We start from the raw sequence: 72089 nt of genomic DNA on the forward strand, positions 1-72089 counted from the left end.
GACTAACACTGTTAGACCCAACATCCTTGGCATGGTATTCCCCAGACCCCTTACATTCACACTTCTATTTTTTGGTGAATTTGTCTTTGCTGGCTTTAAGACTCTATACACTATTTCGATGCTAACAAGTGACAAATAGCTTGTTTTCTCTCCCTTAAACATGGCAAATTGATACACACCCAAGTCGCACGTTTTATGTACTTGTAAGTCCCTAGCATATGGAACTACATGTACACAGGTTCTGTATAATAAATTCTACTTGTGGCATGCAGCACATATTTGCCACCCACTAAAGTAGGACTGTTAAACATACCTCCGGCCTGACACTGCGGGCTGTAGTGAAGTTTTAACCTGCCATTACAACCTGGCATAATGAACCTTTTCCAGGCCTAAACATTCATTGCACCAGAATTCCTCTCCACAGCTAAACTTTTGCATGAACTCCACTGGTTGCTAGTGGAAAGAAGAATTCATTTTAAAACACTGTGCTATATGTGCAAACTACGATCAAACAATGGCCCTAAGTATCTCAGACACCTGATTTCACCCTACCAACCACATTGCTCCTTACGATCTATTAATTCCAACCTTTCTGCAGTTAATATAGTTAAAAGAACGAGGGGGCGTGGCTAGGCGTCGAGGAAGATGGCCACCGGGATGAGGAGCTCCGTCGGAGCGTAAACACAATAGGAGCCTCCGGGTGACTTCTACGCTCACACGGTCTTCGAGGATGCGCCAGGATATAGCGGATAACGTGTGCCTTCAATCCTGAAGTTGTGGGCTGACAAGGTGAGCAGTATAGGCTGCTTCTTTCGGTTTCTCGCACCCGCGGATCGCGCATGGAGCGCGTCCGCCATTTTGCAGCTTCCACGATCCCCGTGTGCTCTTTTTGCTCATCTGCCCCGCATTTCCTGCTGAAACGGATCGTTGTTTCTTTGCCATGATGTTTCAGGCAGAATTTCCTCTTATAATTGAATGGGGTGAAAAGAATTTGCATTTTTAAGGGGAGAACTCTCTTTGTGCCTCATAGATGAAGAAGCAACCGCCATTTTGTGTTTCCATTGCCTCACAGGTATATTGCCTGGTTCTGCTGTCATGCTGCAAAATAATGAATTCCTGCCTTCCAAATGCTGATGTCATTCAATATATGAGTGACTACTAATTGGAAGAAGACTATTTTTGCTGATACCTAAGGCTTCTTGACCTTACAGAGCCCGCTTGGCAAATAATTGACTTTCTGTTTTAGTTATACCTCTTCTTGGGTTTTTCAACTATTTCAAGCAATATAGTATAAAATACCTGGAGACGGTGTCATTCTCTTTCAATTATTGTCAGAATTTGGATACTCGTCATTTGCTGTTGTCACTGGAATTCTTCTAATGGTATGCTGATTTTTGACCATCACTGACAGGAATTCTCACTCAGCATTTCCTATATTAATTGTTCATAGTCATTTTAGTCTTTTGGAACTTATTCTACAAAGTTTTCTCTCCTCTCAAATTCTTCAATGGCGCTCTCGCGTCATACCTGTAATACTCCTCAACAAATTAATGCAAACACAGTACCTTTGGAAGACAATAACCCCTTCAGTGTACTACAAGACAACATGGAAGAAGCAACAAATGACTCTACTGCCGCTAAAACCTCCTCTCCTCATATTTCCCGCCCTAGCTCAAAAATTTCTCCCAAAACTCCCTCTGCTTCCACGCCAGGAAAACAAGTGAAAACAAATCCTCCTTCTCCTACCAATACTCCCTCTTCTATCTCAATGGAACTTCTACTTGAGGAAATTCGCTCACTCAAACCCTATATGGCAGAAACAATATTCTCGTCTTCAAAATCTCGAAGATAATTGGTCACACACTGAACAAAAACTTGAAGATTTGGAGAGGAAAATGGCCTCAGTTCAATTAACTACTGAACAAGTTCCCGGTCTGCACAGGGAAATTCAAAACCTTAAGCAACAAGTGGAAAATTTGGAAAATCAAAATAGGCGTAACAACCTACGCATTTACAGTCTGGCAGAAGGCCTTGAGGGATCGAATTCTATATCCTTCTTTCAATCTTTTTTACCTACACTTCTTGGTCTTCCAAATTCTCTAACTTTAAATATTCAACAAGCTCATCGTCTAGGTCCAATCTCTCGTTCCTCCAATGCTGCTTCAGCTCCAACTAAACCTAGAGGAGTTATCCTGTTCTTTCTAGAATACACAGATCTACTTAAAGTTCTTCAAGCTGCCAAACAGAAAGGGAACATCACCTGGAATGGTTCTAATCTTTTCTTTGCACAAGACTATGCCAAAGTTACTGCTGATCGTCGGAAGAAGTTCCTGGATATGAGACCGGCTCTTCGTTCCTTGAATGCTCGCTATGGCTTATTCCACCCTTGCCTCTTTAAAGTGACTTATAATAACAAAACGACGACTTATGAGGATCCGATGATGCTTCAACAATTTCTGAACTCTTTTAGAGATGATTCTATGGACATCCCGCGAGCATAATTATTTTGTGTACTTACACGTCTTTTATGTCATTATTGTTGTGTATTTACGCATTTTGTATGTCCTGAAGCTTGTTACCCTATCATACCTGCTGTATTTTTCTCCGTTGTGAGTTATATGGTTAATGGTATTTCTTTTAATTTCCATTAGATGCAATGATGTGCTCCTTGATGTATGTTCATGGCACACTTGCCTGGAGGATGCTCTCCCTTTGTCGCGTCCTGATGGAGTCTCTGGTCCGGTGTGCTGCCTTCCTCATGTGGCTCCACCATCCCCAGTTTCTTTGTTCTTTTGCGGTATGTCTTTTTGACCCTTTTTTTTTATGGTCAAATGTTCGATTTGTATTTGTTTTCTGTTTTGTGTTTTTCTCTCCCTCTACTAGTTTTCATCCTCTTTTTTCTTTCTTTTGCTTTCTTCTCTGAACTGGTTACATCTTACATCAATCTTTTTATGCTAATTTTCTTCTTATATCCTTTCCTGAGTTACTTTCTGAATCCTATTCTCATCAATTCCAATCTTTCTGTAAGGACATTTCTGTCTTTTATTCTGATTACACATCACCTGTTCAAGTTATATTTGTTGGTTTATCTTTAGAGTTGTAAGTTCGAACGTTAAAGGAGTAAATAATCCCATTAAAAGACAATGGGTAATAACGCATTTAGCTAGAATGAACGCTGATATTGCACTAATTCAAGAAACACATTTATCTGACAACGAGGCATCTAAATTGAAACGTGGTTGGGTAGGCAATGTCTTTACTTCCCCTGCTTTAGGTAAGAAAAATGGAGTCTCCATCTTATGTCATAAGAAATATCAGATTTCTGTTGCACATCAAGAGACTGATTCAGAAGGTCGTTGGATAATTGTTAAACTTCTTATAAATCAAATACCTCTAATGCTGTTTAATGTATACGCACCTGTAACTGTGGATAATACTTACTGGAACCACGTATCTGATAAACTTCTTTTGTTTAATGAGGAATATGTTATTTTGGGCGGGGATTGTAATCAAGTTTTTGACCCTATATTAGATAGACATTCTCGAGTTAAATTTTCCAACACAAAGATGCACTCACAGTTTACTTCCTCCATTAATCGTAAATCCTTAGTTGATATTTGGAGACTCTGCAATCCTGATATCCGTGAATACAGCTTTTACTCTCCTCCACATCACTCACAATCTCGTACAGACTACCTTTTCTTTAGTAAATCCTTAACTCAACAAGTTTCCCACTCAGAAATTGGCTCTATTTTAATATCTGACCATGCTCCAGTTCTGGCTGATTGTGACTTACTACCTTTTACACCTCATGAAGGAAGGTGGCGTTTTAATAACGTATTATTATCAGATCCCAATTTCACAAGCCAATTCACCTCTTTTGCTTCTGAATTCTGTTCCTTTAACTCTACCCTGGATTCTTCTCAAGTAATGATTTGGGACTCTTTTAAAGCCGCCGCTAGAGGTTTTATTATTAAATTTGTTTTGCAAAAGAAAAAAGCGTTTGAACATAAAAACTCCCAATTACTTGCTAGAATAAAAAAACTTGAATATACTTATTATCATTCGAATTCCGAATCCGCTTTAAAAAGCCTCATTAAAGCAAAATTTACTTTTAACAAAATTTCCACGGAAGCCGCATCCTCTTATCTATTAAAAAGCAGCGCTCGATATTATGGAGGTCAAAATAAAATAGGGAAATTGTTAGCAAATTACTTGAAAATTAGATGAGAACGGACCAAAATAGATTCTATACGGAATGACACAAGTTTATCTTTTTTTAAAGACAATGACATCTTGAATGAATTCGTCTCTTTTTATAAAAAATTATATAACCCTGAACAACAACCAAGTAATGCAGATCTGTCTTCTTATTTTCAATCCATTGATCCCCCTCCACCTCATGATATCGATTTTTCTCCCTTAGAGGTGGATATCACTTTATTTGAAATTACGCACACTATTTCAATATTGAAGAGAGGGAAAGCTCCAGGTCCTGATGGATTTACCATTGAATTTTACGCTCACTTTGCAAATCCCTTACTACCACATCTCTTATCGCTTTACAATGCCTTTATCTCTGGCGGTTCTTCATCTGGAACATTTCAAGAAGCCATGATTTGTTTAATTCCTAAATAAAATAAAGATCCTTTTCTCTGCAAAAATTATAGGTCAATTTCATTAGTTAATTTGGATTATAAGATCTTTGCAAAAATCCTTGCGCTTCGCATAGATCCTATTTCACCCACTCTTATTGGCCTGGAACAATCAGGTTTTGTAAAAGGTCGTTTATCTTCGGATAATTACAGAGTATTTATTAACATCCATTGTTGCTATAGCATTAGACGCAGAAAAGGCGTTTGACAGAATAGGATGGGATTTTATGTTTCAGGCACTAAAATGGATAGGATTTCCTCCTAAATTAATTTCTCTTATCTCTATTTTATATTCAAGTCCTAATGCTTCCATTTTTGTGAACTGCAAGATTTCCAACTACTTTCCTCTCTCTAGCGGAGTGCGCCAAGGCTGCCCTCTCTCTCCTCTTTTATTCATAATAGCGTTAGAGCCCTTTTTAACCAAAATTAGATTACATGAAAAAATAACTGGCTTTCAACTTGATACCTCTCATGAGAAATTATCCGTTTATGCGGATGACATCCTTTTATACTGTTTCAATCCGTCTACCTCCATTCCTTCCTTTTTATCTCAAGTCGATACCTTATCTCAATTATCTGGTTATCGTCTTAATTCAGACAAATGCGAAGTTCTGCCATTAAATATCTTTTGTCTTAAGCAAGATTTCATACAAACAGGCTTTTCTTGGCAAATCTCTAAGATTAAATACCTAGGCTTGTGGTTCTCCTCTAACATTCCTGAAACATTAAAAATAAATTTTGATAATATGATTAAAACTTTATCTGATTCTATTGACCGCTGGCACCCACTTTTTCTTTCTTGGTGGGGACGATTGGATTCCATCAAGACTGTTCAAGACCCCTCTGATTCTCTACCTCCTCTCTATGATTCCGGTTCACATTCCTGTTATTTATTTTAAGAAGATTGACTGTATCTTGACCAAATTTCTTTGGAAGGATAAACCCCCTTGAATCGCTCTTTCCGCTCTGAAAGCAGATAAATTATCTGGGGGTCTTAAATTTCCTAACTTTAAATCTTATCATCATACCTTTTCTTTAAAACAGTCCTCTCGCTGGCTCTCTGAAGATCAACTGATTCATCCTCCTATTTTGTTGAATATAGAAAAACATTTTATATCTCCTTTTGAATTCAAGGAATCTCTTGCCTTCACTAATAACATCTCCCTTTTTCGCTCTTCAATCATCTCTCATACACGTAAAATCCTTTCACCTCTTCGTCCTTCTTTTTATCCTTCTTTATCCTCATTAAATCAACAGCCCATCTGGCATAATAATTTACTGCGCATTAATAATCGCACCTTTTATTATTAAGCGTGGAGACTCAAGGGTTTCCTCTGGATCTCCCAATTACTGGTTAATAACATTCCTATATCTTTTTTAGGTCTTCAGTCAAAATTTTCCTTATCATCCTCCTGTAAAGTTAAATATGCTTTACTGTGCTCCTCCCTTTCTCAATATCTTCATTCTATATCATCTCTCCCCATTCCTCTTTCTAAATGTTCCACTATCTATCCTTTACTAACATCCTCAGCATCAGCTTCTTCTTTATATAGATGCTTATATTTCTCTTCTATTAGGAGCAAGGGAAAAGCTGAATTGGGTTGGGTGAAATATTTTGATAAAAATTGGCCTATCTCTCTTTGGGATAAAATATGGCTGAAAATTCACAAGACGTCTAGAGCTGCTAACACCTCTCAAACCCTGTATTTTATCTATAAACGCATTTTATTCACTCCTGCAAAGTTAGCTTCTATTTCTCCAGAATCTTCCTCTGCTTGCTGGTCTTGTCCATGTTTACTGGCTGATTTAAAACATATGCTTTTTACCTGTCCTCCCATTTCTCGCTTCTGGCAATTAATTTGGTCTCAAATATACAAAATATTTCATACTCAGATTCCCTTTTCCCTTGCTAACATTTTCTTGGGTTCTTTATCACCTTCATGGTCTACTACATCTCATACCTCTAAGCTAGTGGATTTATTAATAGCAATAGCTTTCCACTTGATAACTTCTAACTGGAAACAGGCGGATAAAGTCACTTTCAAAGCATGGTGGAATGCTGTTTGTTTTCATCATAGACTGGACACCAGTTATGTTACTCCAGTATCTCTTTCCATTAAAAGAGATATCTCATGGCTTCCTTTATCCTCAAACCTTACACTTGCTGCCTCCATTAGCTCCACACTAGTTAACACTTCCGATGAAGTTTTGAAACCCCCCTGAAATACCTGTTGGTTTTCTATTCTAATCATAATATGTGTTCACGATTACTCCTTTCGTTGTATTGTTAATTACAGCTACACTATATATTTTAAGACCTCTCCTTCCAATACCTATACAGTTTGAACTCAGGTGTTGTCCTTAATTTCGACCTTTTTCCCTTCCCTTGTTGCTTTTTTCCTTCCCTTTCTCCCCTCCCTGTTTTCCTGTCATTTTCATCCCCTTACGTTAGCTTTGCTGAAGATTATCAGTTCATTATGTTTAATTGTATTATATATGAAGTTATTTTATGTTCAATCAGCTTTTCTCAATAAACATTAAACTTAAAAAGAGGGTTCTGAAAGCAGAAAATTAAAAAAAAAAAAATATATATATATATATAGTTAAAAGAACCTATCTAGGAGGCCATGTGTTCTACTACCTGGGACCCAAACTATGCAACACAATGCCACAGTCACTGAGATGCTGTTAGTCTCTCTCCATCTTTCAACAAGCATTTGCAATGCAATAGGTCTTGCATTACTGAAAGTTTGAACTATTGGCATTGCATTATTATTTGCAAACGCCGATAGCTCAAACTTTTAGTAATGCAAGACCTATTGCATTGCAAATGCTTGTTTAAGAATCCAACATTTCCTTGGTAACTGAGGTTCTTCTCATACCCCGAATATATGTGGTTCGACTATACTTACACTTGACTGGCATTTTGGGGGTGAACTGTAAAAATGCTGTGTTCACAGAAGATGCTGTACATGTCACACAAAATGGTGGTTCTCTGGTTAGGGCTGAGGGAATTACAGTTTCTCTGTTCATGTACGTCTGGTTTCTGGGTTGCAACAAATAGAAAAGCTAATAATAACTGTGTTGAGCAACTAGTTTCTCACATTCTAAGATGTTTATTTCCTTTCCTTGAGTCACAGCACTATAGTATGATAAAAAAAAGTCTCATTGCAGGCTGCGCCTTGAGTATCCTACATTTTAGGCTCTTCCTTCATAGGTGCAAACTTTCATTTGCACCAGAGACAAGATTACAAGTTGTCTGGAATAGCCCATGCACTAATTGAATATGTGCTTTTTGTCCTGGTTGGAATTAGAGACCCCTAGTATTTGCCCCATGTAGAAGGATCTTGTTGACAGATGGTGTGACATTCCAATTTGCACACTCTGGTCTGGGGCATATTTCTTTTGCATATGGGTGTGCGCTAAATACTACACCCAGTGCGATACTGTCACTGTTTACAATTTATTCACATATCCTCCTTCCCTGTTGACTGCCTATTGCACCAATAGTTTTTCAATTCGATGTTTTTAATTCAAATGGCAGTGGTCTGTAATTCCCCTGGCTTTACCATGGATTCTGTGTTTTCCTAAAACAAAAGACGTCAGGGTAGGCAATAAAACTTTCTGAGTACCCACAGCAATGAGGTGGAACTCCCTGCCTGTTGAGATGCTGTGACGGCAGTGATTTACTTCCATGAAAGTGGACAGTTGTTCGTTGATTACATTTTCAAATGCCTTTGCTGGGTAAGACAGGAGGGAATGGGGCTGTAGTTGGCATAGTAGAGGGATTATTTTAGCAGAGGCAGTACATTGGCTTGCTTCCAAGCAACGAAAAGGTCTGCTGTGGACAGGGAAACATTGAATAGTGTAGCAAGAGTGTTGCTAAAAAGCTGTGCATGAGAGGAGAAAACGAAGTGAGAGCAAGGTTCATCAGGCAAGCCTGGTTTGAGAAATTGCACAGCTTTGGACCTGTGAAGCTCCCATATGGACTTTCAAAAGAACCTTAATACTTGTCTCTTCCAGACATTATCTCCTCATCCCCGCTCAGCCCTGCCCTACTCAGTGCCTGGATACCCTCAAGGGTAATTATCTGTGCTCTACACATTTCCATAACGTAACATAGATTTTGCATGACTCTGGCAAATACATTTGATAGAATCTCGAAGTGGACCTAAAGGCATCTTTATCAGACTCGAGTTTCAAGCGTCTCCACATGCATTCTAGGTTTTTTCAGTGGCGTTTGAATTCCATGATTTCATAGGAGAAGTAATTGTGCGTGGTTTTGTATGTCTGCAGGAGGAAAGTGAAGTCTACAGCTTCCGGGATAGATTTCTGGAAGTCGCAGAGGTGATGTTGGACAGCATTTTCAGGTGGCAGGTAGTAGAGGGTCAATGCTAAGTTTTCTTTTGTGACTTAGAGCCATGAGCTACCTTAGAGAGTACTTTGAGATGGGGAGGAGGGGAGTAACCGGAGACATTTGATTATAATAGAGAGAAAAGTTGATGATGTACTTTGCCCAAGCCATGGGAAGGGGGGTTCCATAGCAATAGTGTTGATATCGATAACAAGCAGAAAGAAAGAAAAATATATTTGTAAAGAGGTAGTTGCAGACTGGAGGGACTCTTAGAAAAAGATGAACATAGAAGAGAGAAAGAGATAAGCGGGAGGAGAACGAGACAATGGATGAGATATAGGTTAGAAAGGAAATGCGAAAATGTGAGTGTGAGAGAGGAGTGTAAATGAGAAGAGAGGATACACACAAGCAAGGAAAGACGGTAAAGAGAGAGCTGGGTTAAATGGGAGAGAGCAGAGGTCAGAGACATGGAGATAAGGAAGAGATGGCGAGGACATGCATGTGGTGAGTGAGAAAGACAGATAGATATAGAGTGAGGCAGAGAGCGGGACAGGCAGGTGTAGGGAGAGGAGCAGAGGAACAGAGGCAGGAGTTGGGGTGGGATCTGCAGGAGAGTGCAAGAGGCCGGTAAGGAGGGACAGATGCTGCAAATGGCCCTGTGCTTGCAGTAGGCAGTCTTGCATAGGGTTGTTTGCAGAAAGTGTGTAATGGGAGCGGGGCCTGATTAGGTTGCAAGTGATGGACGAGAAGGCCATTGAGCATGCACAGAACATCCAGATCTGGGTGCGCTTCTTCATGGCAAAAACAAGTTCATCTTGTTAATCAATAAAAACACACTCATTGAGCATCACAAAACTCCCCTTTCAAAACTATTATGAAATGCAAAAAGTAGAGTGAACCCGACCCGAAGGTCTCACAGCACTTTGCTAGAGAACTGGGGACATGACAAATAGTCATATGCATTGTCTACCATCCATGTTCCTGATGTTACCACGCAATTAGCATACAAGACACTGACTTCTGGGTGGTGAAAACACTTTGGGCCTATTAGTCAATTTAAACTATTTCGTTGGTAAATCTATGCCGCAGCCTCGGCTCAAAATTATGTGCAACAGTCTTGAAGAAGACCCCTGGCACGAGACCGATCAAGAATATTTGCCTAGCGTCACAGGCTGTGATCTACCCAACACAGCAAGGTTGGCTTTTCTGCAGTTTTCCTATAGCGCCGTATCAATTCAAAGGTATTGGAGGCTGTACGTGCCCAACGGTTCCATTACCCAAACAGACAATCTACCCCGAAGCGGACTGGAATGAAGGTGTGATGTAAATGCCCACACAGGTAGTGCGCCACCAGGCAAACTGTTCCCTCGGGCCACACAAGGACCCAGGCGCATGAGCTGTCTGCCAACAAACAGTGAAACACGGACCAGTGCTGGCGGTCCAATAACTGTAGGACACTCCGATTCCCCACCTTACAGTCTTGACCAATGGCGCTGCATATCTGCTCCTCGCAACACCAGGAGGAGCTGGCAAAACGGGTACCAACCAGAGATAGGAGTTATTGACTCCCTATTTATCAGGGCCATCCCCAAAAAGGGGGGAGGAGGGGGGCTTCATACTCACCGTTTTATTAGAAGAGTACTGCTTGCAGACTCGATGCGACACGCTCAAATCCCTCTGCCACTGGAGTATTAAGTACATTCTCCCAAAGCTCGAGTCTGTTGTTGGCCTTTGTAGTGCAAAAGAGGGACTCCAGTCAGTAAATTGGACACTGGTCAGCAAGCATCTCCCAAAAGCAACACCCCTCTACACTCCTTCCCTGTGTGCTTTTTTTGGTTTCTCTTTTCCAGTTACTTTGTAAAGACTCTTAATGTATTCTTGCTGGTGGGCTGAAGCCTCGCGCTTTCCTTGTAAGCAAAATACGCTCATAACTGCATGCACATAGCCCTTGAAAAAAAAAAAATCAAGCGTCATGACGCATGCTGGTTCATGGCAAACAACTCGCTCGTCACCATTAAACACCTACATTTTATAATTACATTAGTCATTATGTATTTTCCCAGACAATAACATATATTATTTTTTTAAAAGCAGATAGTATGCACTGTCATTTCACATGTACACAAAGGAATAACTAGCCACCAGGTATCTTGGGGAGGATGTGGCGTTACTGCCAGAGCTGCCAACTTTAGAACTTTGGAGGTAAGTCTGAGTCCCGCGTGGACTCGATAGCCTGTGATTCTGACAAAACACCTTATCTTCCGATGGGCTGAATACTAAAAAACAAATCTCACTTTGTGTAGTGTAACATGTGCTAATACAAAATGCTTCAATGTCCTTAGGCCGAGTTTGCATGACATAGAACAGCAAAAATAAAACAAGTGTGACAAACCAGCAATAACTATACATCTTTATTTGCCGCTCATTAAAGATGTTGCTTTTAAACAGCGGTGTTCCTACTACCCACATTGGAAGGATGAGAGGCAGGTTGGTTTTGACGGTGTTCCTGAAGTAGAGCTACCGTCAGTGGAACACGAGCCCTTCAGGATTTATGACAGTGGAGCTGCTCTTCAAGTAAACCTGGGGGTCTTAAGGTTCTTCTTAGGGGAGCGCTGCACTCACTATGGGGCATATCAACAACAACCGGCGATAATTATCGCTGAGCGCACTTAGCGCTCGGATAATTATCGCCGGCTAGCGACGATTTTTATCGCTGAGATAGCATGCTATTAGCAATGCTTATCTCATCAGCGATAAAAATCCTAGCGCTAACTGGCTAACGTGAGATTATCGCTGGAAACCCAGCGATAATCTCACGTTAGCTTGTTGATAGGGACTCACAAACTTAGCCATGATATCCTCCTTCCATAGGATATCATGGCTAAGTCAGTCCTGAAGCAGGTGTTAGGAAAGTAGCGATACCAGGTGTTATCGCTACTTTTCTTGACGCTATGCTTCATAGCGTGGGGCTTGATGATAGGAGAAATGTCGCTTAGCGACATTTCTCCTATCATGTCAGGTCAGGAACGCCCACTTTGCATCTCATTAGAGATGCAAAGCTGGGCGTTAGGAATCCCCACGCTAAAGCAAGGTTTCACGCGTTAGCGTGACCTTGCTAATATAGCGATAAAATTATCGCCGCTTTTCGGCCGAAAACGGCCGCTAAAGCGGCGATCATTTTTTATCGCTTTGTTGTAAATATGTCCCTATGTTGCCAGCAGAGCGTATTCCAGTGCATTGAGTTGAGATGGGGGAATGGGGGGGGATCTGAAATGGTCCAAGTAAGAACGGGAGGAGTTGGGGGTTGGTTGAGATGGGGCACAATTCTAATTTAGCCCCTATCTAATTTAGTATGTCATAGCGGCCAGAAGTGGAGAGGGGGCACACAGGGCCAGACTCCTGATTGTGACCATGTGCACAATCATGTATCACGGGATGGCCTGTTAGTAGCTGCAGCTGCTTTAAGCATCATTTGAGCATGTTTAATGTTTAGCAATGTGTCATAGGTCCTAGTGCGAGGAAGGAGCCGAGCGTCCCTAGCCACAGTTTGAATTTTAAAAGACAGCGATAATCAGGGTTGAATGGGCCCCCCACATCTCCGGGCCCCTTTGACACTTCACCAAGGGAAGCTACGCCCCTGATTTTGTATAAAAGACAAACTTTCCATGGCAATATTAGCACTGTTAAGAATATGTGCCGCTCGTTCTCGGCTGTAAAGCCACGTAATCTGTACCGTGCTCACTACTGCCACGCTGATCAAAGGCGCCTGGAAGTGGAACATGGCATTTTGCTAAGGAAAAAGGAAATGAAAGTAAACTTATGCGAAAGTAAACTTATGCGTGCGTGTGTGCGAAGCGCGGCGGCAGTGGTTGGCATTTAGCACAGTTAATTATTGTTTCAAAAATATAATGCAATAATTAGATATTCAAATAAAAACGCGTTTTTCCTCAGCTGTTTTGCGGCAAGAGGTGGCAGAAAGTAAAAAAAAAGTTCTCTCACACAGCATCTGAAGAGGGAATGTGTAAGGAAACTGTGATTGGCCAGTGCGCCTGAGCCTTGAACGGACATGACGTATGGCCAAAGTGAACAAGTGAGGAGGCACCAAAGAAAAGCGACATCGGTGTGAGCCAATGGTAAGTAGGAGGTGGGAAAAACGTGGTATTATTGATGACAACAGGTCTTCCAGACAGCACATGCGCGCTAATGCTTGACTTAAAAACAACTGAAACCCTGGCTGTTTGAGTAAACCAACCAGTGCTTAATTTGAGCCAATGGCTTCCCTTGTTCAGCTGAGCACAAGTTAGGGACACATTAATTTACAGAGAGATTAAGTGATTTGCCCAGAATCACAGGATGTTGGGCAGTCCACAAGACTCAAACCGGGTTGCCCAGCTCTGAAATCAGCAGCTCTGGCCATAAAGCCACATTCTCTCCCCACTTTCCTTGTTAGTAGTTGGTTCTGTTTTAAGTGGTGCTAACAGGAGAAATGGGCTGGTGTAAGCTGCCTCCTGACGAGAGCCCCGTCCCGTTTACAAATTAACCACTGAAACTAACCTATTATTTCGATAATGGCCTAGCGCTGGGAAACCCATTTGGGTAGCTGTGCATGCTTGAAAACGTAATTAATATGAATATTTATTATTATGTTTTATTTATTTATTTTTTGGGGGGAGTTTTATATAGTGCAAACTAGACACAGAGGTATCAGATCGCTTTCCATGAGCACCAGTTGCGTTACACAGGGGCACATTCATTTTTTTTTTTGTTATGCACAGGGATATTAGGTGATTTGCCCAGAATCACAGAATGTTGAGCATCTCTGCCGAGCTCGAACCCGGTTCCCCAGCTCCAAGGTCGACCGCCTTAGCCGTTAGGCCACATTCTCTCCCATTATAATAATAATAATACTTATAAGTCACCACTAAGATAGAACCTAAATGCACATTGGGTAGGGTGCATAGTAATTAAAAAAAAGTGCGTGTGTATTTAAGTTTTACACGTCTTGACAGTAAAAAACTTGTAAAGTAATTAATTACTGTAGCAAGGATATCTCTCCCATAGACTAACACTAGGTTACGTTATTACCTTTAAAAAATGATAACTTTTCTCCTTGCCCTAATTGCTATATCAGTTGCAAAAGTACCATTTCTCTCTTCCTCGGTCTTAGTTCAACAAGTAGATGTCGTTCTTGGAGGTTGTGGGGGGGCTGGGGGGAGGCCACATTGCCCTCAGAACCTGTTTTCAATCCGCGTATCGTGGAGGTATTGCTGCTGCTGACATATACTCATAATATTCCGCATCCATCCTCCTGATTCCAAACGATTGGTGGTATGGTCAGCAAGACAACCCAGCCTATACACTTAAGAAGTGGGTTATGGGCGAGACCCCCATACTGAAATAACTATATGGCAGGGGTGTGCTCCTTTCCCCTGGCTACACAGGTGGTTTTCAATTTGTGGAAGAGCTCTCTGCCGTGGAAGGGCTGGTGGGAGAAGCTGACAGAGTGGATGCCATTATGGCAGATTGCCGTGCTGAAACAAGTGGCTCAATTGAAGGGCTTTTGGAAGTGTGACATGATCGGAATCTCCACTCTAGGAGATGTGATGTGGAGCACTGTTTTGTATCATGTCAAGAGCTGCAAACCGATTAACAACTGCATCGCAGCCAGTTCCATCATTATCTACAGTTCCACAACGCCCTCACTTTCTCTCTCCAGGACCTTACAGACCTTCTGTAATTCAGCCCACTAGATGGTAAGCTTGTCCTGGGAGACCTGAGGCCTCACAAATTGGTGACAATTTATCAAACACTAGCCATGAATGGCTCCAATGCACTGCCTGCCATTACGGTGACATGGAAAGCAGATCTTGGCTAACTAGACAATGACACCTAGACAGAAGCATTAGGGGAGGCCCATGAGGTGGCCATCTCAGCCCACCTCCAACTGATACAACTCAAATACCTCCATTGTGCATATTATACGTGGCATTGTCTGTAGAGTATGGTAGTGATTAGCCCCTTGACGGGCCTCAGATGCGGGACGGGAGAGGGTACTTTCCTTCACATTGTGTAGAGTTGCAAAGTGCTGAACAGGTTCTGGTGAGGTGTGACATCCTGTTTGCGAGAAGTCCTTTCTTGGACCATTACCTTGGAACCCAAACTGATTCTCCTTCACACTACAGAAGGTATAGGAGGGAACAAATACAAATGACTGCTCCTGTTCTTAGGAAGAATGCTGGCCAAATGAGATATTGCCAGGAAGTTAAAGAGACAGAGACCCAACTGCCCCCTGTGGTGTTCAAAAAGGGTATGCACTATTGCATGGGGTTGGAGGTTGCAGCATACCAGGCTAGAGGCTGTCCTCAAAAGCACCCCAAGGTCTGGGAGAAATGCATTGGTTAAAGTGGGATCATTTTGGCACTCACTGCCACAGCACATTCATCATTTGAGGCAGCGATATGACGATATACAGCTGGTGTATTGGGAACTGAATAATTCAAATGATCTACATGTTTAATGCAGGTTTTGTTGGGCATTTAAATTTACATTGTCGCTTTACAGTTCGGGGGTTGGGTGGGGTCAACTGTGCAATGTTTCTATTCATGTTTATGGATATCATTGCTAGGCCTGGGCTAAAATTTCGTTCCGTTCGCGGAAATTGCGATAATTTGACATTTTCGCATTCCGCGGAAAGCGCAAAAATGTCAACATTTCCGCATTCCGCAGCTTTGCGATAATTTGGTTCTTGCTCGCGCTGTAAAATAATACATTCTCGCGCGCGCGCGATCGCCTTACCTGAATCCCTGTGTTCGCCGACAAGTTTTCTTGATCCGGTCGCGTTCTCCATGAGATGTTGTATTGTTTTTAGCCATTTGCGCTGTCTCGCGACAGTTCGCGCCAGCAGTGATGTCATGCGTCGCGCGATCACATCTTTCTTCTCGCGATCATGCACCGCGAGACAACTGAAAACAAGATGGCCGCGCCCTCGAGCAACCGCATGGGTAAGTTGGCGAGCTGCAACCATGCATAAATTCTCGCGAACATGCGGGAAAAAAACTTCCTTATCTTCGCGATATCTCCGCGTGTTTGCGATAATTTTTAACATTTTCGCGATAATTTGCGAAAGTGGATTTTGCAAATTCCGCCCACCCCTAATCATTGCTTTCTTATACTCTGTATAATATTTGGTCGGTGTGGCCATGCTTTTCTGCAATACAATTTGTTAATAATGAAAAAAAAGGAGACCTACAGTTTGGGAACAGATAGAGCAATGCTTTTTCCAATCATTTGAAATTTTATTTAAAATCCTCTTTAATGGTAAAGTTGGATTTTAAGTTACTATTCTGAAAATGCCAGTATTTCCTTTCCTGTGTCCAGAGTCACATGACTGTGAATGGCTCTCCTGTTGTGGGTTTTGTAGTCCTTCCAGAGAGAGGGCCAAAAGAGCCTTGGGTGTGGGGCAGGGTGTTCCTCTCCTAAACAGGATGGGCTGGAGTGGTGTACTCCTTAGCTCTTCATGAGATTCAAAAGATAGCATGAGGGCTGGGCTCACTCCCTGATTTCCAAGGCTGCCTGCCCTGCCATTGACAAATGCAGCTCATTTATGAGACTGCTTGGCTTTTGTTATAATACATAGTTTGGAGACAGACCCAGGAAAGGGGTAAGGTTATACAAGGGTGGCATCCAACATGCTGGCACTGGGTATAAGAATAGCATCCTCAGAACCTCTCAACAGAACAGTCCACAGGATCTGTGAAAGATTCAGAAGAAGGACTGCCCTGTTGTTTGTAGAAGGAAGACTGGACCTGCTTGCCTGAATGCAGGATCAGCCAGAAGTGACTTCAAGGGTCAGTTGGCTGACCTCTTGTTTGAGCTACGGGGACACTGCATGCTTCCAGAGGCCTCCATGCAACTGCCCACTGACCAGCACCCCCTGTACCTGCTGAACCCTGCTGCTGGCCTCAGCTGGTCTGGGTCCCAAAGAGATGCCCCAAAGTCTTGGACTCTTGGATCGCATCAGGATGTACTCCTCCTGCTTCCAAAGTGCATTCCAGGAGAAAATCCAAAAGGTTGGGGGTGCTCGCGTTAGCACCAATTGGAGCATCCCCACCGATGCAAAGTTATGATGGTGACCTGTTCTTCACACCAAACAGAGACCGCCTGCATTTTCCACCAACACGAAGCTACAGCGACACCCAGCTCCTCATAGTGAAAACGATCTTCTCACTGACTCACCCAAAGCGAAGCTCCACCTGGGGATCCTTGTGTGGTCTTGGACTTTGAGAAGGTAAATTCTCCACCAGGACTAACCTGGTTCCTGTATGCGACCAGCATCCATTGCAGTCTATCTGACCTTAAACTATGACCAGGTCCAGCGCAACCAGATACCTGAGAGTTGCACTTTGTGGTTTCTTTGGTGCTATTTTCACCTAAAAGTTTAATCATTCATAGCTCTGGTTCTACTAATTAAATTTTTGTCATTTTGGTGTAATTTATTTTACAAAAAATTACTCTATGTTTCTACGCACGTTTGGGATTTTTCCTATATTGTGTTTTTACTTTCTGTTTGAGAGCTGCATTAATACTTTGCACATTGCCTCTAAGTTAAGCCTGACTGTTTTATGTCAAGCTAACAAAGGGTTAATCACAGGTTTATTTAGTGACATTTATGGTTCACCCTGACAAGAATTGTGTTTATTGCTTGAGTGGAACTCTCACCCGACTCATCCAATAACCCAATATCTAACAAACATAAAGTAATGTTATGCACTTCATTGCACTACTTTTTGTCAAGACAGCGTTCAATATGTGGTACATGGTCTTTTGTACTCAGCCACCAAAGGGTTCGGATGCAAAGCCCTACCCACTAGAAAAAGAAGGCACTGCATTGTATAAATAAATTATGCCTGTTTAAGGCAAGCATAAGGTTTGAGAAACATTTTCTTTTCTTGAAACCGTCCACCTTTGCATGTGAGCTGCACTCTACAGCACACAAGCAAAGTAGGAAAAGTATTAAACTATTTCAAAAGGGCAGTTTTTGTAATAGAAGGGTTCGCTTTCTGTACTCTTGATATCACACAAACACCATTGAAGTATGCATGTTCCAAGGGTGTGTGTGCTTTGGCGCAAGGTCGCTAAATTTATGCTACCACAAATGGGGATAAAAACAGCCCATATCTTAGTAAACACAGCACTGTGTTTCTCTCTTTGTTTGACGCAATGCAGGAGCTTCGGTTGCTGTACGATCCTGCAACAAAAGAAGGTAAATGTGGACCTGGGGAAATGGATGTATCTACCACACTTGCATTTCTAACTCTGTAACTCTCTTTATAAATAAGAAAACATTTCCTGAAAATGTGAAAATAATGTATTTAATTAATGTGCTATACTGTGACAAAAATAGTCATATGTACAAGAATTCTTTTAGTGGTGGTTGCTGATTTAGAGGTACTTGAAAGCATGTCTGTCCATTTCTGCAAGCTCCTCGGAGATTCATGAGATTTCATGAGTTTTGGCAGAATGATGTATATTAACAGGTCTCTAACCAAGAGCAAGATGTTTTTCTCGGATTAATCATTGGTAAAAGCAGTGTAAAGCACTCCCCCCCCCAGTGGAAGATTTTGGAGCAGACTAAAGGAGCCTTGAGCTCATGAATGTCAAAGACATGAATTCCAAAGTGACCAGGCAGAAGTCTCACAGGTGAAAGGTTCAATGGGAGACGAAAGGAATCTTGAGCTTACAACCATCAGAGCCACGAGTTCTGTACTTGCCTAGAAGAGACCCACAGGTAAAAGATTAAGCAACAGAATAAAGGCGAACTTCACTATAAATTGTGATTTTTAATTGTAATTTCAGAGACACTAAAACGGGGGGACCAATCTCTTACCAAATGCAAATTACACTTATAAAATGTAATAAGGTAATCCCAATGTTATCCTATGGGAGGGATAGGCCTTGCAGTAGTGGAAAACAAATCTAGAAGGACGTGTAAAACCAGTGCTTAATTTGAACCTGTGCTTTCCGGTGCTCAGCACTGGCATTTAATTGTTTTTTGGTGCTCGGCACCTAATTGTCAACACCATACTTAGAACAGTCTACCACATGGTGGTGCTGCTCATCTAATTTTGAGATGAGCAGCACGACAGTTGTTTAGGAATACAATATACAACAAATTTGCTAATTCCTGCCTCCCCAGCCATTCCTTTTGCTTTGGGGACCTGGAATATTCTGAACTGTCGCATTTACATGCAGGAGAGATGGTTAGTATTTGTTTTGGGAGTGATGACAAGTGCAATGGGTGGTGCAAGCTGCAGTAGCCTCCTGGTCAGAGCTCTGGCACTTAATATTTTACAAATCAAGCACTGTGTAAAACTTAAAAGTACATGTCCTACTTTTTAAATACACTGCCCCCTGCCCTTGGGCAGCCCAGGGCCTACCCTAGGGTTGACTGATGTGTATTAAAAAAGAAGGTTTAGGCCTGGCAAGAGGATTTACTTGCCAGGTCGACATACAAGATTACAACTGTACACGCAAGCTCTACAATGGCAGGCCTGAGACATGTTTAAAATGCTACTTAAGTGGGTGACACAATCCGTGCTGCAGGCACACTAGTAGCACTTAATTTACAGACCCTGGGGAAAGAGAGTGCACATTACTAGAGACTTATAAGTAAATTAAATATGGCAATTGTGGAGAAGCCAATGTTACCATATTTTAGGGAGGGAGCACATGCACTTTAGCACTGCTTAGCAGCGGTAAAGTGCTTAGAGTCTTAAAACCAACAAAAACGAATTTAGCAAAAAGGGAAAGAGGAAGGCAACATGTTTGGGAGTGACCCTGCAGAAAGAGCAATTTCCAGCAGATGTCTAAATTCAGACAGGTAGCGCCATTCGTTTAAAAGCAATAGAGTTTTGGGTTGGTAATTAGTATACTGGGGAGCAAAGGTCAGAGGATACCAAATCTGAGCATGTGCCCATAAGGAAATCTGCCAGTTCCTTACATTTTCTTGCGCAGATTGAACCCAGGTTCAACATCCTAAGCAAGTGATGAAGGGAGGACAACAGGACTGGACTACTGTCTTAGTGATATAGTGCTGTACTCTATATATGGTATTAAAAGAATCATGTCCAATAGGATACACTATAACTACGCTAAAAAGCATAATTTGTAAAATTATGGTTTGCTGTTAACTTTATGCAAACAGCTTGAGAGACAACATCTATATAAGAGCTCTATGCTATTAATTACTTTACTCACAAAGCATCCTGCTAACTGCAGTGCTTATAAAATATGAATGTTTTATTTACATATTCAGGAAATTAAGCCAATATGTAGTTTATTTGATAAGTGAAAGTGTGTATTTGGGAGGTATGGCCAAGAAGGCGACAACACCAGACATGCTCATATGAGCTCCAGCTCAATCCTCTGAAACATGGCCCCTGATGTGCTTGCTCCCTCAGGCGAACTCGAGAGCCTAAACATATGCTGAAAGTGACTGAAGCAGACTAGGACTGACCTGATTAGACGGGCAGCGGCTCCAAGTGTCCCGAGACAGCAATGAGGATGACGGTTGCCTTGGGCCTCAAGGAAAGCCCCTACGAATCTGGAGCAGATGGCAACTGCCGTGGATCTGGGGCCCTGAGTCAGACGGAGCCTGCCACTGTGGAACCTGTGTGGCATAGCAGACTGAGACACAGACAGGGCCTGCTTGCAAGAGGAGGCGGCATGATGGGGCAGTGGATACTGGGCCCTACAGAGTTTAGCAGGTATGCCTGGTGGGAGGAGACAGAAGGAGCGCTGCTGGCCACCACCAGTGAGCAACTCGGGAGCTGCCCCCTCGGTGATTGCCCTTTGGCCACTGGGCCATGTCGACCATGAGCTTCTCAACATCTGGGATTGCTCGCTGTAACTGGTGGTGGCCCAGAGGGCCTTCGGACTTGGCAGGGTTATGGAAGGCCCTAGCATATAGTGGCACATCCCATGTGTAACAACACTGGCCAGTGGGGATTGCTGCTCAGGAATGTGTTCCAGGAGACACCTTAGATGAGCATAAATAGAAGAGCTATCTTGGGCCCTAACTGCTGACTGTAATGCGCAGTGAGTTAGACCCACCAGTGAAGCTTTAATAGTACCTGATACCACATAATTACAAAAAACCTCAGGAGCTGCCCACTAATTCCGGGTTGCTGGCTGCATATGATACAAGGCTCGGCTAGGGTGGCTGTACTGCAGCTGTTCCTGGAGTAATCCTGCATAGTCCTCACCACAGCAGGTATGATGGTTAAACCTACGACCACCACAATCATCCTCAATAAAGACATTATGGACTACTTAGCTGCACCACCATAAGGATGGAAGACACCTGAGCTGCCGTGAGGCCACCCTCGAGAAATATTCTGCACAATTTGACAGGATACTACAAGCAGTCCCGGGTATCAGAGGGAAGGCCCTTAATTGGTTTAAGAACTATCTCGCTGAACGTTTTACTACAGTATCTGTTAACGGTATTGCCTCTAAAACTCACCCAGTTACAATCGGGGTTCCGCAGGGTTCTATTCTTAGCCCAATGTTATTTAATGTCTATCTAGCCCCTCTTGCCGACATCATTAGGACTTACGGATTTGAAACAATTTCCTACGCTGATGATACTCAGCTGCTTGTTACCTGCAAGTCGGATCTAACGGATGTGCAAGCCCGTTTTAAAAACTGTCTGATCCGTATAAATGACTGGATGAATGAGAACAAGCTTCAACTAAACGGTAGCAAGACAGAGGTCATCCTATTCGGAAAAGCGGAACAGCTTTGGTCCAGTGATTGGTGGCCGGAAAAGTTGGGTATCTGTCCGCAGCTTAAGCAATCAGTGCGTAATCTCGGCATCATGATTGACAAGTCTTTGTCTTTAAAGACTCATATAAATCAGGTGCTTAGGACCTGCTTCGGGATTATGCGAATGCTGCAGAAGATTTTCAAGTGGCTACCCCCGGAATTAAGGAAACCTCTGGTTCAGGGTCTTATAATTAGCCGCCTGGATTATGGTAATGCCCTATTAACTGGGCTTAACCAGGATCTGCTTTGTAAACTTCAGATCCTACAAAATATGGCCGCCAGACTGGTTCTTGATCTTCCCCCTCGGTCCCCCTCCGCCCCCACTCTCAAAACACTGCATTGGTTACCTGTCCGCCTAAGAGGGCATTTTAACATTCTCAGTCTTGCCCACAAGGTAATGTATGGAGCTGGTACATTGTATCTTGCTAAGAAGCTCCGATGGTATGTCCCTGGATGCTCTCTGCGATCTAGTTCTAGATTTTCTCTCGCCCAGCCACGTATCCGTACGGTACGTAATGGAGGTCGATCCTTTTCTAATCTTGTTTTTTTTTTTTGAATCCCTAGCACACGTAGATAAGTGTTTACAACATTATTTTAGATTTCGGAAGTATAAACATCTAACAAGTAATTGTAGAGGATATGAGTCAGATCTTCTTTCTTTCTTTATTTTAGAAGTGTTCCTTAGAAACTCCACAGCCAACACGTGTTTCGTCGTTATGGGAAGGCTGGTCCCACGACTTTCTCAAGGCTGTACAAGTAAAGAAACAGCAATGAAGAACAATATAGTCTTTCATATATTCCCAAAAGAGGGGTTTCTGGGTAAGTAAAACCATAGTTGTAATATCCATAGAAATTAAAACAGCAATAGTACATCAAATCCAACTTGAAGTCAGACAATGAAATGAAAACCACAAGTGAGTTTAAAAGAACTATGATCCCAAAGGAAGGAGAGAGAAAAGGAAATGATAAACTATGAGTGAGACGATCCTATAGTATGGGTTCGAAGTCGTGATCCGTGCCATACGGGTGAAGGAGTCATGTGAGTTAAGTGAAAACCGAGCAAACGAGCAGAGCAAGACCGAGTAGAAAGCCCATGAATGGCGCACTTCCAATGTGCCCTTACAAACATACAAAACCGTGAAAAACTCCTGTGATAGCACCCTTAGTGAAAAAATTATGGTCAAATACCTATTCCTTCTCGTTTCTTGTGTCTATAATAATCAGAAATATAAACAAAACCACATCAGAGGGAATTCACATGTGGTATGTCTGTGCCCAAAACACGTTATATTACTATAAGTACATACTCGAAGCGTGGTACAAATTCCGGACCACACGGGGTTCTGTTCGTGGACGGTGTAAAGATACAATCTCTTGTTGGTTCCTCCTAAGTTACGAGGTCTGTCAATTGTGCTGTAGACAGAAAGGAATAAAAAGCCGCGTCGGTCTATGTGAAACGCACAGCGGCAGCAAATAACAACGTCAATAGACTAGCCGTTTAAATAGTGTCCTCCCAGAGTGGACTGAAATTGATCAAGATTCTTGTCAATATCTATTCAAATAGCAATCCTCTACTATGTGCCCTTTACACGCAAATATCCCTTTGGCAATCCCATTCAAATAACAATCCTTTACTACGCGCCCTCTACACGCAAAATTCCTGTATCACAAAATAAGTGCGTGTTTCCACGTTTCATCGGTTCTTACCTTTTATCGCAAATTCATTCTCGGTTTCCCCAGGTACACCGTCCCTTCGATAAATTGTATACGATGGTCGAGCTGAGTGCAGCTACCCTCTTCCCGAGTGTTGACGGCAAATGATTGTGATCCCGCCAGCCGCATGAAGCCACTCCCTTTAAAAAAACGTCATGTCTTATCGGACATAAGCATAAAAGACAGACTACCAGTAGTCTCCCCCGACCTATCAAACGATCTTAGTCTGTCTTGATTTAAGATTTAAACCGGTTATTAAAACCCCCGTACTAAATAAAAACCAGTCCTTGTCTTGCACGCGGTGATAAAGTGCACGTCAGCCGCGATCAAAAATTGGGTGCTATCCGTTGGTGAAGTGATCTCATTTTATCGATGTGCTGAGTGCGTTTCCGGTGTCACGCCCTTATGTCTCTCCAACAGATGCGGTCATTACAATAAATCAGTATAAAACAACAGTGCATCTCGTATCGGCCTGGAAATCATTGGAAACATTGTGCATACTATTAAGAACACAGACATTGGACATCAACTCGCAAAGGGTCATTTTGCATTTAAACAGATACAAATCATGGCTGTACTTTGCAATTCAACTCTTCAATTTCGTTATTTCTCGTAGATAACAGATCTGGTAGGTGATTGGTAGATATACCAACAAAAGGTCAATAACTCCAGCACAGTTGTAACCCTATCTGATCTCAGACATCTCACCAGGGTTCCCATGCTTATTAAATAAAGACCCGTGAAATCATCTGCCCAAGAAATAGTGTAGCTCCTGATCAACATTCAGGCCGCACTCTGTGCTTCTCATTTTCAATATCCAGAGTGCTTCTCTCTTTCTCAGTGTCAGCTCCCTATTTCCACCCCTTGGGTGTCTAGGTATATGGTCTATTCCGTAAAATGTGAAACTTCTTGTCGTGGTTTGGTCAGTGCAGATGGATATGTGTGCCGCTAGAGGGTATCTCATATCTCCATTTTTCACTGCCCGTATGTGTTCCCCAATTCTGTCCCGTAGTTGTCTGATAGTACTTCCAATATATTTCTTGCCACATTTACAGACAATGGCCTATACCACAAACTTGGTAAGACATGTAATGTTCGTCCTAATCGTGTACGTCTTGCCACCAGGTCCCTGGAAATCCTTTATCTTGGCATTGGACCATTTGAAAGCTATACAGCGACCACAACCATAAAACCCCCATGAGTGCTGACTAAGCCAATTGGTGTTAGTTCTAGTTGTCGGATAACTGGGACTCAAAATGTTCTTCAGAGAGAGGCCCCGTCTGTAAGTAATATTCGGTTTCTCTGTAATTGCCTCTTTCAGGGATCTATCTGCTTTGAGTAGGTGCCAGTGTTTATTTAGACTCTTTCTGAGTGTCCCCGACCAGTTAGTAAAGCCTGTCACTAGTCTAATTTTGTCATCACCCCTTGCCTCTACCACTCGATCTTTCAACGTTTCTTCTCTCTTTATCTGGTCTATCCTCTGTTCAGCTTTCTTCAAGGTCCCCTGGTTGTATCCCCTATTCCTGAATCTAGCCAGTGTACCCTTCTTGTGTACCTCAAAATCAGTGTCCAAGCTGCAATTGCGTCTCACTCTCACCAATTCCCCATAAGGGATAGCATGTATCTGGTGTCGTGGGTGTGAGCTGGAAGCATGGAGTACAGAGTTGCAAGCTGTTTGTTTCCTAAAAAGTCTACTCTGAATACTCCCATCTTTTATGTACAATTCTACATCTAGAAACGATATTCTGTCATTGCTCTGTTCTGACGTGAAGCGTATGTTGTGTTCATTTGAGTTGAGATGTTTGATAAAGGTGTCCAACTTGGTCTGTGATCCTGTCCATATCATGAAGCAATCATCTATATATCTTCCCCAGTATAGTATGGAGTCATTCCATTCCGTTCCCAATGGGCCCCAGATCCTCGTCGCCTCCAGCCAACCCATAAACAGATTGGCATAGGAGGGAGAAAATCTGGAACCCATAGCCACGCCTTGTTTCTGTCTATACCATCTTCCTTGGAATAGGAATACATTGTTGTCTAGTATTAGCGCCACCGTTTCCATTAACATCTCTGTGTGAGCCCATGTGTTTGCTGCTCTGTTGTTAAGCATCCTCCTGATGGCCATCATTCCCATGTCCCTTCTTATGCTAGTATATAATGCCGTAACATCCAATGTTACCATCATCATGTCTTTGTCCCAATTAAAATCCGCCAGTGTACTTAAGATATGCTTGGTGTCCCTGATGTATGACGGGAGATTAATCACCATTGGCTTAAGAAATGTATTCACGTACTCTGAGATCCTTTCTGTGGGACCCCCGATACCCGATATGATCGGTCTCCCAAACCTTTTCTTATCTTGCCCCTTTTTGGTGGAATCAACTTCCTGTGGAACTAACCTCTATAACTAACCATCTACTTTTTTGCAGAAAGCTTAAGACCTGGCATTTTGCTCTCTAATTTAGGCTGTGCTCTTAGTTTGATCTTCTTTTACCCTTTTGTCTTTGGCTGCAAAGCGCCCTGAGACCGTTTGGTGATATGCGCGCTATATAAAAATATCTGACATTGACATTGACATGACATTGACATACCACAACCCCACTGGAGACGAAGATAGCATGGAGCAGGTTCTCTTCCTAGGACACTGCGTCCCTAGAAGAGAACCTGCTCCATGCGTTCCACAGGAAATGAGTGGACCGAGTGAATGACACAGAATTGGGGGGGCGGAGTTCGCTGAGTTGCACTATGTGGAATTCCGCAGAGTTGCATAAAAACTCCATGGAATTCCACTGAGTTCCGCTCTGCCCTACTCAACAGCCCTTCTCCATAGTGGAGCTCAGCAATACCCAAATGTTACCTTCATATATCAAACATGCCCAGCAGTCGAAATCATGTTGAGGTAAACTTTTAGATACACCTGCATGCCAGTATCACAAGGTTGACAGGGTGAGAAAGTAGCTCTCTATACAGCATCTCCTCCTTATGAAGTCTCTTCTTCTCTCTGTAAGACACCACCACTCTAGAACCTTTAGTTCCCTTCACCCATATAAAACTGAGCCCTACTCCACTCAGATATATAATTACTTTGGTAGTAGTGGCGGGTGAGCTGGGGGCCAGAACCAGTGCTCCGAGACTTCCTCATTTTCCCAAGGGGCGCACATCCCGGGCGACATTAAGGGTCAGATGCTGCAGTTACCAGAGTCTGTTGTCACTACTCTGCTAATGGGCACATCAGTAGTGCGGGCCCACAGAATCTAGCACCTCATCCTTCCACCATACAGACACTCCTCCCATTGGCCACGCAAGGTGAAGCTATGCGTTGCAAGTCTCTTTCTGGTTACCAACATCAGCTTCCGGGTTCTGGGCGCATTTTATTGGTCGGTAATTGATTGTTACACCTTATGTTACTCCGATTGAACCAAAAAGGGAGAGTTGCGCATCCCCATGTCATCAAGTCGTCCTTCGCCCTTTCCAATCCAGAAAGTTATTGGGCAGCACAGCCTTTTGAGGAGACCATTTTTGGAAGGGCGAGACACATCAGCAAACACCAGAAGTAGAAAAGGCTTCCATTCTGAAGTATTTTCTAGAGTGGGTGGAGGGGGAAAACTCTGCCACGTGGTGGAATTGTTTTTTTTTCTTGCAGAACTCTGTGCTTTAGTTGGCAAAAATCCGCTGGTGGAGCGGAGTTCACCACACATCCCTACACAGAATCTGCCATTATTATGATGCGACTCACTCTGAAGGAGGTGCACACTCAATGCAGGGGCAGTATAGCATTGTTAAAACGGAGGGTGGAAGATACAGAGGGGCGCTTGAGACACAATAATGTTCATTTCATGGGCTTTCCAGAATGGTCTGACAGCATAAACATGGAACTTTTCCTTGAACAATGCTGCTGCCGGACACGGGCATGCCAGGAACACGGATACCTGGATGACTTAAGTACTTTTACCGATCATACTGGAGGCTCAATAGTGCCATAGGAGTTACTTTCCCACCCTTTGGAGGCAAAGTTTATTATAATTGGACAAAGGATACAACGGTACACGCTACCGGCATAAGGCCTTAATTTCTGAAGACAGCGTCCACCAAGAGAGATGCTTTGCAAGCATATCTATTGCTGGATTCATAACATTGACATGCACATTTTTGTTACTTTATCTTTGCCATGACAAAGCCCTTGTGAAGGGTGAAATGCGTTGGCTGATTCCACATGCGTACAAAGGATTTTGAGAAATAAAGACTTGCAAGAGAAACCCACAACGCCTACTAAATGAACATTCCTTTTTGTGTACTGTACTTTTGCTGGTCTTGTGTATTGCCTCTCATCAGCCTTTTCTTTTGTATTTATTTGCGGTCATGTGGCAGCTGGCCATTTTGAGGTGGGCAATACGAGTGCAAATTACTCTTGTGACTAGCCTAGGTAGTGTACTTGCCACTCACCCTGCTGCCTTTTGCGTTTGTTATGAATTATGTCAACTGTAGTGTTTGGGAAGGTGGCCAAATCCTTCTCTATAGAAAGTAGACTTTGAAAACCAGGGCAACACCCACCACCATGAGTCTGATCAAGACCTATGATCGTGAGACTAATCAACTACAGAGACAGAGATCTTATTATGCAAATGTTCTGGACAAAAGGCCAATGGTAGTTTTGTGAGATGGACTAAGCCACGCCCTATTTACAACACTAAGTTAGCATATCCGAGATCATAGTTAACAAGCAAGCTTGTTGTTTCTGCTGCGCTGCACACTACACTGTTGTTATGTGTGATTCATTTTGTAAAATGCTGACTCGTCTTTGCCCTACAGAATAACAAACGGTTGTTATACATTCTTCACCGTGAAATGTGCCCTTGGTCTGTACATCATGCAAAGAACGCGTCTGGGTCACTAGAAGGTACAGAGTGTTGTGTTTAGATTGATCGTAGACACTTGTTAGACATATCATGCATACAGCTGCCAATGTTTGAAGGACGAGCGTCTTTAATATTGCAGAGCAGTTTGGTTTTAGATTCATTCGAACAAGAAGAGCTGATGTATGCTGTGAGAGCTGATCCTTTGATGTGATTCTACTAAGCTGATCTATACGGTATGGGGTCCCCCTGTTAGCCTAAGAGACCTTCTAATAGTCTAATAATAATAATGTATTAGATTATAGTGAAAGGAGTGTGGCCGTATACCACTGTCATTAATAGTATGATTGCTCCTTTCAGGGGAACAACCTTTACAACGCAACTTTTACAACGCACTACCATTACAACGCATTTTTTACAACGCATAATCCATTACAACGCATGATATTACAACGCATGACACTACAACGCATTTTTAAAAACTACCATTACAACGCATTCCATTACAACGCATACTACCATTACAACGCATACCATTACAACGCATAATATTACACTATACTATCCAACACTTACCCTACTGATGCACCCCCTGGAGTTAGAATAGTAATTTTTACCCCTATACTATCCAACACTTACCCTACTGATGCACCCCCTGGAGTTAGAATAGTAATTTTTACCCCTATACTATCCAACACTTTCCCTACTGATGCACCCCCTGGAGTTAGAATAGTAATTTTTACCCCTATACTATCCAACACTTACCCTACTGATGCACCCCCTGGAGTTAGAATAGTAATTTTTACCCCTATACTATCCAACACTTACCCTACTGATGCACCCCCTGGAGTTAGAATAGTAATTTTTACCCCTATACTATCCAACACTTACCCTACTGATGCACCCCCTGGAGTTAGAATAGTAATTTTTACCCCTATACTATCCAACACTTACCCTACTGATGCACCCCCTGGAGTTAGAATAGTAATTTTTACCCCTATACTATCCAACACTTACCCTACTGATGCACCCCCTGGAGTTAGAATAGTAATTTTTACCCCTATACTATCCAACACTTACCTTACTGATGCATCCCCTGGAGTTAGAATAGTAATTTTTACCCCTATACTATCCAACACTTTCCCTACTGATGCACCCCCTGGAGTTAGAATAGTAATTTTTACCCCTATACTATCCAACACTTACCCTACTGATGCACCCCCTGGAGTTAGAATAGTAATTTTTACCCCTATACTATCCAACACTTTCCCTACTGTTGCACCCCCTGGAGTTAGAATAGTAATTTTTACCCCTACACTATCCAACACTTACCCTACTGTTGCACCCCCTGGAGTTAGAATAGTAATTTTTACCCCTACACTATCCAACACTTACCCTACTGTTGCACCCCCTGGAGTTAGAATAGTAATTTTTACCCCTACACTATCCAACACTTACCCTACTGTTGCACCCCCTGGAGTTAGAATAGTAATTTTTACCCCTACACTATCCAACACTTACCCTACTGTTGCACCCCCTGGAGTTAGAATAGTAATTTTTACCCCTATACTATCTAATACTTACCTTAAATGTAATTTAATATTATGCGTTGTAATGGTATGCGTTGTAAAGGTAGTATGCGTTGTAATGGTAGTGCGTTGTAAAGGTATTTTTTTAAAATGCGTTGTAGTGTCATGCGTTGTAATGTCATGCGTTGTAATGGATTATGCGTTGTAAAAAATGCGTTGTAAGTGCATGCGTTGTAATAGTGTGCGTTGTAACGTCATACATCCCTCCTTTCATTCTATATGGTATTGTAATAATGCTCATGATTCTGATCTGTATCGTTAGTCTGCTAGTGTTAGCCAAAGTACTGCATCTTAGGACGCGAGGTTTATAAAATAAACTCTTTAAACTTTACCGTGTCTGTATTATTCAGTTGTGGACTAATAAATAAGTACGAACAGGTATTTCAGATTCCCACCACTCCTGAGAAATATCTAAGTCGCTTGTTCTGGTTTGTCTATACATTGGGACCACCTAGCTAGATCTAGGTTAACGAATGAGATACTAAGCTAGTCGGATAAGGGGTTCTGGGTTCTGAGGAGGATTTTCTGGTACACCACAATTCTCTGAGGTCCTGGTCTCCTGCGCATAGTTCTGTGCAAAAGCAGAATCCCTGCAACATGGCGCACCTAATGTTTGGTCTTAAGATCTGAGATGCTTTAGTAGTACTAGTTTTAGTCCACGACAACCCTCGCTCTCGTTTCCGGAAAACTTGGGTGACGGTTTAACCTACCTAGGTTTAGACTAAAGGTTCTATCAAGCTTGAAAATTAAAAAGGTTATAATTTTTTGAGCCCAAGTGCTACTGAGTAGATCGTTGTTATTCTTTTAGGAGTCCTTATGGCGGTTAATATTCCCGCTCATAGTCGGGTTCCTCTGCGCACTCATCTGAGGGCGTATGGGGTACCTGATGACGGGATGTCCGTAGTCTTTGTGGTCAGTGCTGATACCACCTACCCGTATGAGTTGTTTTACTCATGGGTGACCTTTGCGGAGGTGGATGCAGACGATAATTTGTTCCACGAATATACAGCCTCGGCTGTACCTGCGGCTTATGCTCCATATCGGACTCTGGAAATTCCTATTACTGCCTGGCAGCATACAATTTAGTTTAATGGCGCCCTCGCCCATGAGGTCGTACCGGCGAGAACGGGCCAGTTATCAATTGCGGGAGCTACATGGCTGGTACTGGCCGGATATACTCCACACCCACGCTACCTGACGGTGGGAGTGGGTGATTTACGTACACTACACACTGCCCTGATTACGGTCCATAGGGCTTTAGTGCAGTATGTGTCACGCACAGTTCAGGTGGGAACACCTGCGGTTGCTGGACACAGGGCTGATCACCATCACGCGGTGGTGATAAGCCCTGTTATGGTTAACGCGGTTGTCGGCAAGCGCCCACTCAGTAAGGATGAATTTCCTTACTGGCTTGCAGAAAAATTTTATCAATTAGAAGCCGTGTTTCCAAACACTACACCTGTGGATAAACACAGGATACTCACCATTACTTTGCCCAAAGACCTGGTCCCTGAGCTTGTTGATTGTGACAATTGGGGCAAGATCTTTGCTGCGACATATTCGAAGTGCTACGGCACTCCGTCTATGGCTGTACTACCCTCTGTTATCAAGAAAGTTCAAGAAAGTCATGGTGCGGAGGCAGCTATTGAGTTGGGAATGAGGCTTGTTGACAGTTTCGATGTGGTTTGTTCCATGGTAATGGGCAACCTCAAAGGTGATGCCATGCAGTTCCAAGTAGGCAATATGCTGGAGCTTCTGGCTGACGAAGACAAGCCTCGGCAATTCGCAAAAATTATTGCGAAAGCCTACAGGATGGTTGGACGTAGTGCCTTAGGTGTAAAACCCACCATCAAAATTCCAGATGTAGTACAACAAACTAAGGTGAGTTCGTCTACAAAAGACGAAAAGCCCAACTTTCCTAAAGAAAGTTGGCGAGCCAAAAAACAATAGAAGCAGCAACAGAAACAGGTTTCTCGTCCTGCCTCACCAGTTCAGTCGTATAGTGAACGCACTTATGATTTGCGCGATCGTACTCGTATTAAGTCACCTGATAGGTTTCAGGTTTCTGAACAACGCTCTCCTCGTTCTTCACAGGAAACATCAACTTCGCACTCTGGTGGTGGAGAACGTGGAAGAGGAAGGGGCACTCAGGGTCGTGACCAGCCCCGCCAGACTGACGGTAAAGGCAAGCAGGAAGACGCTGCCAGACCACGTCCACCGTTTCAGAAAAAGAAATTTGCTGCTATCTCAGCGAGATATGCCTCAGATGGTCAGGACACAGCTTCGGAACCTGACATGGGCACTAACGCTGCTAGACAGCGCGGCGGAAGTTACAGTAGTGCAGGAAGCATTGCGTCCATTTCTGGAGGCGACAGCAACTGACATTTATGTGACAGTCGAAACTGCTGATACTCGCGTAACCCCCCCAGAACGATTATTTGAAATAGTCCTTAATATTGAGGGTGACATACAACGCAAAATTAAAGCGGTTTTTTGGGATAATCTTACCACCACATATGATATTCTTTTGGCGGAGAAAGATTGGCCTCCGGCCTTTCATTTTAGACGCCCCTAGGGGAGAGGAAGTTATACTTCCTTCCTTTGGGCACGCGGTGCCCACGGAGGAGTCTACTAGGTTGACTGGGGAGTGGGCGCAGGTGCTTGCGCCTGCGTTATATCGTAATCAGGTTGGCTGGGACAAATGTTCTCCCAATCATGAGATTCCATTGCGATCCGATCCCCAGCCTCAACCCCAATATCCGATGCGTCGCGAGGCTAGACCTCACGTCGCGTCAATCCTTGAGCAATTGGAATATCAAGGAGTAATTGAGACATGTGTGTCGCCCATGAATAATCCTTTATTCACTGTAACGAAGCCTGACGGATCGTACCGCCTAGTTTTGGATTACCGGCATTTAAACTCACATTGCCGGAAGTGTGCGGTACAGAATACTCATAGTTCGGCTCTCGTAGATAGTCTTGTGAGAAAACGGTTCAAAACAACGCTCGACTTATCCAATGGCTTTTATTGCCATAATCTGCTCCCTCTTAGTTATGAGTGGACAGCATTTACCTCGGGTGGTAAACAAAAATTGTTCAAGAGGCTCCCGATGGGCTATGAGAACAGCCCTGGAGTTTTTGCCGCTCGCGTGGTCTCTCTCTTAGAGATGGTAGACCCGGAAGCGTACTCGTATGTCGACGACATCTATCTGACAGACGACGAGTTGCTTCCACACCTTGCTCATGTGGATAACATAGTGACTATGTTTGCGGACTTCGGTTACAAGTTTAACTTTAAGAAGTCACACATTGCTGAATTTACAGTGTTGTTCTTGGGGTACGAACTCAATAATGAAGGTCGAGGCTTGGCACCGCAGTTCCTTGAGAAATGTGCAAACCTTCGTATCCCTACGTCACTGAAAAAACTTCAATCCTTGCTGGGTTTTCTGAATTTCGGTCGATCCTACATTCCTGATTATGCCCAGCGTATCAAGACACTTTATGCCTTGATACAACCAACTTATACCAGATCTTGCTGGCTGCCAGAGCACTCGTTGGCATTATATACTTTGCAAACTGATCTTCTTACAGCTAAATATCTAAAAACTCGTGACAACCACACCAACCTGGTCATTAGAATTGTTCCAGACGCGGAAGGTTTCACGTACTTAACGTTCAATGAGGGTGACACAGTCCCCATTGCTTACAAATCTCATCTGTACACTTCGGCTGAGCTGCGATTTTCCACTGTTGAAAAAGTCTTGACAGCAGTTCAGATGGCGATCCTGAAAGAACGAGCGCTATCACAAGGAAAACGCATGCTGGTGGTAACACCGTTTCCTGCTCTTGAAGCAGTCACTAAGGCTAGTGTACCAAATTCTAAGGCTTTGCATCCAAGGTGGATACAATGGGCGACCTCCTTAGCTTCGCCTGACGTTGAATACATCTTTGACGCAGCGTTGCAGGCTCAAGATAGTTTGGAGTATGAATTCGTTCATCCAGCTCCACAGTCATTGCGCCCTATCGAGGAATACCATTGTGTCATATACACTGACGGGTCGGCGCAACCCGCAACTGGATCAAGGCACGCTTATTCAGCGGCTTGCGCAATTGTAGTCGGTACTTTCGTGAATGGAGAGTTCAAATCTGATGCAGTGCATACGCAGTCATTGGGTGATTGTACCGCACAACTGGCGGAGCTACGTGCTCTGGTGCTTGCACTTGAGTTTGCTGATCACCGAGTCACTACTCTTATAGTGAGTGACTCTTACTACTGTGTTCAATCTTACAACGACAATATACTTTTTTGGATTAGGAATGTTTTTCGTGACTCCAAAGGTTGCTCAGTAAAGCATAAGACAATTTGGGCTCGAGTGTCAGAACTCAAAGGGAGTTTGCCACTTGTGGATGTAATTCACACTCTTCACACTCTTGGTCACCAACGAGTTGGTGTCCATGCTGTCGGTAACAGTTTGGCTGACGAGGCAGCTAAAACAGCAGTGGCGACATATTTAGTAGCAGCAGTTACAAGATCAAAATCAAAGATAGATGCAGACATCTTAGCAGCTATTGCGGCATCTGAGACAGGGAAAAACTTCCCTAGAGGTTTCCCTTCTCGATATTATTATCATTTAAGTCCTGATAACGTCCCGTTAGTGAGGATTAACGACGTTGGTGATAGATTGATTCCCATCGCGGACTGCAGACCAAATCTGATAACAGCTGCTCACGAAGGTGTTGCGTCTGCGCATGCTGGAGTGTCAGCGACTGTCTCTCTTTTGCAGCAACGTTACTGGTGGTACGGTTTGTATAAACAAGCGCGGGCCTATGTACTTGATTGTGACATTTGCCAGCAGATCAAACCTTCTTCTGTTGCGCGTCCACCTCCAACGCAGCTGCATATATCTAATCAACCCCTAGCGTGTGTTTATTTAGATCACTGCGGTCCTTTTACCTCTGATACTGCGTACAAGTACATCTTGGTTGCAGTGGATTCGTGCACACGTTTTCTGTGGGTGTGGCCACAAAGGAGTGCTGATGCAAGGACTGTCATCAAAGCATTGCGTGTCTTTATAGGGAGTTTTGCGTGTGGTACCCTTCACTCTGATCAGGGCCTGGCGTTCGCCTCTAAGGCTTACAAAGAGGCTATGAGAAGTTTGGGGGTCCAAGTCAAATTTTCGTCTCCATACCGGCCTGAGGGCAATAGTGTTGTGGAACGGATGAACCGTGACCTAAAGCAATCGTTGACAGCCAAGGTGTTAGGTACAGGCCGGAACTGGCTTGCCCACTTGTATGACGTACAACGTGCACTTAATAATCTCCCTAGAAGGTCTCTGGGTGGGAGGACCCCTTACATGATGCGCTTTGGAGTGAGAATGTTTGTTCCGGACCTTGATGGTCTAGACATGGCGGCGGCTGCCGCCCCTTTTGACCTCGATGACCACTGTGCTGTATTGCAGAATCTACAAGAAGCAAGAGACACTCTGGCAAAAGAACACGTGCCCTCTGCATCAGAAGAAGTGCTCCTGATTCCGGTGGTCGGCTGGCTGCCTCGAGTTGGTGATCTGGTCCGTGAGAAGGTGGAGAACAAGAAGGAGTTTGGCCCCTCTTATCGTGCACCAGTCCCAGTGCTTGGAGTATTGGGTACACGTACAGTTGTTTTACCACCACTTCCTGGTCGCAAAGAAAAAAGGTACATTTCAATTGAAAATGTCAAGCTACACAGGGTGGCCGATTCTCCATAGTATAACACCTTCGGTTTCCTGCCCTTCGATGCTGAGAAACTCTGTTGTGGTGCCACCCTCTGTCATCGTGCCTGAAGTTTCCATTGAGATGATTACAGTTACTGATCCGCCGCCTAATGCTGGTGGTTTGTCTGCTGATCCTGAATATGCTTATCCTACAGAAGTCGCTTTGCCCCTTTTAAATACAACAACACTTGCCCAGTCCCAGTCTTCCTTTGAAACTGAATCATTGACTTCCACTGTCCCTTCCAAAATCTCTATATTTTTTGCCTGGTTCAAGAGACATTTTTTGGCTGCACCTTGGACTTACATCTGGTTGGTGCTGATTTGTATTTTTTTATTCATGACAATTGGCTTTGTGGTAGTGTTTTTTAGACTTATCAATGGACACTACCTGAATGAACGTTCTACAATTCAATTAATTGATGGAACTTTGGCCCCCCATTCCTCATCACACATCATGAAAAGAGACCAGACGTTTATGAACATCACCGCCTGGCCTGTACGTGATGGGATTGCTTGGGATGCGGTGAACTTTCAAATTCATGGTCCCACCGAAGTTATTAATGTGCCAACTGTTTTTCGTGTTTCTATGGGTGATGTAGTTAAACAAAACATCCGCTCAGATGATTGGGATGTACAAGCAATAGAAGCACTGTTTTCTGATTTAAAATATTATGCTGCATTTGATGCTGAAGATCTGTATTTAAATACTGCAAACTATGAGGAGCAGTATTGTTTTCAACATTATGGCACACATTTCCTACACAGAGCAAATACTTTCAGAAATTTTGTTAATTACACCCAATGGGAACATTGTCCCGTCCCTATGCCTGGCAGCTCAGCCACTTTATTGAAAAAATTCACATATTTTTCAGATTTTAGTGTGTCAAACCCTGAGTCTTTTTACTTTAAGGTGGCGGGAGAACCCTCTTCTAAAGTCAGACTGACACACACAAAATTATTATATTCCAAACCCTTTATGGAGGAATTGGCTATTGGAGGTTATGACGTATGGAAAGCTACTATCGATCTTAAATCGGTTTGGGGAACTAAACCGTGGCAGGTACAAGGAATAGAAGCTTTACATCGTGCCTGTCTTATCCCTAACCATATTTTATTTTTAAATTCATCTATTTTTCAGACAACCTGTTTTGGATTGGCTATATCTAAAAAATTAATTTCCCCCTCGATCCCTGATCTGGGCGCTTATCCTGGTTGGGAAAATCACTCAGATCTGTCCCTTACTGGGTTGCAGTCGCTTGTTTCCAATGGCACCTTCAATATTTCAACATTGAATCCTGAGGGTTGGCTAGTATGGCAAACAAGCTCAGATTCCTGTCAACGTCGGTTTCTGGATTTGACCCCGGGGTATACACAACTTAGGGTTGACCCTCGTTTCACATCTTCACACACGGTGACTACCTGTAGGTAAGTTATGTCAGTCATGGCTGCAACATTCCACCTTAACTTCAGTTAAACTTCATTTGTCACGTTTAAATGAAAAAATAGACTTGAATGATTTCATTAAGGGTCCTGTTAATGGTAGATCTAAACGATGGGCTTATGCTATTTACAATGAAGTTTGGAAGTTGTCGCAAATTGAGGCTGCTTCTAGACTACGTGCTATTGACCAGGCCAATATGGAAAAAGTATTGGCCGTGATAGATAATAGTATTAATACGTTGTCTTCAAGAATTTATACATTAGATAATATCGTTTCTTCTGTTGTAGACATTGTGCAAGATGATGTATCTGTTTTGTATCATGGTCAAAATCAATTGCGTTCAATTATGCAGTTTGCATGGACATTGCAAACGTTAAAGGCAGGGCAAGTCCCTTGGGATTACATGAATATTTCATCGTTGTTCCTTCCATTTAATTTGACTGACAAGCAACAGTTCATGTCCATGAAAGATGCTACTTATGCATTGCTGCACATTGAAAAATTAGAACCTTTACCTTTTTCTATAGCTGAGTTAAATTCAGCCGTGTGGTTAGTACACGGATTAGTGACTTTACCGTTCAGTTTGTTCAAGTTTAGTTTGTGAATGAAACATTATGCTATCGGCAGATACGAACAACTTGGTGATGCGTTTCTGCATGAAGTTTGGTCACTTCCGTTCACTTACAGATGCGTGAGAGATGGCAAGGAAGTTTACTTAAAAGGTGAAGAATGCAGTTCCGCTCCTGATCACTCTGTTGTTTGCAGACATATACAATTACATGGCGCTTGCAATATACACGCTCCTAATTTAGCTTGTGTCTTAAAGGGGATTCCAATGCCAGTTATAACGTCTTCTTTTAAGCTGCTTGCCAATGGTAGTTATTTGCTTTTAAATAGTGAAGCTTGCTGTGGGATGCTAGTGGGTATTCCTTACATAGTGACTGTTACACAAAAAGTAGTTTGCTGTAATAACGTCCTTTTCCCACCCCCGCAAGGCCGACTCGATATATCCATCTGGCCGGCGATTCCAACCTTGAACGCGGAGTTCAATAGGATGAGCAGAATAAGGGCTCTTTTGTCTAAAAAGGAGGTTGCGTTAACTTCATCTCGTGAAACATTTCTTCTTAATGTTGCAAACACACGCACTGAGGTACAAGCTCTTTTAAATACTGACCTCCCCCTCCATTTTGGAACTTTGATTCAAACTATCTTTAATGCTTCGTCTACGACTGGCCTTGTTAATTTTTTTTAAATTGTGGGCTCCGGCCTCGTGACATCTTTCCAGACTGTTTTTGGTGTGATCCCCGCATTTTTACATTCTATTTTTTCGAGTGTCTTCGGAGGGTTCCCCTTGCTCCTCGCTTTGGTGGCTGGGATCCTTTTGTTGATTTGCGCTCTTCGCTATGGCTGCACACCGGGAGCTGCAAGACAGAATACTGCGCTTGCTCCATCTTCGTAGCCGGATGCTTGATTTCTATGGCACCTTACCACTAGCGGTATTGAGCGTCAAGTATGGATTGTCTTTCCGGTTTCCCTTTTTTACATGTGTGCAACCTGTTTTTCATTGCCTAGATTGTCCCTTCCAATGGGCTCTGGACTTGTGCCTGTCAAACTTGGCGTCGCCTGACCCGGATTTTGATGAACTAATGTGTCCCTTAGTGGCTCATGAATTCGACTGTTCTGGTGTCGCGTTTATGGCTTTGGGTGCGGCACACGGAGTCCGTGGAAATTGGGATATCGGAGAGGCAGCTATTGATTTCCTTGAAAGGAGTTATATTGAGGAGACTGACAGTTGTCCTATCATGGTGCTGGATGCTCCGATAATTGACGAACATGGATGTTCCTTTCACTTGCTCAACTGGATGGCTGATACTTTTGCGGGACGCTCCAATGATTTCCTCTTGGAAGCAGTCGCAACTTACGGTGCATATACCTTCATGGATTGACTGATTGACATTGTCAATGCAGCTTGCATCCAGAATTGTTAAATTTCTACAAATATTTTGCTTACCTTTTCTCACAATATTTTTTCCTTTTTTTTTAACGAACATTTGTTTATTATCGGACTTTACACTTATCTTGTATGTCCTTGAGTCCGTTCTAAGTCTCTTGAACTCTGCGTTCTTGATAAATGTATCCCTATTGGTTAGTGCTCCGATCATGGGGGGGTGTGAGATGGACTAAGCCACGCCCTATTTACAACATTAAGTTAGCATAACCGAGATCATAGTTAACAAGCAAGCTTGTTGTTTCTGCTGCGCTGCACACGACACTGTTGTTATGTGTTATTCATTTTGTAAAATGCTGACTCGTCTTTGCCCTACAGAATAACAAACGGTTGTTATACATTCTTAACCGTGAAATGTGCCCTTGGTCTGTACATCATGCAAAGAACGCGTCTGGGTCACTAGAAGGTACAGAGTGTTGTGTTTAGATTGATCGTAGACACTTGTTAGACATATCATGCATACAGCTGCCATTGTTTGAAGGACGAGCGTCTTTAATATTGCAGAGCAGTTTGGTTTTAGATTCATTCGAACAAGAAGAGCTGATGTATGCTGTGAGAGCTGATCCTTTGATGTGATTCTACTAAGCTGATCTATATGGTATGGGGTCCCCCCTGTTAGCCTAAGAGACCTTCTAATAGTCTAATAATAATAATGTATTAGATTATAGTGAAAGGAGTGTGGCCGTATACCACTGTCATTAATAGTATGATTGCTCCTTTCATTCTATATGGTATTGTAATAATGCTCATGATTCTGATCTGTATCGTTAGTCTGCTAGTGTTAGCCAAAGTACTGCATCTTAGGACGCGAGGTTTATAAAATAAACTCTTTAAACTTTACCGTGTCTGTATTATTCAGTTGTGGACTAATAAATAAGTACGAACAGGTATTTCAGATTCCCACCACTCCTGAGAAATATCTAAATTGCTTGTTCTGGTTTGTCTATACATTGGGACCACCTAGCTAGATCTAGGTTAACGAATGAGATACTAAGCTAGTCGGATAAGGGGTTCTGGGTTCTGAGGAGGATTTTCTGGTACACCACAATTCTCTGAGGTCCTGGTCTCCTGCGCATAGTTCTGTGCAAAAGCAGAATCCCTGCAACAGTTTGAAGGCAATATTATCACCGCCTACCCGGATTATACAATGGATGTACAGCAGTGACACAATTCCTAATCGGCGGACAAACAACAACTATGTATGCTCGGCTGAAATACACACTCCTGTTCCCTGCCAAACTGAGGGTGATAGAGGACAAGACATTGCACTTCTTTCAAACATCTGAAAAAGCAAGGGTGTGTTTGCATTCCAAAGGCATAGAGAGACCGGTAGCCACTGATTAGCAAAGTGCAGAGTGGTTGACACTGTGAAAGAAATATAGGCAACATAGGTGAACACGTACTCACCCCATGATTGAGCAGGAGTCCAAAGAGAGGACACAGGCAGTGGCGGAAGTGCTGCAAAATAGCCAAAACTCAGTTGCTGCCCTGCAATTTCATTGTGCATCAGACTCTGATGCAGACTCCAACGAGAACAGCGCCTCTGCTGGAGAGAACCGGCAGGGCTCAGCACTAATGTCAAGACATGCAGATGACTTAATCTCAGTTGTTGGGGCACTCATTGACCACTTTATCGGAACTGGAGTAATTATATGATGCCTCTAGGGATGGTTAGGGGGCGTGGGAGAGGTAATGGAGTACCATAGCCATTAGTCTGGGCCTCATTGGCCAAGACCATAAAAGAGTCTTGACATGCACCCACTTCTACTGTAATGTAAATGAGAAATGCACTAGTAGTCTACACAGCCAATGAATACATGCTGTACTGGCATGTTTGGGCACAAAGAAGATGCCCCAACCGGGGGTGGGGGTCAGGTTATGTTGTTTCATCTGTTTTTATACCACTTGAGGAGGCTTTACAGATAAAATCAAATTAACCCAAAATTGATGAATGTACAGGTAAGCATAAGAAACACTTGGGGTTTAGCTTTTCGAGAATTCAAGATACGCACACCGACGTTAGGGATCATGACAGAGACAGACACCTAAGATAGGAGCGCCCACAATTTCTTTGTCACTTCATTATAATTGACAGCTATGGAACATGTGGGGCATGGCCACCCCACGGAGAGATTTCGGTTACATAACCACCTTCGTTGGCGTCATACACATAAACCATTTCTACAGGAGACACATCTGATCCAAAGTGATCTACAAAAAGTGCTTGAGAAATGGTGAAGACATGTTTAGGGTACTACTTCATTGGAATAAGCGAGGGGGGTGCTGATTCGGATTGCCCCAGGGGTACCAATCATTCAGGAAACATACCAATCAGACCCAGAAGGCAGATAAGTGGTAGTAGATGGTCTTCTGGACAGAGTCCCACTAACGCTGGTGCCAATTTATGGCTCAAATACTAATCACTAATTGTTTCTGTATTGTTTAACCTCTGCCCTTTTCCGAAATCTGCAAGTCATTTGTCTTTTAGGGAGGATTTCAACTGTGTCCCGGATGTACTCAGGGTGCGCTCCGTCTTTCCAGTAGAAAGAGTCACCTGCCACAGACTGATGTGTCACTTTCAACACTAGATGGACAGTAGGAGGGTGCATGACATATGGGAATTTCAACAACTTGCCAGTAAGGAATACTCATCCTATTCCCAGAACAGGACAGCCTTACTAGGTTAAACCTAGTTCTTTGCAGTGACACACTGGATCCACGGGTAGTAGAGACAGAATATTTAGTGCGCACCATATTGGATCACTGCCCACTACAAATGACACTGAGATGGGGAGAGACCGCTCCATTATTCCAACTTTGAGGCTGCAGACCAGGGCACTGCGAGATGCACCATTTTGGGATACTTTAGAAACACATTTCACTCAATACCTAAACTGAACGTGGGCTTGACCCCCGCCAGAGCACTGAAGTGAGGGGCCCACAAAGTGGTTTTACATGGGCACTGTATTGCCACTATGGGGGGGAGGTATGGCAGACATTAAATAGAGAGTTGCTTAACTTGGAATAGACTTTACAACAACTTGAGACCGAGACACCCCAGCAGATTGACATAGTGGGGTGGCTACAGGATCTTAGAAGAAAACATACTAAATTAGAGGCAGACGTACGAAAAGTGGACTACAAAAAACACCTCACCAGACAACATGGTGTGGGAGAACCAGCAGGCAAATTGCTGGCATTGCTTCTGTGGGAAGACCAGGTTTGTCCACCAATAGAAGCCATCAAGACAAATGACAGCCTCACATGCTGAACCCAGATAGGCATCAATGCCATATATGTTGAATAATATGGCTCTTTGTACGCAGCAGATGAATGCTCCACTACTGACCAAATACAGGAATATCTAAATGATATCCCTCTGTCTTACTTGTACCCACCTCAGAAGTTGTTTGAAAGAGATGAACCTCTCAAAATAGAGGAAAACCATTACCCAAATTGCCAGCAACAAAATCCCAGGTGTTGGCAGCCTTCCCATAGAGTATTACTTTCCCCAAAACTGCTAGATGTCTGCAATGAAGTGAGAGAGGGGGAACAGCTCCCAGAAAAACTCTGAGAAGTTGATGTAGTCCCTAAACTTTAGCGCGAACCATTGGACTTGTGATCCTACAGACCATCATCACTTTTAAACCTGGATTGCTAGCCAACAAATTTCTACCCATAATCAACACATTGATACAAATCGATCTAAACGAGTTTATACCAGAGACAAACACTATTAATATACGTCAACCACTGGATCTGAATAATACTGGCTCAAGAGATAATGGTGTACACTTTGTTGTTTCGCTTGAAATTGAAAACTCATTTGATACCTTGGGAATTAAATGTATAAATATTAATTGATGGTGCTAGAAAGGATGGGGCTAGGCCCATGATATCTTAGGTGGTAAAGGAAATTATACAGTCAACCCATGGCTAGATCTAAGACAAGTCAGACAAATTCAGAATGTTTTGGCATCCACAGGGGCACCAGATAAGTATACTAACGCTCACAACTAATACGTGCTATGTAATACTGGCTTACGGTCGGTAGAACATTGTATCCTTAGATGCCTTGATATATCTGCGGGCCACTAATTATAAACTCCCAGTTCTGATAGAGTCCCTAGACAAATTTAGGGACTTGTCAGGACTCAGAGTACCTAAGTCTAAGTCCTGTCTATTCCCACTATCGCAGCAACTGGAATGTGACTGAGGGACTGTAATACAATCCAGCCTTGAGTGGCACTTTGAATTGTTTGGGTACCTGAAGATACAGATTTCTCACACAGATGATGACTTACTTGAGGGCAATCTATTTATGTCTCTCAGCTCAATAAGCGGATCCGTTCCGGTTAGACATCACTTCCACTATCTAGGCAGGGTCATGTGGAAATTTATAACTCACAATAAAGAGAAGGACTAAAACGTAAAAACTCATGAGCTTCTAAATACCTGCTCTATTTACATAAAGTGAACACTCTTCATTCAGCGCCGTGCAAAGGTCCAGGAGTAGAACAAGGAAAAATAAATTATTTTCTTAATACTGCCCTCACACACCTTGCAGTATCATACTTCATCATAGGGCAGCATCTAACGTCCAGGTGCAGACCAACACACTGGACGGAGCGCAAAAAAAAATCTTTAGAAAATATATATACAGTGGTGAGGAAAGTGAAAAGTAAACAAAAAGAGGAAAATTGTTCCCTCAAGAAGGGATCATAGAGTGCAAAAGAAGATTCAAAGTTAAAACTATCTGAAGGAACACCTGTGGATTACCTTTATTCTTGGTCTCCCCCGACAGGATTAAAAGATGTATAGGATACGCAGGGTAGATCAGTACCCCTATATCCAATTTGCAGATACCAACAAAGGGTCACGGTGGCCTTCGTAAGAGTGTTGATCTCTTTTTAGTTAATGGTCTTAGCCCTCAATTGGGTCTCCAAATCAATCAAATCGGGTGGTCTGCAATTTCCTTTCCACACCTATTACATAGAGGAAGCCATATACCGAGTTTCACAGCTAGATGCTTAACCCGGGCCCATTGTGGGACCGTGATCTATTTGTCACACTTACTCTGACATCAACGATAATCCTCGTCCCCGCCAGAGTCCACCGACATGTGGCAACTGCCAATATATTGATGCTACCAAAACTATTGTACTTCTTTGCAGCCTTGCCTGTAATATTCCTTTCAATCTTCTTCAGGCAACTACGCAGACTCCTTTTGGATTTGATATGGGAAATGGCTAGGAAACGGGTGCTACTTCACAAGACACAATGCTCACCGTGTGATGGAGCACTTAGTGCCCCCGATAATGAGTTTTACTATGTAGTGGCTCAGCTACAGTGGCTGCTGTGATGGCTGGGAACAGCCCCTTGCACAGAAAGACCTAATATACAATGAATACTTAAGGGGGGAACACAAATGCACCTGTTTATCAAAAACCTGAGAAATACTACCACTTGTGACCCAACAGATGAGAATAGCTCACATATGTAGGCACGCTTATGCACGTGGAGGTAGGGCACCCCCTCCTTATTCACAGCTGATCCCCATATCGAATCAACTGTCTTTACAGGCTGTAGCCCAACAATACGATGCAACACTGGGGAAGGAGTCAGGAATAGAATAAGCTGGAGATTTATTAGCAGAGTGAGGCCTGTAGTCCTGCGATCCTATCAAGAGATCTGAGATGCTGATGAGATGCCGGCAGGACACTTTGTCACATATAATGCCATACAGCACACATTATCCACACAGTGGGGACGGGGCTGCTCTGTACATTCCACATCACCTCCTCTACAAACAATGCTCTCTTACTGAGTCACACAAAAGAATAATACTGCATTATACGTCCTTACTTACATATCACCATCAGCTAGACGCAAGGGTCAAAGACCGCTATGCAGCAGACCTTCAGGTGAAACTCCTTCAAATTTTATAAATATTTAGGAATTACATTCGATGACAGATTGTTTTAAATAGCACTTTCTTAACTTAAAAGTGAAAGCTACGGCAATGTCTTTTGCCTTCAGAAAGCTGAGAGATACATTAGCATGTTCAAATTATGAACACTTACTTAAGGTAATAAAAGCAAAGCTGATTCCTTCCCTGGCCTATGGGTCAGTGATTTTCCAAGGAAAAGACTCAAACATTCTTGACAATCTACAGATAAAAGTTTTAAATCGGTCTTCTGGGTTCCAAAGAACATCGAGCACACCAATGTCAGATTGGAATTTGGTCTGAAAAGACAATCTTCAATAGGACAATCTGCATTTTTAAAGTCTTTATATTTCTTTTTTTTGTTCAGACCCAGGCACACTTGCTAATTTCTGCTGGCAGGAAATAATGGGATATGAGCACGCTGAGGGTTGGAGATTTTATTTATCGGAGAGCTTAAATAATTTTAAGTCTCATCATTTTGAAGATGTAGCAAGAAATAAAATTATGTTCAGACAAACACTAAACCAATCAGCCAACTTCCTAACGATTCTGTTGGATAAGGATGAGATTTCTAAAAAAAGCCATGCATTGCCGGTTATCAATTCATTCACCAAATTGGAGCCACAATTTTATCTTATCTCCCTTTTAAAACCCCTTATAAGAGATAACTTCCTGCTGCTACTAGTTGGGAGATACCCCACAAAGGATGGAACTCCCCCATGGGCACAAACCTGGCCCTCAAACAGTTGTAGGTTGTGCAGTTTTCATAATGAATCGCTACTGCATATTTTATCCATTTGTCCACAACCTCTAGAAGAGAGGAAAGCCCTATTAAAATCCATCCTTAAAGTAAATGAGGTGAGGTCATGTCGACAAGCAATTACCACTTGCTTCTCCGGCAAATCGGCTCATTTCACCACACTGTTTGTAAAGTTTAATCTTATTGCAGAAAAAAAGTTAACTTTAGAGTGTGCCACCTGATGATAGGGGCTTGTGAGAACCAATAATCGGCTTGTGGTAACCAATAATTGGCCTGTCCAACGATGCTGTCTGAAATTGTCAATTATACCTCCATAATCTGACAACTGTATAGAATGTTGATTGACGTAAGTAGGACTTCTTTGAGAGGGTCTGCACCGTGGCACCGTATCTATGGTATTTTAATTATGGCATTTTATGACTTTGATCTAAATAAGGCGCAGTGCAAGCACTTCTTAGAAGATTTTGAGAAAGTCTCCCATTTAAAAAGGATTTGCACAGTGGCACTTTATCTAAGTTTTTTTTTTAATTATGATGTTTTCTATCTTTGAATTTTAAAATACAGGGTACTGTAGATAATTGTTACAAAATGTCTTTGAAAATGTAATTATTAGTTTTATAAACAATGCAGCATTGTCTTTTGTGACTTGTGTGAAACATCTGATTTCTAATATTAGAAATGGAACGTCAACCGGAGAAGGTTGATATCCTTGTAATGTCTACATATTAACCCCTTGTGTGCCCATGACGAGCTGGACTCGTCATGGGCCGCAGTTGCGCTGTGCCCATGACGAGTCCAGCTCGTCATGAACCCCGCCCGCTAATGTAACGGCCGGCACAGGGCGGGGAAAGGGTGTGGCACACAAGGGGTTAAGGTACTCTAGCAATGGCACTTTAAATCAGGATTTGGAGAAAAATCTTCAAAATGCTGCTAAACTATGGTGTGATTACTGAATTGAAATATAATGTTTCAACGATATTATTTTACACTTTACAATGTTTTGTTATGTCTTTCCACAATCTAATGTTTTTTTAATTTAACTTCCTGTTTGTAATGATTTTTATTAATCAACAATAAAGTATTGTCTTCTTCTTCAGGTGGAACTCACTGATAAACAATGGGCTTGTGCCATGCAACAAGAAAAGAAGGTTTTGTTGAACCCACAGTTCAGCTACACAGAATTTATTTACTTGAACCAGGCATACTTCACACTAAGGCGCTTAAAACGCGTTTCCCGGGGCATCATCTGAGTGCCCCAGATGTAAATCGTCTGATGCCGGATTTTTCCACATGGTGTTGCACTGCCCAATGCTACATCATGCATGGGGAGATGTCATAGGAATCCATTAGGCCCTGGTGGAGTGCATAGTACTCAGCACGCCCAAATCCTGTATGCTGGGCCTTAGGCCCAAAGTTAAAGGGCACAAATATCTTCATAGATTCATTGATTTAGACGATGTGCTATTAAAAAGGTAAACAGCAAGTCCTGGAAATCCTACATAGGCCCTGACATGAAATGTTGGCTCAGCTCCCTCTTGAAATGGGTAAGGGCCGAACTAGACATTATATACATTATAGCCAAACTCAACTCCGGGGAGGTGGGGGAACTGTAGACTGCCCTGAACTCATCACAAGACATCTCACACTCTGTCGGTAGCTGATACTCCATACCACATGCTTAATCACAGAATAGGTGAGGGGGAACCTCCTTCTACTTGCGAATCCCTTAATCCCTTGGTCACTAAGACACATGCAAGAAGTAGACACAGTGGCCCTTATCCATAGGTTAGAGTTGTGCCTCCCAGTCGCGAGTAGTCACCCTGGACCCATCCACCAGGTATTCCTGAGATAACTGTATGCGGCTCATTACTCTCCGCAAGGTGTTCATTAAGATGACAACTGTGGACATGCACCTTGCCGTCCTCGACTCATATGTATGTATGTGGCTCTACTCAAATGATGTGCTTAATATATTCTCTTAATTACAAACAACTATGTTAATGTCAGTAAGAAAGAGCTCACCATGCGGCAAGTGAGTTAATGTTATGGGTCTGTAACTCCAATGCATACGTTCTAGGCTGTGGGTAATTTCCCACTTACACCATTGTTGTATGTGGTAAAACCAATAAAGAAATGTAAAAAAAAGTGAAAGTGTGTGTTCATCATCAGGTTTGTGTCTGTTGTTTGATGGAGGGTGAGCAGGAGAATGGATGAACAGAAGGGTGTCCCAATAATTGCATGAATGGAGAGATGACTACGTGTGTGGTTCAATGAATGAATGGATACATGGCTGAATGCGTAGATGAACGAAGGTGTAAAGGGCAGTGCCCAAGGTCATGAAAGACCATCAATTTGTGATTCTGTTTTTCACTGACAGAAGGCACTCGAAGAGGTCTCCTTTTATTTGAATTATGCTGTGTTGTTGAGGTGCTAGACGAGTTGTTTTTCTCTGAGGGTCAATCTGTTTGCACGTATTAAAAGAAAGCTATATTTGGGGATACCAAGTACTAGAAATATTCTGCAAAGGAGAATTTAAACATAATTCTGTAATTTCCAAAATGAAACTCCAATATAAAGGTTATGTTGCTGAAACAAATGAAATGTTTGACTAGCGAACCCAACTAAATTGTTTCAATGTATACATTTTAGTACTCCAAATAATATTTCCTGGCGAGAGATTGAATCACTCATAAACACTCATCTGTAGTGCACACAGAGACACTACACAAACTCTATATATTGTACAATCGTTCCCTGCCAGAAATAAATGGTAGCCATTCACTGTTCCTCTTTGGTGTGGCTCGGTTTTGTCCTGGATGGAAAGTTGGATGATTCTGCAGGTAGCCGGACCTGCAAAGCGCTGCCCCCACCGCGAGCTGGGTGTTTCGGAGCTGAACTTATCTCAGGATGCTTTTCTGCATTGTATACATTTTAAAAACTGATTCTTTATAACTAACCTCACACCAGTTGACCTCAAAGCTCACTATTACAGTCTAACACCTCTAGTACATAATTCACTACCAGATTAGTCTCTTGGGGAACATTTAAACCTTTGGGAAGTAGGCACCTTGAGCCTTACCTCATTGTGTCTGAAGACACCTTTTCCTCTCACGACATGCAATCCCTCTAACTGCTCAGCATTTATGTTAGGGATGTTAAGCAAAGGTCCAAGAGAAACTCATGCATGCCTGGGTATCATGATAACCACTGTTTAAATAAGTGCCATTTATATTAATGATGTATATGCGGTCTTTGTATAGATATGCTTCAAAGGTGAAATGCATCTGACACTTCTGGAACTATTTTGCACTCTCCTGCTCCAGTGTTTTAGAAACACACCATCTCAGTCGGCCTCTCCAATCCTTCTCAAGCAGGCAAATGCTTGGAAAACCCTGTGCACAACTGTGTTTCCGTCCCATTACAAATAAGGCTCATAAATACACAACTATCTCACTCAAGCCATAGCAAATACAACATTTAGACATCATCCGTCTCATGTGTTTGTTAATAAATGCCCACCCTGCCCAAGCATACTCTAGAGATATTGCTGAAATAGTAAAAGTATGTAAGGTGAATCAATAAAAAATCATTATCCCCTCACTTCTTCTCCCACTCCTCATTTGAAGTTTGTGTTCCTAATGGTTACTTCCTGAATCACAGTAACATAACATCCACCAATCCTCAAATTCAACTTTGAAAATAGTTTGAGATTATTGTGACCCCAAGACATATATATTCATTATTTTTACCAGATAAAACGGAAGTTTTTTTTAGCACCGGTTATCCCAAAGAAAACATTGTCAAGAATCAAGTTCTAGAGGTTTGATTAGGAATTTGATACTGCTGAATATGGTAGGGAAGGCTGAAGGGGGAGTCCTTATGTCTTTGCACCTCTCCGTCTCCTTCAACACCACTGGCCACTCAATTGTACTCCATCATTTGGCATTCTGATCCTTTGGGGTTACTGTTTTGGATATGGGAAACTAAACAATCCATCTAAGGCCCTTCACTTTTTTCCCAAATTCCCTCAACCTTACTGTTTAATCTTTCCTTAGCACTCTTGCCTGTCTACTGCAGCATTTTACAGCATACTTTTACATAGATAATAGTATGACCAATTCACATTCAGTTTATGTGGCAAAGAAAAAGAACATTCCTCAAACCTTATACTGGCTCTTGAGACAACTCAAAAACAGATGGCTTAAAACTCTTTTTAAACTTGAATCTCTTAAAATCAGATGTTTTCCCTTTTACTAAAAGCTTAGTGGGACAATTTGTTGTGTCCATCATCACTGGGTGAATCCGCATAATTGGTGGAAGTAGTTTGGAGTTGAGGTACTACTCTGGATTCCAAAGTATCTTTGGAAACTTGGCTGCAGGTTCCAAAGCCTGATTCTTATATCTAAATATATAGAAGCGAGAAAGGGATCTCTAATTGTAATGACTTTTGCCAAGAGCAATCAAGATATGACCTACTGATGCCAATCTTCCTAAACCTGTGGTCCTTATAACATTTTGTTATTCTAATTTATGGATGTAATATTAAAGCCATCCTGTTTATGTATTTTATTCTATTTAGTATTATATGGGTAACTTGGCTCTAACCTAGGACTGAGAAACGTAGAGCATTTTACGTCGCACACGATTTACATTCTCTTGCATGCTGGTTAAATAAGCATAGATGAAATCTAACAAAATGTTGTGAAGATAGAAAAGAATGAAGGTTAAAGATGCTTACAAATGTATACTTTGAACTGGGTGTCGTATAAACAGAGCAAAAAAAAGATGTATATGCCTCGTAGGTTCAAAGACTTGTATCTGCTGACAACATATGTGTGAATGTTCCAAAAATCAAAAACACCCTATGAAAATCTATCCCCTACCAGGCTCCGAACTCTGGAATAGACTTCCATTTAACAAATATAAACAGGAAAACCTCTTAGCTTACAGAAAACTGATTAAAGCAATCCTATTTAAATATAAGCAACACAAATTAGTCAGGTTTGTCCATTGGAACCTTCAATATCCATGTCTCAGCTGTGTGGCCATGCAAATTACTTTCACATAGAACTAAACAAGAAGAAAGGACTCCCTGCAGCTGAAAATGGAGGACAGCAGTCATTTGAGGTAAGGCAGAAATTCAAACTGTCATAAAACTAAATATACAAAGCGTGAAGGCTATACCTTAAACAACCCTGCGAAACTAAGATCCGATGAAACATCAGCATGTTCAAAATATTCAACAAGTAAGCTGAGTAAATGAAAAAACAATCAAAATGGACACTAAGCTAAACATCGTAAAAACAGAAAATGGGATAAAAGCATTATTTATCTTTAAAGAAAGACGGCAATCTTGATTTCATTAGCTGTGATATACTCCAAGGAACCACTGTGGATGGAACAATGCTGCGCTCCAGTCCGTTCAGCTTCCCTTTGGAGCTCTGGGCATTGTTCTGAGGATGAGAACATAAAGAGACAGGATATACTAGGAAGCCTCGGGCCTCCCATAACATCCTCTGTTTGAACCTATTGGACGCGCTTTCTGTATGTTGGAGATTTTACGTTGTCGAGGGCGCCTCTTTGAGAACATACAGTAAATGATAGAAATATAAAAACGTGTTAACTTGATTGCTTGGAACTGGCCAAGCAATCCGTAAGGATATGTAGGGCTATTTCTTACAGTACACAACAAGCGTCCATATATCCAAGCCTATCAATGCCACATTTAGGTCGACAGCTGCACTACCCAACTACAAGAAGGAGCCCCACATACATTGAGTTGAAAGATTTCAATGCAATGATGTATTACTTATGAACCATCTCTGCAGATGTGTTGGGTATAATATTCTATTTATTACAGTTTTTCTGTGCAAGTAGGAGTTCTGAGTCATGGGAGGTGATGCTTTATTTCAGTAATGGCAATTAAGAGCACACACTACACTCTGTGGATCCGACTTTAAAGAGCCCTTGTGAGGATGGACCCAGTGCTATTTCTTGAAACTGGATAAATATGTGTATTGAATTGTGACTAAAAATAAGACTCTAAAGCCAGGAAATAGACTGTTTAAGACTATTTACGGCAGTAAATTAACCTTAACCCTCCAATCATCATGTACAACATGAAGGGACTGCATTTGCTGCTTATTGTGTTAAGACTTTCAATACTTCATGGGGTCATTACGGACCAGGTTACAGCGGAGCGGTGGCGCGGCGGTGCAAACCGCCTCACCATTGCTTCGCCGAAGGTCGCTGTTGCCCACCAACCAGATTACTACTTGACATTGGTATGACGGGCATTCGGCATGGCGGTTCCCCCTGCAGTGCCTTTAAAAGGGCACCGCAAAGAACGCCTCACAAGGGTCCTGAACTGCATGGACTTTAAAGTCTGTGCTGTGAAGAACCTATGTGCATATGGGCACAGGGAGGCACCTATGTGCAGGCACACAGGGAGGCACATGTTATGCCCCCTGTGTGTATCCACGTATGTCTGAGGCACATGGGGGATCTGTTGGGCACACTTTGTTTCCTCTCCGCCAGACTTTTCATGGCCGTGGAACCACCATGAAAAGCCTCATAGAAAGGAAACTCGTAATATGCTTGGCGGGACCGTGGTGGTCCAGCCAAACATATTGCGGCCTCTGACTGCCGCTGGCAGAGCCGGCAGTCCTGGCGCGGTCCGAGTGGGCTGTCAGACTACCAGTGCGGCAGTGGCTGGAACCACCACTGCCGCGCCACCACAAGTCTGTCACTCTGAGGACCGCCAGACTCGTAATCTGACCCTTAGAGTTTGGCAGAGAAGAAACATTTAGGTAAATCTGCAATGCTCCCACCGGCATCCACAGGGTATATGTGATTACCACTTCAAAGAGCCATGCATTTAAGAAGTTCATGGCCTCTATATATTAATGCTAGATTTGTAGTAAAACAATTGTTTACAATTCTCTTTTGGACTGAACTAATCTGTGAAACCAGTAATCAAACACTTTGGGCTAGATTACAAGTCTGGCTGTCTTGGGACCGACAGGCTCGTGTTGGCGTGGTGGTGGCGGATCCAGCCACTGACGCACCGATGGTCTGACCGTCTGATTATTACTCGGGCAGTCAAATTGCACTATGACCGCCAGCTCTGACAGGGAACCGCAATACCCTGGGAAAGGAGGCCGCAATATGCTTGGTGGGACCGTCACTGTCCTATCAAGCATATTATGAGTTTCCTCTCAGCCGGTCTTTTCATTGTGGTTCCACCGCCATGAAAAGCGTGGTGGAGAGGAAACAAAGTGGGCCCTACAGGGCCCTCCTGTGCCTCAGACATATGTAGATGCACACAGGGGCATAACATGTGCCCTCCTGTGTGCATGCAAATAGGTTTCTGCATGGCATGGACTTTCGAGTCCATGCCATACAGGAACCTTTTCAGGCGCTCCCATTGCGGTGCCCTTTTAAAGGCACCACTGCCTTTTAATGGGCACTGCAGGGGGAACCGCCACACCGGCTGCCCGCAAGACCACTGTCAAATAGTAGTCTGGTGGGCGAGTGGTGGCGACATTTGGCGTAGCGGTGGCGTTGCGGTTTGCACCGCAGCACCACCGCTCTGCTGTAATGTCGTAATCTGGCCCTTTGTGTCTAACTTCACCATCTATGTTGGACAGCATCTGAAACTTGCTATGCACTGCTAAGTAATTGGGACCATCTACTGTGCAACAGAAAAATAGATATCTAAGCACACAATCTGCAGCTCCCTTTTTGGGCCCAGTATATTTGTACTGCATTAAATGAGAGTGATAGTAGTATGGTGATGGCAGCTGAATAAAGCAAACAACAAAATACTGCACTTCGGCCATCCAGAGAATGGCCATCAGGCATCAGAGAAGCGACAGGAGGTACACAACCCTGTCACCCGTGTAAGGTTTCTATATCCAGGGCTATTGATGTGAGAAGGAGGGGCACCTACAGAACATTGGGCTGGTGGACAAAGGAGAACCTCATACTGTTCCTTTGAAAGGTTCTACCTGTAGAAAACTGGCTCTCTATATAGTGCACTAAAACAAGGTACACTGTACAGAGAGTCCAGTCAAAACGTATTGGTTTACAGAGGCAAAAATGATAACACTAAGTGCTCTCTTTTGTGGTAGTGTGGGTGAGCAGTTTAGGCTTATCAGAGGGCAGTGCGAAGCATTTGCACTCACAGAGGCAATAAATGAAACCCACACTCAAAGAATAGATCCGAGACAAATTTAGAAAATTAACTTGCATTTTTCTATACATTTTGATACCAAGGACTTCGTAAGCAAGTGAGTACTTTTTAAAATATCAACTTTCACAGGTAAGTAAGTTATTCACTAAAATGTGTCTTTACGTGTATTGCTTTCCTATCGGACCAAAGGCATATACGGTATACAGGTACTTCCAGTAGGTTTCCTATGGTACCCTTCAGGACTTAAGATGGTAGGGTTTGAGGTTCAAAATACTACCAGCAGTTAGAGTTTGCTTGCCATGGGACATCCGGGTGCATAGGTTCTGGACAGGTTGGTAACCTTACGTGCCACACCAAAGGAGAGGGGGGCACCTAGAAATAGGCTGCAGAGGGGGACGTGGGAACAGGTTCTGGAGCTCCAAATGGAGGGCTCAGTTCCCAAGGGTCCTCAGAGCAAGGCAGCAAAGTCTCGAGAACCTGGACCAGGGCGCTCGGGTGCAGAGGGGTTAGGTCAGCTGGGTTGGTGGATCACAGGTCCTTGCCGTTGTTGGTCTCACTGGTTGAGGGTACAAAAATCAGGACAGCTGGGCCACTCTTGAAGTACGTCTCTGCGGTGCTGACATCCCTTGATGACTGCTCAGTGTTTTTGGAGTCCAGATTGAACTCAAACAGGCTTTGGTTGCTGCGAGGGGTCTGGTACCCCGGTATTGGTGCTGTGCGGCTCTGATTGGTCCTAGCATCTTCTCATTTGGTGGGTGGGTAGATTAGACCGTCTGGAGCACAGTGATCTCTTCCTGTGCGGCTGCTGCATCAATACAACTGGGTAGCAGCAGCACGGTGCACGGAACTCTGCTGTTTTGGGTCCTGTAGTCCGCAGGGGAATAGCTCATCTACGCCAAGGGAGATTGCTAGAAATTTGAGATTGGCCGGCATTATACTGGGGTTCTTGGTAGAAGCTCAGCTGCAGGACGAGTCAGTTTATTCACGATTGTGGAGACAGGTGCAGGCAGGCAGGTTTTGGCACCAAAATTCCACAGCAAGTCTTCAGTTCTCGTTTTCGCTGCTCTTCTTATTCCTCTTCTTCTGGGTCTCTCGAATCTGAGTTCCTGGCATCAGGGGTGCCACCTACATACTCCATTTAAGGGCATCAAGGGAAGTGACAGGTGGTAGCTCATGAAAGCTAATGGGCTACTCACCTTTAGGGTCGACTACACCCCCTATATGACCACTTCCTGTGGGAAATGGGCATTACCCTGACTCAGTGAACCTACTTCCACCAAAAACCAAGATGACTGAATGCCAGTTTTCATATTCACATTAGGTAGTCCACCTTATTGGTGGAACTAACCTGATAGTGAACACACGTTCTGACTAGTTAATTTTTTATGCCTGTCCTGGTGCCAAAGGGGCCCGAGGCAGGAGGTGGCATTTGCCCTGTCTTGGTAGGCCTTCTAAGCCTCCTGCCTTGATATGCTGCTTATTCACCATCCCACTTGGAGGAGGTGACTACACCTCCGTCCAGATGAGGCATTGTTTCTGCCCTCAGAGAGTGTGGACGCTCAACTTTGGGGGGTTAGAGACCTGTCTCTGGTGGCAGGCTGGTCTACACCAGTCAGCCAGTACACTAGCAGTTGGTAGGTTTTCATGGAGTACCACTAAAGTACCCTCTCGGTGCATGTATTTATAAATTCATCACTGGAATCAGTGTGGGTTTATTAAAAAAAGATGCTTGCTACCAAATATATTTGGTTTAGTGAAGCCATCATGTAGCTGGGGAACTCGTAATCATCAGTGCACAGTAGAGATACTGAAGATTGCTTCTCTGTTCACAGGCAATGTCCAAGAATTGACTTGGACATCACAGGGGCAAATCTACTCTTGCAGATATGACTTCAATTGTAATATAATTCACCCTGCCTTGGAGCTGTAAGGCCTGCTGTATGTGTGATTTACATATATTACATGCAGTGTCTGCAGGCATGCCACACAGGAGGTGTGCCATGTTGTGTCTTCAATTTTGTTTGCACCATGTCACACAGTGTGATGAGGGGTTTGCTAGGGTAGGTCAATACATGCTGCAGTAGGGAAGCTGTTCAGCATCCATGCCCTAGCTTACTAGGGACTTATGGGGATGCTAAAGGTATTGCCACTTAAGGGAACAATTGTACAGTTTTAGGGAAAATGATATGGCACTGGGGACCTGGATAGCAGGAACCCAGTGCACTTCTGTCAAAATTGCATCATTTACTAGTCAAAAAGTCGGGGTGACCATGTCAAAAAGGGGCACCTACCTACACTGCCCCATCCCATTTTCATTTTCAAGGCCTTTCTGGTTTCTGGGTACAATAGCATGTTCGATGGTGAATGCATGCTTGTGTTGGAGGGACTGTGTCAATGAACTGTCTCCTAATGGAAGCCTGAAAAAGAGAGTTAAAGATTTATGTTTTTTATGTGCAAGAAAGTACAGAAGGGTTTTATCCTAACATGGCTGCTGTGAGGACGGAAATTTTGTATCTCACGTCAATGCAGGTATTGATAATGGTACTGCACAAACCTGCTGGGAGCTGAGTATCAGGTGCAGGGGTCAGTACCTAAAACCAGGCCCCCAGTTTCCAAAGTCAGAGGCTTAGCCACCAAACCGTATCTCTGGGACAAAATGGGACACGCTGATTATGCAATAATAAAACTCCAAACAACATGCTTGACAATTGCAGCATTAACTAGTCACCAACCACAAATCTTAAAGCAAGGCATTTCACACCATACTCCATTACATACACAAGATGTAGAGTGCACGGGGTAAAGCCACCTCGAAAGACAAACCTGTATGCAACCAGATGATAGATTGCCAGTGTTGTTCAATTATTGTTATCATTCATAACCTTGATCCCATTGGCTGCTGCTGTGAGAAGTTGGCCTGATATATGCTGTCCACTAGTTATAGTGGGCACCTTGTATCAGTCCAAACAACCCCTTATTGGTTAGAGGCTAAAGACAACCTTTATTGAAAGCTATCCTAGTGGTAACTATGGAGAGCAGCCTTCAGGCTAAGTCTTGAAGGAATGTAAAGCAGCTTGTTTTACCAGTCTATAATCTCTTGAATCACTAAATCAAAGATATCCACACCAGGTAGTATGTATAAAATATATGTACTTATTACTAAACACACCCTCCTAGTCTCTTTATGAGACTAGAGGTCAAAACACTTACACTTCAATAATCATAGTAAAATAGCACTAATACACGTCAGGCCCTAGGGGCGAGCCAAATTATATACTAAAATAGTGGTATAAGAACCACGACTTAACTAGACACAAGCCCTAGAGCCTGTAGAATCGCTGGGACCCCAAGGAACCACCCAAGGTAGTGACACAGGGGACCCACGGGGGCCGTGTGCAGTGTGTGAACACAGCCGTGAGCTCCCGTTAGCTTCTATGGGGAAAGTCGCGGTTAGATTTTTAAAGATTAGGGACACTTAGAAATGAGTCAGGACCAAACCCTTTTGGACTTAGGAAGTTCTAGAGCTAGCACACACGGGAGCACCGGAGTACTCGTGTCACCTCACCCAGGGAAGCCGGGTCGGGTCGCGTCGTCGATCTCAATGGGAGTTGGCGAAGAGGTGTTACTGCCGTGAAGATGCGAAGTGTCCGAAGAGATCCAAGCCTGGATCGAAGATGAGAAGAACCTGAAAGCAGAGGGGACAGAGTCTGGGTCACTAGCCAGTGACCAGGAAGGCGATGAGCAGATGCCCACCGATGTCGAGTGATTTCAGGTGAAAGAGGTGAAGCTTGACTCTTCAGCCACGAGGTCCAGGAGGCATCAGGGACAACCAGGAGCTGGATTTGAGCTGTCCCACAAAGGATGTTAAGTGCTGCAGCATCGGTGCCCGGATTGGACTTAACAAGCCTTGGAAACAGCAACCCACGCAGAAACGAGAAAGGTGCTTTGGTGCAGACCAGCAAGGTCTGTAGGACTCACCACTTGGTTGGGAGTCAGGGCACATATGGAGCAATCAGGGACGCCCAAGGAAATGCAAAGTTACCCCCTCAGGGACCCACCAGTCAACGGACCAGGGATCGCGAAGGGACCTCTAGACGAAACACAAAATGGTGGCCCGTGGGTCACTCGGAATGACCAGGCTGACAATCTTCAGTGGATTCAGTGCTCGAGGTGGGGGCTACAAGTCAGCCCAAGCACGACTTCAAGAGACGTCAAGAAGTCAATGCACTTGCAGAAATGCACGGTGACCAGGAGTTCCGGTACCACGCTACTCACGAGGGCTGCGGGTCTCAGCTTTGCAGGGGACTCGGGCCGGCCACTGAGATGTCTTGAAATCCTCTTTCTGGGCTGCAAATACTTCGGAGTCCGGCGGGAGCTTCGATGATGCAGACCGGCAAATTGCTTCTTTGGTGCCTGCCAAGCAGGGGAGTCACTCCATGACCCCATGGGAGATTTCTTCAGTCCTCTGACCTGGAGCAGAGCATCGAAGGTCCAGGATTCAGCTTCAGGGTTTCGTCCAGGGTAATCTAAAGTCCTAAGGACTGGGTCCCATACTTATACTAAGGTAGGGGGTTGGACATACTCTGGGGACCAACCTATGGGAGGGTTTGGAAAGAGGGGTGGCTACACCCATTTCCTTTGTCCAGTTCCACGCCAGAGCACGGGCTGGAAGCCCCTGAACCGGTTTGAGCTGGACTATGCACAGGGACACCAAATGTGCCCCCAGTGCAGGACTTCAAAGCACTCAGAGAGTGCTCCCACCCAGCCCCAATACACATACACCTCCCTGTGACAGGAAACCTATTGTCCAGGCATCCCCTGCTGGAGTTTCGGTCAGCAGCAGGAGGCCAGACCCGTGTCTGTGGCTACAGCATCCATTTTGTGAAGCCAGGGCTCTATTAAGTTTCTCCCAGGTATACCAGTGCTGTCATGTCTCTCCCTCTAGAAGGGTGGGATCATTCCAAGGTGTTTGACACCAAACACAACATGTTTCCGTGCAGCCAGTCCAAAGTTAGCATTTACCGTTGGGTTATAATGCACTTAAGAGTATATGGTCAGGCTGCACTACTGAGAACCCCCGGAGAAGAGATTCCGAAGGCTGCAGAGGGGTTCACCTCATGCCTGGGCCCCCTCTCACATATAACCAAGCACCCTGCCTTCAGGATTGATAAGGCCTGCCATTGGCGTGACTGATAGGTTTGTATGTGCAGTATATGGTGAGATATAGTGAACCTATATCTCAGTAAGGGGTGCATGCACCACCTTACCCAGGCTGCAGTAGCAGACCTGTGGTGTCATTTTGGGTGGCTTTCCAGGGGTGGCATAATACATGCTTCAGGCCCTGGTAGGCCTCTGGGGTACCTATGCCCTGGGTACATAGTATACCATATACTAGGGGCTTACAAGCGTACCTCAGATCCAATCTGAACTGGTCCTAAAGTACATGGAATCATTTTAGAGAGGAAGCAGCTAGGCTGGGGCCCTGAATAGCAGAGTCCCAGCCAGACTAAAGTCGAAAAACAGTGAAACACCAGCAAAAAGTGGGGGTAAACATGTGAAGCAGATCCTACTCTCCTACACAACCCCCCCCCCCCAAACACAGGGCCATTAAACTAAACTTGGCCATTTGAGTCTTCATGTTCCAAGTGTAAGTATCTGGAGAGTCCATCTGAATTGGCATGGTTACTCCCAGGTCTATGTTCCACTGTATAGTCCATCCCCTGTAGGGAGATGGACCACCTGAGCAATTTGGGATTTTCACCCTTCATCTGTTTTAGCCATACGAGGGCCTTATGGTCTGTCTGAACAATGAAGTGAGTACCAAATAAGTACGGCCTCAACTTCTTCAGAGCCCAAACCACAGCAAAGGCCTCCCTCTCAATGGCTGACCAACGTTTCTCTATGGGGGTCAACCTTCTGCTTATGAAAGCTACTGGTCGATCCTGACCTTCATCATTCAACTGTGACAGTACAGCCCCTACCCCCAACTAAGATGCATTTGTTTGGACAATGAACTTTTTGGAGTAGTCAGGACTTTGCAGAAAGGGAGCAGTGCACATGGCCTGCTTCAGGTCATCAAATGCCTTTTGACAGCTAGCCATCCATTGAACCTTTTTGGGCATTTTCTTAGAGATTAAGTCATTCATGTGTTTGACTATTGATCCATACCCCTTGACAAATCTTCTATAGTACCCAGTCAGGCCTAAGAAGGCTCTCACCTGAGTCTGGGTAGTTGGAGCAACCCAGTCCATTATCATCTGGATTTTGCTCTGCAATGGTTGAACCCGGCCTCCACCTACAAGGTGGCCCAGGTACACAACCTGACTCTGCCCTATCTGGCACTTAGTAGCCTTGATAGTTAGGCCTGCTTTTTGCAGGGCCTTCAAAATATTCCTCAGTTGGACAAGGTGATCCTCCCAGGTGGAGCTAAAGACAGCAATATCATCTAGATATGCTGCACTATAGTCTTCCAGGCCTGTAAGGACTTGTTCCCCAATCTTTGGAAAGTGGCAGGTGCATTCTTCAAACCAAAGGGCATTACCACAAATTGATAGTGCCCACTAGGGGTAGAAAATGCTGTCTTTGGCTTTGCATCATCAGCTAGTCTGATCTGCCAGTAGCCAGCTGTCAGGTCAAATGTGCTTAGAAACTTGGCTGAGGCCAAAGTATCTATTAGCTCATCTGTCCTGAGGATGGGATGGGCATCAGTCCTAGTGACTGCATTGAGACCCCTGTAATCCACACAAAACCTCATCTCTCTCTTGCCATCTGGGGAGTGAGGTTTAGGTACCAGGACTACTGGGCTAGCCCAAGGACTAACTGAGGATACAATATCTCCCAAATCCAACAACTTTTGGACTTCTGTTGTTATACAGTCCCTGACATGGTCAGGTTGCCTGTAGATCTTATTCTTCACAGGCAGACTGTCCCCATTGTCCACTTCATGAGTGCACCAGGGGGTCTGACTTGGAGTCAGAGAAAACATATGTCTGAACTGGCTGAGAATTTTTCTGCAGTCAGTTTGCTGCTGGGCAGTGAGGCTGCCTGCCAAGGCTACACAATCAACTGACCCATCATCATGGTTCTGAGAAAGCAGGTCAGGGAGTGGGTCACTCACTTCCTCCTGTCCTTCATCAGTAGCCATGAGCAAGGCCATGTCTGCCCTGTCAACATATGGTTTTAATCTGTTGACATGAAGTACCCTGTGGGGACTCCTAGGGGTTCCAAGGTCTACCAAGTAGGTGACATCTCCTTTCTGTTCAACTATTGAATGGGGGACACTCCATTTGTCCTGGAGGGCTGCTGGGGCCACAGGCTCCAACACCCATACTTTCTGTCCTGGCTGGTGGACAGTGAGTACAGCCTTTTGGCCATACCAGGCTTTTTACAATTCCTGGCTAGCCTCAAGGTTTTTGGTTGCCTTTTTCATATACTCAGCCATCCTGGAGCAGAGACCAAGTACATAGTCCACTATGTCCTGTTTGGGGGGCTTAAGAGGTAACTCCCATCCTTCCTTAACCAGACACAATGGACCCTGACAGGGTGACCAAACAAAAGTTCAAAAGGGCTGTAGCCAACGCCCTTTTGAGGCACCTCCCTGTATGCAAATAAAAGGCACGGCAAGAGTATGTCCCATCTTCGCCTAATCTTTTCAGGGAGTCCTTTAATCATGCCCTTTAAGGTTTTGTTGAACCTTTCAACTAAACCATTGCATTGTGGGTGATAGGGTGTGGTGAACTTGTAGTTCACTCCACACTCCTTCCACATAGCAGTTAAGTAACTAGACATGAAGTTTGCATCCCTGTCAGATACTACCTCCGTCGGAAAACCTACTCTTGAGAATACACTCAAGAGAGCTCTTGCCACCACAGGTGCTGTAGTGGTCCTTAGGGAAATTGCTTCTGGGTACCTGGTGGCATGGTCTACCACCACCAGTATAAACCTATGCCCAGATGCTCTTTGAGGATCCATGGGACCAACAATGTCAATCCCAACCCTCTCAAAGGGAACCCCCACCACAGGTAGTGGTATCAGGGGGGACTTTGTGGTTCCACCTGCCTTACCACTGGCTTGGCAGGTCACACAGGAGTGACAAAACTCCTTAGTGTCTTCAGACATGTGGGGCCAGTGAAAGTGAGGGACAATTCTGTCCCAAGTCTTGTTCTGGCCCAGGTGTCCAGCTAGTGGAATATCATTGGCTAGTGTCAATAGGAAGCCCCTAAACTTCAGAAGTATAACCAACCTCCTGGGTGTACCAGGCTTGGGGTCTCTACACTCTGAATAAAGGAGTCCATCATCCCAATAAACTTTATGAGTGCCACTAGCATTCCCAGCAGCCTCATCAGCAGCTTGCCTTCTGAGGGGTTCAAGAGAGGGGCAGGGTTTCTGCTCCTGGCTCAGATCAGACCTGGAAGGGCCCCCTGCCCCCAATAACTCAACCTGGTCAGGTTCAAGCTCCTCTGGGACAGTTCCTTCTTCAGGCTCAAGATCATCTCCCTGAGGAGAATGATCTGCATTCTGAGTCAGGTGGGAAGGCACTGCCTTAACCCTACTGCTCCTCCTCTTGGGAGGCACCTGGTCCATTATTCCGGAATCCAGGGCCTGTTCAGTTTTAGACACTTTGGCCTGTGACCTAGTCACAGGAAAGACATGAGCAGGGATTCCTAACATTTCTGCATGTGTCCTGAGCTCCACTTCAGCCCAGGCTGAAGTCTCTATATCATTGCCAAGCAAGCAATGTACTGGTAGGTCTGCACTTACCACAATCTTCTTAAGACCAGTTACCCCTCCCAGGAGAAGTCAACAACTGCCAGAGAATTGTCTGTTCTGACATTGCTAGCATTGGTCACTTGGTACATTTCACCAAGTATAATCTGCCCAGGATCCACAAGATCTTTTGTCACCATTGTGACACTTGCTCCTGTGTACCTGAATGCCCAAGCCTCTACTCCATTTATTAAAGGCTGTTGTCTGTATTTGCCCAGATTACTGGGACTCACAAAGGGGGACATATCCATGCCCCATCACAGACAAGAACAGCCTGAGTTGGAACTCTTACTAGGCCAGAGTCCATCTCCGAACCCGGGGGTAACCCTACTACACCCTTATTCTGAACATTACCACCACCAATTGTAGCTGTACTAGGGGGAACAGTTGCCTTGGGGGCAATGGTGGCTGGAGTAGAGTCTTTGGACTTGGTGCAATCACTGGTCCAGTGAGTTTTCTGTTTACAAATTTTGCACCATAGTTTCTTTTGGCCTTTTCCCTTGTTAGACTGTGAATTCCCACCTGAAGAAGATTTTTGGGGGCCTTGTGAAGACTTCTAGTCTTTACCCTTCTCACCACCCTTATCCGAGTTTTTAGCATCTTGCTTCTTGGGTTCACCACCTTGGTTCTGTACCTTCTGCCTCACCCTGGTTCTTACCCACTGTCTGCCTTCTTTCCCAATTCTTGGGGAGAGGTCAGATCTGACTCTACCAGGTACTGGTGCAACAGCTGATTCTGACAATTATTAAGGATCTGCTCCCTCGTAATTAAATTGTACAATCCTTGATAGTCATGCACTTTACTGCCAAGTAACCAACCTTCCAGAGTCTTATTAGCACAATTTACAAAGTCTACCGAGTCCTGAGTCTGTGCCTTTTGGGTATCCCTGAGCTTTAACCTGTATTGCTCAGTGTTTAGGCCAAACCCATCAGTGAAGGCACTCTTCAGACTGTTGTAATCATCTGACTCCTCCTCTCTAACAGTGAAGAGTTTATTTCTACCTTTGTCTGCAAAGGAGAGCCATAAGATTGCTGCCCACTGCTCCTGGGGGACCCTTTGAACTTTCCAGTCCCTTTCCAGTGCAGTTATCCATTTATGGATGTCATCCCCACTCTGGTAGGGAGGGACAATCGTATTCAGGTTTCTATGGTCATAAGACCTTTCCCTATCTCTAGGGATGTTGCTGCCACCATGGGACTCTAGTCCCATCTTTTTTCTAGCTCTGTAGAGCTCTAGGTCCTCCTTATCTAGGGCTACCTGCTTTCTTCTGATTTCAAGCTGAGCCTCCTCATACTTAAGCAGTCTCTCCCTTCTCTCCTGAGAGGTTTCTGTCCTATGAGAGGAGATTGAGGTCCCTGTAGATGAGTTAGAATGGTTAGACTCCACTGAGGGAGATCTTGACATTCTTGGCCCACCAACAACTCTCCCAGGAGGGACAAAGAGGGGTCCATTATGGTGCTCTCCATCACTGTCTAGGGGAATTGGATTTTCCAGGTCCAGATCATTGTTATCTGCCTGTCCAGCCTCAGAGGTCAGGTCATGGGGAGTTACACCCCTAGGCCTTTCCTCAGGTGCTGTCCCACCCACTCTGCCTAACCCTTCAGATCCTAAAGATCTGCTAAGGTCATCCAGCCTGAGTACCTCTATGAGATGATGGGTTGTTGGACTTTTGCCTGTCTTCAGTTTCCTAGTTGTACACAATGCTCTCAGTTCCATGAATGGGAGTTTATCATACTGGGAATCTTGAAGCCCATTGGCCTCTGGCAAGGACCTGGCCTTGAAGACATTACTTGTGTGGTGTGGTGTATTGCACTACCTACTCTAGTGTGGCCTACTAAACTCTCTTGAGTTGTAGAAAGGGTGTGCTATCCCTTAACAAACAACTCTAAGTTCAGTAGAACTTACTGTATTCTAAAGCTTGGATTATATGTACCTAGGGTACCTTTAGTGGTTTTCAGTTAGTTACTCAATTGAGATTATCTGGTAAAACAATAGCAAGCTGGGATCCCACCCGCTGCACACCAATGTGAGAAGTTGGCCTGATATATGCTGTCCACTAGTTATAGTTGTAGCTATGGAGAGCAGCCTTCAGGCTATGTCTTGAAGGAATGTAAAGCAGCTTGTTTTATCAGTCTATAATCTCTTGAGTCACTAAATGAAAGATATCCACACCAGGTATATATATAAAATATATGTATTTATTACTAAACACACCCTCCTAGTCTCTTTATGAGACTAGAGGTCAAAACACTTACACTTCAATAATCATAGTAAAATAGCACAAATACACGTCAGGCCCTAGGGGCGAGCCAAACTATATACTAAAATAGTGGTATAAGAACCACGACTTAACTAGACACAAGCCCTAGAGCCTGTAGAATCGCTGGGACCCCAAGGAACCACCCAAGGTAGTGACACAGGGGACCCACGGGAGTACTCGTGTTACCTCACCCAGGGAAGCCAGGTGCATAGGTGTCTTTTGGTGTCGGATCGCGTCGTCGATTTCAATGGGAGCTGGTGAAGAAGTGCTGCTGCCGTGAAGATGTGAAGTGTCCGAAGAGATCCAAGCCTGGATCAAAGATGAGAAGAACCTGAAAGCAGAGGGGACAGAGTCTGGGTCAGTAGCCAGTGACCAGGAAGGCGATGAGCACATGGCCACCGATGTTGGGTGATTTCAGGTGAAAGAGATGAAGCTTGACTCTTCAGCCACGAGGTCCAGGAGACGTCGAGGACAACTAGGAGCTGGATTCGAGCTGTCCCTCAAAGGATGTCAAGTGCTGCAGCGTCTGTACCCAGATGGGACACAACAAGCCTTGGCAACAGCAACCCACGCAGAAATGAGAAAGGTGCTTTGGCGCAGATCAGCAAGGTCTGTGGGACTCACCACTTGGTTAAGAGTCAGGGCACATCTGGATCAACCAGGGAAGCCCAAGGAAATGCAAAGTTACCCCCTTTAGGGACCCACCAGTCAACGAACCAGAGATCACAAACGGACCTCAAGATGAAACACAAAATGGCGGCCCACGGGTCACTCAGAATGACCAGGCCAACAATCTTCGGTGGATTCAGTGCTCGAGTTGGGGGCTACAAGTCAGCCCAAACACGACTTCAAGAGACGTCGAGAAGTCAATGCACTTGCAGAAATGCACGGTGACCAGGAGTTTTGTATCCACGCTACTCACGAGGGCTGCGGGTCTCAGCTTTGCCCGGGGCTCGGGTCGGCCTCTGAGATGTCTGGAAATCCTCTTCCTGGGCTGCAAATACTTCGGAGTCCGGTGGGAGCTTCGATGATGCAGACCCGCAAATTGCTTCTTTGGTGCCTGCCAAGCAGGGAAGTCACTCCTTGACCCCAAGGGAGATTTCTTCAGTCCTCTGATATTGAGCGGAGCGTCGAAGGTCCAGCATTCAGCTTCAGGGTTTCGTCCAGGGTAATCTAAAGTCCTAAGGACTGGGGTCCCATACTTATACTAAGGTAGGGGGTTGGACATACTCTGGGGACCCACCTATGGGAGGGTTTGGAAAGAGGGGTGGCTACACCCATTTCCTTTGTCCAGTTTCACGCCAGAGCAGGGGCTGGAAGACCCTGAACCTGTTTGAGCTGGACTATGCACAGGGACACCAAATGTGCCCCCAGTGCAGGACTTCAAAGCACTCAGAGAGTGCTCCCTCCCAGCCCCAATACACATAAACCTGTCTGGGAGGTGGTTACACCTCCCTGTGACAGGAAACCTATTGTCCAGGCCTCCCCTGCCGGAGTTTCGGTCAGCAGCAGGAGGCCAGGCCCGTGTCTGTGGCTACAGCATCCATTTTGTGATGCCAGGGCTCTATTAAGTTTCTACCGGGTATACCAGTGCTGTCATGTCTCTCCCTCTAGAAGGGTGGGCTCCCACACCAGTTACTGGTGTGGGGGTATGATTCCAAGGTGTTTGACACCAAACACGACATGTTTCCGTGCAGCCAGTCCAAAGTTAGCATTTACCGTTGGGTTATAATGCAGTTAAGAGTATATGGTCAGGCTGGTACTACTGACAACCCCGGAGAAGAGATTCCGAAGGCTGCAGAGGGGCACAGCTCATGCCTGGGCACCCCCTCACATATAACCAAGCACCCTGCCTTCAGGATTGATAAGGCCTGCCATAGGGGTGACAGATAGGTTTGTATGTGCAGTATATGGTGAGATATAGTGCACCTATATCTCAGTAAGGTGTGCATGCACCACCTTACCCAGGCTGCAGTAGCAGACCTGTGGTGTCATTTTGGGTGGCTTTCCAGGGGTGGCATAATACATGCTTCAGTCCTTGGTAGGCCTCTGGAGTACCTATGCCCTGTGTGGTAAATTTTAATTACCTAGACTTAATTTATGCGGTAAAATTCAATAAGAATAACTCAGTAAAAATAAGAGGCAGAATCCGTGGTATTTGAGGTTTTAAAAGGGAATTTATTCCTTACAAAGGAATTGGTTCGAACCAGGCAATCGGATTCCGTCACCACGAACGTTCGGGAAGGGATAGAGCGATACTTTATTGACAGGTTGTCATATATATAGTCAATGCATTACAGTGAAGACATATGCAGAAGGCGTAACAGTTGAGAAGAGAGATAAGAATACACATACGTAATGAAAAAAGGCGTTACAATAGGCGTTTACAATAGGCGTGTACTAGAAACGTCATTCTGAGGATGTCACAGGTGGGTGGATCCATAAGAGAATCCTGCAAAGTCAGCAGAAATACATGGCAGAGATGTGCGCACGGCAGCATGACGTGTGACTGACGTGTAACTGGAGGGTGAAGGGGACTTGACATTTAGCCCTACATGAGGAGACAGAAGTCTGGGATGTCAGAACAACCTAATCCCAAATCGTATCTAATATCTTGTGTTTAAGGAACTGTATTATCTGGAAGGGAAGGTCTCTCAGGCAGAGGCTATCCTATACTGACTTCTAGTGCGTGTATAAGCGTCTACGTGTCTACATGAGATGCGAGGGGGCATGGGCCTACCATGGCAACAGGGGCTATGAGTTACTTGCCCGGAGACAGTAAGGCCGGGCCCTTTGCTCTGTAGCTGGAAGGATGTTTACCTAAACTACTAGACAGGAATGCATCTCTCGAGGAGCGGAGCAGATAACTTGAAGGCTGAATACAGTCTTGGCAGGCAACAGGCCGGGCCAGGCACCGTTAGCCGCGCAGGAAGTAAGACAAAGGTCATGGATACAGATACAGGTCCAGGCTGGAGCATTCAGAGGCAGAAAGCAGGAAAAGCTCGATGGCAGAATTCAGGGCCTAACTTGCCAGAGCTGAAAAACGTGAAAGGTACACCATATAAAGACGGTGGCAAGGCATACTTAGGAATGGAATATTCGACCCATTCATAGTGGATCTGAAAGAGGACATGTTAACGTTGGACAAAATTGTATTTGCGTCTTCATAGCTGGAAGTGGAGGGAACATACATGTACTTGTAGCATGTACATGGAGCCGTTGGGGTCTAAGATAGGGGACACAATTGATCATAAAAATTCATATTTCCTCATTCCCTCCTTGTCCCCTACGGACCCTTCATGAGATATCGATCCTCAGGAATCCATCAATCTGTTCATGTAACATCATTTGCTCTTCTTTCTTCTTCCGGGATTTTGAATGAGAACTTGAGTGTGGAATACATGATGTGGCACACAGGCCGCAAATCGCTGGTCCACATTGTAGACACAGGCAGCAACTGAATACTATGAGAAGGCCAATACCTAGGAAGGATAGTACTTTCCATCCCCAGGCTGACAACATGCTCCAGAACCAACCGGACCACGTCCAGGTGCCTGGATTCTGGTGTATCTGACTTGCAATCTTATGAAGACGAGTTATGGCTTTATATACTGATGGCGCGTTTTCTGGAATGAAAACACAGCAACTTGATCCGATGACTCTACAGGCTCCGCCCCTATCGGCCAGGATGACGTCAAGGACAAGACGATTTTGGAGAACAACAATCCGCATCGCAGACTGCTCCTCTGTTAAGTTGCCTAGGGCAGAGGTAGTTTCATTCACTACTGCTTCAAGGGTTCTGGTTAATCTGCGTATCAGTTTACTATTAGAGACAACACCTATGTAGGGAAAGAGACCTTTATTGAAGTCTGTATATTGTTCCCATGCTGTTTCAGTGTAGTCGACAATCGGGAGATCTCTCTGGGGTCTATTGTGTACTAGATGGGTGTTTCTATGATAATCAGGAGGGGCTAGGAAAACAGGTGGCAGAAGGAATGCAATGTAACAGGTACCATCCCAATCTAGAGGTAAACGTATATATGCGGTATGACCACAAATGAAGTAGGAATGACGGGAAGCTCTAAATGTAGACTTGCCTTTATCACTGAATTCGATCACAGTAGTACATTTACCATGACCCAGGTGTACTGAACCATTCTTTCTTACGCATAATTCACCTTTGACTGGTAATACTGACATAGCAGGCAAGACTGGTGCAGTTTCAGATTCAACATTTAGAATCATGAGGTTAAGTGTAAAGTTACCTAATCCATATACTTCATTCTCTAGATCAGTTCCTGTCCTTTTGGGAAGTCCCTCCTTGTTAGGGTAGCAGGCTTTAAGCAACACTAAGTTCAGGTTTCCCCATACCCAGTTGCTCTGGTGAACTACGGTATTTGAATCTAAGGAATTAATCAAACTAAACCATGCACCACAGGAACCATTGTGCGTGAATGGATACGGAAAGAGAGGCAGAACTCCCTTGTATTTCTGATAGGGAGGGAGTCGGCCACATATCCAACAATTTGTAGCGTTGTTGGCCTGATGGGAATGATGTAACATACTAATGAATGTGTTATTGCGCAGCGCAAGTCTGTAGGGCAACTCATGTGGAGGTAATTCGCTAAAAGAGTGTTCGGCAGTAACATCGGAAGCAGAATGTGCACGCTTGAAAATAGGATAGTATATGTGCAACAGTATACTTGCAGCAATAATCAGAAGATTTAGAAAAAACATAATCAATAATGTCACTATACAGTGACTATGAAGTGATTTACAATATGCACGTTTCTTGAGCTGTTTCTGTCTATCTCTCTCTCGATTTCGGTCTAGAGGATACATGTCAGAGACTAATTTAACCGATTCACCTAGGAGAGGACTTAAACAATCAAATTGTCTGACTTGCTAGACCTTAATTTCAGTTTATAGTCTTGGGCAGCGGTTTTCTCGACCAGGGAGAGTTTTGAGTCAGTCTGTGGAGGAGGGTAGGGCTGAGAGTTCAAATCAGAAGGCAGTCCATGAAATTTCTTGATATGGCTCGAATGTAGCCAACCCTTGCGACCCTCAATCTTCACTGCTGTCCTCGTGGTCAGGAGTACTAATTTCGGCGTTTGCCAGCGAGGCTCCAGCGGGCTCCTCCTGTCGAAATTTCTTACGAAAACAAAATCTCCGGGAACCACTTCATGGGGCTTCACCTCGGTGTTGTCGGGAAAGGCTGCAGCTACCTGTGAACGGCAAGATTGTAGTGCAGACATCAAGGAAGCAAGGTAATCTGTCAGCATATTACAATCAACATCAGTTATTTTACGAGGTATAGGCGTCCCCCACATATTTGGTGGCCTACCGAAGACCACCTCGTACGGGGATAGCCCTGTTCGAGAATGTGCTATCATTCTCATGTAAAAGAGTGCAACTGGTAAAGCTACTATCCAGTCGACGCCTTTCTCTCTGCAGATTTTAGAAAGTCTTATTTTCAGGGTCTGATTATGACGTTCCACGAGACCTGCTGCCTCGGGATGCCGGACACAGTGGAATTTCCATTGATAGCCTAACAGGAGTGAAATGTGTTTCATTAACTCGGATGAGAACGGTTGGCCATTATCTGAGTACACGATACGGGGCAAACCATACCGTGGGAAGAATTCACGAACCAGCTGCTTGGCAGTGGTCGGGGCAGTGTAATCTGAGACTGGATATGCTTCTGTCCAACGGGAAAGTGCACATACAACTACGAGGACATATTTGAATCCTCGACAACGTTCCATCTGGATATAATCCATCTGGAGGACTTCAAAAGGGTGATCGGGAGGTTGAAATCCACCTTGTTCTACAGGAACGCCTTTACCTGGGTTGAACTGACAACAAATCATGCAAGTACGCACTTTCTGTTTGGCTGCAGCTCGTAAGTGTTTATTAAACCAAATGTTTTGAATACTGTCTAACATAGCTTTCTCTCCTAGATGTGCTGGACTATGTATTGTGTTAATGATAACTTGAACCATGGAGTCGGGGAGAAACCATGTAGATTTTCCCTTCGTCATCCATCCCTGATCTGTTTGGATCCCTCCTAGTTCAGTCCATTTCTTGATTTCCTCTGGTGTAGCATGTGTCTGTATGTCGATTACATCAAGGGCGGGATCCCTAACTGTCATGCAGTGTGTCGATGTCGGAACTATTGTCTTTGTCAAGTCAGTTGCATGAGTCCGATTCTGTGCGGTTTGTTTAGCTGTTCGGTCTGCTAGGTCGTTACCCTGGGAAATGATACCGGTAACTTTTGTATGGGCCTTGCACTTCATGATAGATATCGAAGTAGGCAGATGTATTGCATCTAACAGAGCTTGAATGAGGGGACCGTGTTGAATGTTGGCACCGTGAGAAGTTAAATAACCTCTCTCTCGCCAAAGGACTCCGAAGTCGTGTACAACTCCGAATGCATAACGTGAATCTGTGTATATGTTGACTCTTTTATTTTTGGCTTGAATACAGGCTTGTGTCAGAGCGATGAGCTCTGCTGCTTGAGCTGACAATGTGTCAATACAATTCGTTTCAATAATTTCGGTGTCTGTCGTGACTGCGTAAGCGGCCACTAACTCTCCTGTACTTGTTCTCATGCATGAACCATCCACATAAAGTGTCAGGTCTGGATCTGGTAATGGAATGTCTGTCAAGTCTTGTCTGGGTTTCGTCGTAATAGTAATGACTTCAATACAATCATGTGCCAATGGGTCTGTTCCACTTAATGGCAAAAGTGTGGCAGGATTTAATGTACTACAGCGTCTGATTTCTATGTGTGGCTGGAACAATGTTAGTTCATAACCTGTCAGTCGTGCTATAGTCAAGTGCTGAGTCTGAGTTCGGTTTAAAAGAACTTCCACGGAATGTGGAACTTGCACTGTCAATTGATGTCCTAATACTATGGAATCGCTTTGTCTGATCGCTAAAGCTGTCGCTGCGACTGATTTCAGGCACGTAGG

This window comes from Triturus cristatus, chromosome 11 (assembly GCF_964204655.1).
Source record: "Triturus cristatus chromosome 11, aTriCri1.1, whole genome shotgun sequence".
NCBI classification, from domain to species: domain Eukaryota; kingdom Metazoa; phylum Chordata; class Amphibia; order Caudata; family Salamandridae; genus Triturus; species Triturus cristatus.